Source organism: Chionomys nivalis, chromosome 2, assembly GCF_950005125.1.
Source record: "Chionomys nivalis chromosome 2, mChiNiv1.1, whole genome shotgun sequence".
Classification (NCBI taxonomy): Eukaryota; Metazoa; Chordata; class Mammalia; order Rodentia; family Cricetidae; genus Chionomys; species Chionomys nivalis.
This window is the reverse complement of record NC_080087.1, coordinates 19,047,925-19,120,013: the sequence shown is the minus strand read 5'-3', so window position 1 is coordinate 19,120,013 and position 72,089 is coordinate 19,047,925. Positions and strand designations below refer to the sequence as shown.

The following is a 72,089-nucleotide window of genomic DNA, read 5'->3' as shown; positions in this document are numbered from 1 at the left end:
ACAAGAAAATAACTTCAGACCTTGTGATTTAGATCAGGAGAAATGTGCATAGAGTTTTTTTCAATGTTTATTACTTTATGTGCATGTGTGTTTTGTCTTAATGTATGTATGTGTTCACCATGTACATGTTAGTTGAACACGGAGGTCAGGAGAGTATCAGACCCCCGGAACTGTAGTTACAGGTGATTGTGAGCTCCATGTGGGTGTTTGTTATTGAACATTGGTCCTCTGGAAGAGTATCCAGTGCCCTTCATCACTGAGCAGTCTCTCAAGCCTCCTCATAGCTTGTTTATTGTCTACACAGCAAATTTCAAAATATCATAATTATCAGGTCATCAGGGGAATCTTACCTGGGTCAGCACAAAGCACATTTTGTCTTCAAATTCTAGCAGACCTAAGAGATGATTGCACAGCTTCTGATACCTGTTCATCTGTGAGATTCAGGAATGAACTCCTTGCTGATTTGAAAATTACACCAATGTAGCTATCCACATCAGTGAGCAGCCTGGTTTTTAGGGTCTAACTCAGAAAATGTGTTTAGATAAAAGCATATTTTCTGAGCGCGTGGAAGGATCATGTCGCAGCTCATTGCTCTAGAGGGTTTCTGAACCTTCAGGACTGGCCAAAATGTGTGTCTGTCTGCTCTATGGAAAAAAGAAAAAGAAAAAAGAATACCTTTGGCAGATGGACAGACAGGCAAACAGACAGGAGTGCACTGAAAGTGAAGAGATGACTTCACCTTTCCTTTTTGTGTCATGAGGAGAAAGCCTGTCAATCATTGTATGTAATACCTGTCATTTGAAAACTTTCAGAACACACGAACTGTTTCTATAAGTTATGCTGTTTAGCAATGCTCCTCGGCTTCTGTTTGAGACATTCACTGTGTAATGAGGCAGAAAAGCAGAAGAGAATAGGACTCATCCTTGCCAGAAGCCCCACTTTTCAATCAGTGCCCTTCAGTCATGGTTCTTACTCACAGAACCATGCAGCAGTGGTCCTAACCTTCCTGTAGGAATTTCTCAACTTTGAGGTTCAGTTCACCTAGTTGGCTGACCTGTGGTTCCAACTGTCTTCACAGTTCAAGAAAAGTAGGAGATGTGGCTGGAATGAGTTTTAATTATTGTTCAAAAGGGGCAGATGTTTTCTTGGTGCTCTTTATGTGCTTCGAAGAAGTGTAATATCTCCGGGAAATTGTGTAGCCCTGGCTGGCCCAAGTTAGTAGTCCAGACTGGCTTTAATCTTGTAGAGATAGGCATGCCTCTGCCTCCTGAGTGGTGGCACCACACCTGGTAGTACTTGCCTTATTCATTTAAAAACTTTCCCCTTGTTAGTTCTCATAATAGGCATGACCCAGTAATTGGAAACAAAGCCCCCAAAACCTTTTCTAAGCAAGGCAACCCCATTTACAAATTACTCTGAAGGAAGCGTCTGTTGTGTTAAGACTTGAGTGTGAGGCTGTATGTCTTAAAAACAATTTGTTATACAATATAACTTATATTGCATTCAGACATGAACCTTCTGAATGACTGCACTGATTCTTAATCTGTGGTTCATGACCCCATTGGGTATCACACATGAATTATCATGCATATCTGATTTTTACATTACAATTCATAATATTAGCAAAATTATAGTTATGAATTAGCAATGAAACTAATCTCATGGTTGGGGTCTGCACACCATAAGGAACTGTATTAAAAGGCTATTTAGGCAAGTTGAGAACCACTGGTCTAGAAAAGAGTGCTGTGTGTAGTGTGCTCATGCATCAGGTAGCTGTACTTGATTTTGTTCTCAGATTTGAATGTCTGAAGCTCCCAGGTTACTCTGGAGAACCAGATGAGTTTTGAGTGATACCAGAGATGATAGATATTGGTATTTATGGACACATGCAGGTTCCACTTTCTGCTATTTCATTGGTTGGAGACAGAAATGTTAAGCTGTGAAGGCCTTCCTAAGGAAAGAGAAGACATCCTAAAGTATAGACAAGCTATTTGCTCTTGCTACTTTGAACCCAAAGGTCTGTTTATTATAAACAAAGAAGGGACTGGAAATCAATACTGTGGGCCCTCTGCAGAGTTGTGCGTCTTTTAATCTTTGATCTGTCTGTGTGAAGAAGTCCTCTGCCTTGCTGGAGAGGTCACGTGTTGCTTTTCGTCTTTCCTCTTCTTTCACTGTCTTCAGAGGAGGGGTGAGGGCCCTGAGACTTAAAAACAGGCAACTTTCTGTGTTTGAGAAAGTTGAATTCAGAAGCATTAGAGGACTCACCCAGGATGTAGAAGAAGCATAGGAAGACCAGCTTCAGAGAAGACCCCAGACCTGTCCCTAGCCTGCAAGCTGTGCAGTTTCAGCTGTGCTGTCCCCTGAGTCACAGCCTGAGCTGAGGTGGGCTCTGCAGGGAGGCAGCTGCTGTGAATCCATCCCAGCTCCTGTAAGTAACTCCTCCCTTGTTAGTGGCCCCAAAGGTAGATCCCAAGGACTTTTGTGCGGTTGTCAATTCGGTCTGTCATAGGTTCCCTTTGTGGGGTGAGGGGTGTGTGTGTGTGTGTGTGTGTGTGTGTGTGTGTGTGTGTGTGACACATTCCCCCAGGTAAAGTCTCTGGTACAACAACAGTTTTCACAATCTCCATATGGTTTGTGGTATCATGTCTTGGTTTGATCCAGCAGACAGAGTGGAATAGTGGAATAGTGGGGCAGGGTTTGTCTGCTGTCATCCTGTGTGCTCTGTAGAAATGTAGGGAAGGACAAACTTTACAAAGACAACCGCTGATCAGGGCAGCAGTCTGGAGTGAAGGTGCAGAACTCAGGAAGGGACCTAAAGAGATGGTCCTTTGTGCTGGTTTGAAGAATGGTCCTCATGTTCTTGAATGCTAAGTCATCAGGGAGAGGCATTACATAGAAGGATTAGGAGGTGTGTCCTGTTTGGGGTATGTGTAGCCTTGTTGGAGGAAGTGAGTCACTGGGGGTGGGCTTTGAGATTTCCGGAGCCCAAGCCAGTCCCATTGGCTCTCTCTTCCTGTGCCTGTGGGTCCTGATGTAGAACTCTCAGGTCCTTCTCCAACACCATGTCTGCTGCATGCTGTCAGACTCCCTGCTATGATGGCAATGTACTAAACCTTCGAAACTGTAAGCAAGGCCCAATCAAATCTTTCCTTCATAAGAATTGCCATGGTTATGTGGTCTCTACACAGAACACTAATAAAGGCAGCTTCCATCTCTGCTGTTCTTTGGGGATGACATGTGCTTTTGTGTCTCAGGTTGCTTAGCTGGGCCTTTTGTAACCCTTCCTTCTTCCTGTAAGGTCTTACATTCTGCAGTTCCTTAGACTTTGCCCTTAATCTGCCTTTATGAGTCTAACTTCCCCAGAAACTCTTTTAGAGAACAGGCCCAGTGATAGAGTCCCCAGTGAGGGCCTAGACACAGGGTCCAAGATTGAACTATGTGCTGCACACCATCAAATCTGGAGTTACTTCTACAGCTCGCCCTCTGTGGCACACACAGCTGGTCTTCTAAGCTCTGGCTGGCTTCGCTTCTGCTGCTGCTGTTCTTCTGGGTCATCCCATGGTCTGGGAACTCCAAAATGCGGGGATCTTCTGCTGCAACTACACTTTCACTAGTAACCTATCCTGGGCTCTCTCCATGTGAGTCCAGTCCTGCTACACAGCACCTAGCCTGCACGACACCTTCACACCTTTAGAACTAGCACAACCTGGGTGTTTCTTACACTATCAAGTTCTGATGGAGGTGGGTCTTGTATGTATCTGTTGCTTTCATTGGTTAATTAATAAAGAAAACTGCTTGGCCCTGATAGGACAGAAAATTAGGTAGGCGGAGTAAACAGAACAGAATGCTGGGAGAAAGAAGCCGAGTCAGTGAGTCGCCACAATTCTCTCACTCCAGACAGATGCAGGTTAAGATCCTCCCTGGTAAACCACCAGCTCGTGGTGCTACACAGAATATTAGAAATGGGTTAGATCAATATGTAAGAGCTAGCCAATAAGAGGCTGGAACTAATGGGCCAGGCAGTGCTCAAAAGAATACAGTTTCCGTGTAATTATTTTGGGTAAAGCTAGCTGGGTGGCGGGACACAGCCCCACTGCTCCATATTACAACAGAGTGATGCTCCAACGTGATGAACTAAATCCACTTAAAAACTTGAGAGGGCTTTAAAAAAAAGAGAGAGAGAGAGAGAGAGAGTTTAATTTCGGATAAAGCTAGCCGGGTGGCGGGACACAGCCCCGCAGCTCCATATTACAACAAAGTTCCACTGCCAACACAAGGTACAATCTTGGCCATGTCTAGAACACAACCTGTGTGTGCTGACTCTCAGGGAACACTTTTCAGAAGACCTCACCTCTTGTAATCACTGCAAATTTCTCAACTCCAGGTGGTCAGCATTGAGTATCCCAGCAAAGCAAAGGACTCACTTTACTTATTCTGGTACCTTGTTATCACTGCTGATTTTTTGATCACAGCTATTCAGAATCACTGACTTTTAATTCAAATTCCCCAGTAGAGTTGACTGTTGTGGGAATTCATTCCACCAATGTATTTGGCTATTTTAGGTCCTTAGGGCTTGACTTCTTAGTAGGAGACTGACAGAGGTTGTATGCTCTCTTGTGTTGAGAAGACCAAATAAGGCAGCTTGAAGCAGTGTGTGGCTTGTTCTCAGATCTCTTGGCTGAATGGAAGGACTGTCCAACTGGGTGCACCTTGTCCTGAATCTGTAGTCTGTGTCCCCATCAGAGTCTTTAATAAATTGATGAATATATCTATAAATTTGTGCTTCTCATACCAACTTGCTTTCCCAGACTTCCCATCCAGGCCTCCATTGTCTGTGCTGCTCTCAACCCTTCACCTTCTCAGCTCCTGAAGTGAGCTCTCAACACTTGATGACTTTCCAGACCAAAGTTCCAAACCCTTCGACATTCCTCTCCAAAACCCTGTCTATGCCGGTCACAGGAATACCACACTAACTAGTACCAACTTGTCTTCTTTAGGAAAACTATTGTTGTGAAGAGACATCATGACCAAAGGAACTTGGGGGGAGGAAAGGCTTATTTGGTTTCCATTTCCAATTCACTGTTCATGAGATGAAGGAAGTCAGGACAGGACTCAAACAGGGCAGGAATCTGGAGGCAGGAGCTGATGCAGAGGCCATGGCTGGGTGCTGCTTACTGGATTTCCTCATGGCTTGCTCAGCCTGCTTTCTTATAGAAAAGGATCACCACATTGGGCAGGGCTGCCTGCCATTGATCAGTAACTAAGAAAAAACTCCTACAGGCTTGCCTACAGCCTAATTTGAGGAAAGTATTTCTAAATTGAGGTTTCCCCTTTAGCTACGTCAAGTTGCTATAAAACTATCCAGCACATACCTTACATTTACCACTTTTATTCATTATTCCTATGTTACCTGGTGTCTTTGTTAGGAGCACCTGTGAGTCCCTCTCACCAAGCTTCAATAGGACATCACTACAAATGATGACTTAACTGGCCATTACAGTGCACGATTATTATTATTATTATTATTTTGATTTTAGAGACAGGGTTACTCTGTAGCTTTTGGTTCCTGTCCTGGAACTAGCTCTTGTAGAGCAGGCTGGCCTCGAACTCACAGAGATCCGCCTCTCTCTGCCTCCCGAGTGCTGGGATTAAAGGCATGTGCCACCACCGACCAGCTACAGTGCACGATTATTAAAACAATGTGGTTGGTTTTTTTTTGTTCTGAGACATTATTTCCAGTTCCAGGGGATCCGATGCCCTCTTTTGACTTCTGCAAGTACCCAGTACACACGTTACATACACATAGGAAAATACTCATACATATTAAAAGTAAAGGCTAAATAATCTTAAACAGTGTCCTAGCACATTGATGACACATAGAAACTGTTTCCATATATGTGCATGAGGTATTTTGGTCATATCAACCCTTCTATTCCTTCTCATGTCCCATTCCCACTCTCTAGCTGCTTTCTCATCCCAGTTACTCTCCCCCCACCCTCTTAAAAATATTTGAGCCCCATGATTTCATTTGGGGATATTTACAGATGCAAGGGTGTGGAGTTATTGATAGTAACATGGGCTTCTTACTAGAGATCACTCCACTGAACAAAATGTCTCTCCTGATCCAACACCATTAACTGCAGATAGATTCTAAGGAACTCTGTGGCCTCATGAGCCCCTCTGTCTCCATGAAGGGAAGGCTGACAGGCCTGCTCTTGTGCAGGGATCATGCAAGTGCTCAGAGCTGCTGAGAGTTCAGCAGTGCAGCAGCCGTGTCATGGCTGGAACACAGGTTCCCTTACATCCTTTCTCCCCCTCTTGTAAGCGGTTTCCTGACTCTCGGATGTGGGGATGTCAGTGTCTGATTTAGTGACTGCTTTTACCTTCATGCCTTAGGCTTATCCTCCTGAGACAACATTTCAGTGGCCTGGTTGGGGAACTCCGTATTAGACTCCATGGGCCTCTCTTTCCTCTGTGGCTTGTGGCGGCAGTTGATGGGACAGTTCATGGGCAGCTGAAGGTTTCTGTCTGGAAAGGTTTTGCAGTGAGATCCAAAGCTCCAGACTATGAATCTGAAAGTAATTAGCCCTGTACACCAACAGAGAAGTCTGAAACTCATCACTTAACCTGTACCTAGAAGCAGAGGGGTTTGAATGAGAAACTTTGCCTCTCCTCACAGAGACCAACCATGACTGTGAGCAGGAGTCAAGCAATGAGTCAAACAAGTGCTCCCTCTCAGGGACTGAGACAGGTGGAAGGTTCTTGTTTCTGTTGTTTTGTTTGTTTCTGTGTTTCTCTCTAGGTGACATGGCAGAACCAAAAAAGATTCGGGTCCCCAACAGAAGGGCACGTGTCTTAAGCCAGGGGTTTCTCATACCAGAGAAAGCATTGGTTGATAGAGAGAGCAGGAAGTGACAGAAACACAGACACCCAGATACACAGAGACTGAAGACAACCACGGATGACCACCACACATTCATACACCTGAACAGATGAGGGAATCCAGTGACATCCCACAGGCTCCTGACAGTGGACCAGTGGCCTTGTTGGACCTCTGCCGTGTGTCCAAAAAGATGTCGCCTTAACTAGACTTACCTCTGGAGGTGACATTCTAATTTTGTTTCCTTTTGGGGTGGAGATGTCAGACTCCTCTGAAGCCTTAGGCAACAATTGATCAAAGGGAGCCCTGGGGACCCAGAACTCAGGTTGCACAGCCCCGGGACAATGGTTCTTGATCTTCCCAGTGCTGTGGCCCTTTAAGACAGTTTCTCATATTGTTTTTGATCCCAAACCATAAAATTACTTTTGATACTCCTTCATAACTGTAATTTTACTACTGGTATGAATTGTTATGTAAATATCTGCTATGCAAGGTGTGTGACCCCTTTGAAAGGGCCCTTCAACCCCCAAAGGGAGTTGTGACCCACAGGTTGAAGACCACCGCCCTTGGGGCTTCTTGATCACCACAATCTTCCCTGCTCCAAGGGGTTCTGAGACCTCTGTTGTCTTGAGGTCTTGCTCAGGATTCTCTGCAGGAACTTTCAGAAATGTGGAGTATTCACTAGAGAAGACTGCTCAGACATGGATTTAAGTCAAGAGAAACTCTTTATTAGCTGATCAGCAACTACACTGGGTGTTGAGATACCAGTGCAGCACTGAGCCTTTCTCAGGTAGAGCTTTTAAACACAAAAACCATGTTCTGGATGGACATACGTCAGTTAACAGAAAAACTGGTAGAAGTGGAAGGACAGAAGCCTAAAGCAAGGTTAATCCATTCAGAGACTTGGATGAACTAGGCCTTTATTCGAGTTCTGGCAGGTAGTGCTTCCTATATGCTGAGTTTTACAGCCTGGATGGAGCTTCCATCATGGAGTCAGGTGTGCCCTGGTACAGTTACCAGTGATTTCTACTAAATAATTGGTCCTTGACTTCTGTTTTCTATGATTAGTTGTTAGAGGTTTCCTTTTGATATCTGAAATATTTGATTATATGCAAGAGTAAAAACTTCACATTCCCACTAAGGAGATCTGGTTATCCTGTTTCCTATGCTAGGGATGGGTAATAACCACTTCTTTCCAGATCTCTAGTAAAAGTAGTTACACAATGAGGGCAATTCCCACTAAGGAGCACCAAGAGAAACAGTACAAGGTGATAAGAAAAAACTCTAAGCAATTAGCACACAGTGAAGACCATGAAATGCTGTGTCCACAGCATCCTGATTCATCTAGTGGAGGCTGATGGAGAGGGAGAGTGGTGGCACCAGATGAACTCTCACAACTTCTCTGGAGCATCTTCAACCTAAAGCAAGGAAACACATCTATTGAAGGGTGAGGAGACACCTGGGTCAGTTCTCCTGGGTGCCCTGTACCAGTCATCACCACCCCACAGCCATCCTTACTTAGGACCATTCAGTTCCCTTCTCCATCACCCTTGGGCTCTCCATCCTGGATCCCATACTGTCTTCCTCCTTCTTTCCCTGTCACAGAGCCCCAGGCCCTACTTTTGACCTGGGAGATCAGAATGAAGTGGTGATGACCAGCTCTGCTTCCTGACTCAGGGCCTGATGGGTTTGACTCTCCCAGTACAACCAAGTCCATCTGAGCAGTCCAGGAGGGAGTAGATACCAGCAGTAGCTCAGTCCACTGGCCTCCAGTGGGGACACTGCTCCCAGGGTACTGGAGGCGGCTGCTGCTGCTTGATTCACTTCTATTTTATGTGTATGAGTGTGAACCTGCATATCTGTGAGGGTGAAGAAGCTATTGCTAGCAAGTGACATGAACTCCAGATCTCTTGCCTCCCTTCTCAATAAGATGCTACAGTTGAAGGACAAGATCGTGACTTCAGGAATTCACTCTTGTGTCTTCCCTCCTCACCCATCTGTCCATTACACCACTCCCAGTCCTGCCCTCAGTACCTGTCATTGCAGATATTATAAGAGAAACAGGAGGGCTAAGGCAAACAGCAAGACAAAGGCATTGGGCTTCATGGTCATGGATGAAGACTGGTCCACATCTGGGGCAATGGTTGGGGAGGCTGATGTGAAAATACCAGCTGTGTCTTTGACCAGACCTGAAATCAAGAGAAAAATCTCGTCATTGCTTCTGGGTATTCAGGTAATTCAGGAACACAGAGATCCACCTCTGTTGCCATGCAACAGCTGTTAGGTGGTTCCTGAGTGGGAAGGGAGAGAGGGTGTGTTCCCTCATGCAGCTATGGTAGGGGAAACAGGGTAATGATGGGACCGCATCTTTCCTGCTGGCAGGAGGGGAGGCATGAGGATGACCTGTGAGGATGGTGGCAGGAAGAAGAAAGATCAGGTGAGATGAAAGCAACAGTGAGTCTAGATAAGGTCAATGCCAGGAAACAAAAGTCTCTACTGTTGTAATAAGAGCGGTGGGTCTGTGTCCCCAGCACCCGGCCGCCCGCATGGCTAGCTTATGCCCCGAAATAATTACACCGGAATTGTATTCTTTAATCACTGCCTGGCCTGTTAGTTCCAGCCTCTTATTGGCTAGCTCTTACATATTGATCTAACCCATTTCTAATATTCTGTGTAGCACCATGAGCTGGCTTACCAGGGAAGATCTTAACCTGCATCTGTCTGGAGTGAGAGAATCATGGCGACTTCCTTACTCGGCTTCTTCCTCCCAACATTCTGTTCTGTTTACTCCGCCTACCTAATTTTCTGTCCTATTAAAGGGGCCAAGGCAGTTTCTTTATTACTTAACCAATGAAACAACAGATAGAAAGATGACCCACCTCCATCACTCTACTGTGACACCGAGAGTGAACAGTGTGACCACCATTAATGAGCTAGGAGAGGCTGAGAGTGGAAAATTGATGGAAAAATGACCCTAACTTAGGAAGTCATGGAGATTACATTAACACACACACACACACACACACACACACACACACACACACACACCTCTCATCTCTAGAGAGCTTCTTCCCAGTTACCTGTAGGCTCCAGTTTTTTTTCCAAGTCTAACTTAGAGATCATCTCCTCAAGCCAGTCCTTGCAGTCCCCCAGTAATGTCCTGAATAAGAAGTCTAGTAATTCCTTGATTTTCTCCCACATCTCTTTTATCCACATGGATCCAGGATCAACTTCAGTCCACTTTTCAGTGCTTGGGTGAAGATACAGCACTTTCTGTCCATTAAGGTATAGGTCACAGGATGCATCTGCTTCATGTGAATAGCATTGCTTGACCTGCACAGTGAAGGGCTCTGTGCCCATTGGAAATAGATCAGTCTCTGGCTTTGATGAATCCTGGCTACCTACCCTTCTCCCTTTCCACCCTCTGAGCTTGCTCTATCCTTCACATTTTATCCTTGGTGCTGGACCTCTTAGGTGGGAGGGACCACCAGTGATTCATTTCTTATCCTCCATGAAAACAGTGAATGTCCCTAGCCCATCACATGTACTATTCTTTCCCTCAGGCGCCCATCTGATTGCTCTTTTATTAAATTGTAACAGTGGAGACTGAACCTAGGTCCTCTCGGATGCTAGGCAAGCACTCTATCGCTGGGCTTTATACCCAGCACTATGGGGCCATTTGAAACTCACCTCTGATTGTATCAATCTTTTGCTTCATGAGAAGTGCTTTGTCATTGACCCGCACAATTCCATCTTTCAGAGTGTCAACCTGTGTTTCCCAGAACTGTATGGATTTTAGTTTTTCCCCCAGACCACCAATGGCACGGCAGTTGGTAAGGTTACATAAAATAAAAGTCTTTTCATCCAGTTGTCCTTGGACTTTGTGGGACCACGGTTCAGACTCTGACTTGTTAACAGTGAAGGTGTAGCAAAGAGAAGCAGCATCTGTGAAGGAAACTTGCAGTGAGGTTAGGGATGAGGAGCAGGGGCGCAGAGACAGTCTCTGCCTGTGGAACAGGAAAGTCCTCTGGAAGGGAGTCTTAAAAATGTAGAAATAAGTAAATACGATTAAATCCCTGACTGAACTTTCACTGTGTTAAGTAAAGTATAGTGAGTCATTCTCTCTTGTTTGAAGATGCAGGTCAAGGTCTATATGACCCCTGCTCTTCAACAGGACAATTCTCTAATCTGTTATTACATTATCTTAGTGGGCCTTGTTAGTTATGGCGGAAAAATTCAGGATGTCTTTTCTGGATCTGTTCATTCTGTAGAATCTCCAGAAGCTGATCATGTAGACTGTGTGCAGACAGGATGGTGTGTGAGGCTGGGGGCGGGGGCAGAGTGAGCAGGGTGAGGATGGAACAGAGGTTGCAAGGACACTGTTACTGATCTGTACTCTCAGATCATAGAGTTGAAATTCTATGCTGGTTAGCTCTAACTGCCAGTTTGATCCAGCCTAGAGTCACCTAAGAGGGGAATGTGCATTGAGGGACTGTTTTGACTCTTCATGTTGTAGGAATGTCTGGCCACTGTGGGCATTACCATTCCCTGGGCACTTGGTCTGTTGCCGGATTAGAAATCTAGCTATGCAGGAGTTAGAGAACCAGACAGCAAGCAGCATCCTCCATGGTTCCTGCTGTGCCTCTTTGGCCGTGAAGTGAGTTCCTTGTTCATAGATAATGCTGTGTGGAAAAGCACGTGAGCCTGCTTCTGAGTACCTGCCCTGACGTCCCTCAGTGACAGACTATGGCTTAGAAGTAGGAGTCAAATAAATAACTTTCCCTTTTAAGCTGCTTCTGGTACAGTGTTTATCACAGCAACAGAATTAAACCAGAACAACACATGCCAGATTCCATGGATACTGCAGAGCTCCAGGGATTGCTTCCTGGACCTGGTCAGAGGCTAGCCCACAGCACAGGACACAGAAAATCTAGGCTGGTTAAATCTGGCAGTAGAAGAGTGGGGATCAAGAATCTCAGAGAAGTGCGTGTGCCAGAGTGGATGGAACAGCAAACATTTCCAGGGGAAGTGTGCAGAGTCCATGCTGTCTGTGGATGCTGGAGCATCCCTGCTGAGAAGCACTGTGAGAAGGATTAGGGAGAAGGGCACCAGCATTGCTGGAAGCTCAGGGATGATGATGATAATGGCTCAAGGCTGGGGTGGGGATAGGAAACTGTATTCCTGAATCCCAGCAAATGTGATGAAGAAAAATCCCACCAGGTGTACTGGTCAAGAGGCAGTAACATCAAGGACAGTGGTCTCTTTATGACTAGGGGGACCCACCTTGAAGCATAACTGCTTAAGAGAGTCATGGCTAACAGAACATCAAAATTCTAAATACAGATAAGTGGTTAGCCAACCCACATGTGAATGGATTTTAATAATTAAAAATAGAACAGACAATCATGAACCTGAAAACTGCTGTCTTATGAAAACCCTGACTCCTGTGCCCATTGTTTAAACTGAACCATTGGTGGTGCTGTGGTTGTGGGTACTGTCTGCTCTTGCAGAGGATCCACGTTTGATTCTCAGCAATCACACAAGGTGGCTCACCACTGCCTGCAAGTCCAGTTCCAGATCCAACGACCTCTTTTGACCTCTGAGGCCACCAAGCACATATGTGGTACACATAATATATACATACATGCAGTTAAAACAAATAAATCTAAAAAACAGCTAAAGCTGAACAACCTCCAAGGTTATCTTTCTAGGAGGACCAATCAGATCTCAACAAGAGAGACCTTTTGTCCCCACAACAAGTGCACTCATTTTTTTTTTTTTTTTGTATTGCTTCATTACTGCCCTGTCACTCAGATACCAATCCTGAGATGCTATTGTGGATGTCTGGTGTGGTTATTTGAATGAACCTGTCTTTTATAGAGTAGGGTGCTTGAATAATTGGTGGCAGTGCTTGGACAGGTTCAGGAGGTACAGCCTGGCTGAAAGCAATATGACACTGGGATGTGGCTTTCAAACCCATTCCCCTTTCTTCATCTCTGGACCTTGCTTGATGTTAAAAATGCAGGCTTTCAACTGGTCGTAGTATCACAGGGTTCGAATCCCAGCACTTCAGAGGCAGAGGCAGGTGGATCTTTCTGAGTCTGAGGCCAGCCTGTTCTCTGTAGTGATTCTAAGACATTCAATGAGATATTTTCTCAAAAACCCAAACCAATTAATACCAGAACAAGCTGAACTAAAAATATGATTGCTCTAAGTTTGCAGCTTGGCTCATATGCCTGCTGCCATGTTCCTTGCTGTAATAGCAATGGTGGTTGTTGAGTCTCATGGGAACTGAAGTTGAACCTGGTGGCACAAAGTGGTAATCCTAGCATTTGGTAAACTGAGGGAGAGGAGAGATTTTTGCAATTCTTCTAGTATGGGCTGTAGTGTGAAATCCTGCTTAAAACAAAACAACAATAATAAAAATAACTAGGGGAATGTGTGCGGTTGTGGCTGTCTTGTCCCTGGAAGCATCTATTGCAATCTTCTGGAGAATACCTTAGGAATGTAAGAAAGAAAGTTAAGGACAGAGAGGTCCCAGAATGGTGGAGGGCTTGTGAGGAATCCAGGAAGGCAGTCTTCAGAGCACAGACAACCTCAGGTCCGGGGGAGCTGTGTGAGACCGCCTCCTGGTGGGGTCTTTAACTGTGCCTAGCACATCTGGTCCAGTGACTGAATTTCAGGTTTCCTGTGACCACAGTGGCTGAGGATGCCACCAGGCATTCCTTTCTGTCACCCAGCACTCTTCAGTAACTTGCCCCCTGCACTGCCCTCCCAACCTCACTGTTCTCCTAACTTGTTTAATCTACTAAAGCCTGGTGTGGTAGTGCCAGGGAGAGACTGGGCACAGTGGTAGTGAAGTGGGGAAGGAGAAGCCCGGGAGCTTCTATCTAGCCTAGGCATATTGCAAACTTCCTGACTCAGAGCCAGGTTCTGTTCCCATCCCCCAGCCACCCTCCATTTAGATCCGGGGAACTCACCAGCCAACTGCTTGGTCCCCAGACAGCTCAGTAGAACCAAAAGTCTCAGCTTCTGAAAATGATTGCTCAGTGAGTTCCGAGGCTTTGCCATGGTCCCTTCCTGAGACCTGGCTACAGACAGGTGTGACTGGAGCTGTGGAGAGAATCCAGGAGACCTCAGTACTGCCCTACAGAGGACCCTGAGCAGAGATTCCCAAAGGTCCCAGACTCCCTGGGCTGTGAATTCAGGTCTTTCCATGCTCCCGCCATGCTGGTTCCTAGTTCCAGTCTTTTCCCGCATCTTTTTGGGGATTTCTCCCAGGCCCTGTGCCCAAGATCCCCCCTGCCAGAGAACCATGGTCTTGTGCCCTTAGGTGCATGAAGGGCACCATGTGAACTGAGAGGTGAAGACTCTGTGGTCCTGGGCTCCACACCCTACAGTCCCTTCCTCTCACTCACTGGCAGCTGTGCCCTCAGGGACCCTGGGAAACAACCAGGAAACTCATCTATGCTTTGGGTTGCTTCTCTGCAGACCTCAGAGAGATGCAGATAAATTTATTTGGGACAGTATAAACCCTATGCGGTGTTGATGCACACAACCACACCCTGTGGTATTGCTTCGCATTCCTGTCCTCATCAAAGTAGATGCCTCTAAATCACTCTTCTAGCAGTTTGCTCTGCTTCTGCTACAGCTTCACACACACCCAGAATCTCCCTCAGAACTCCTGCTCCTCCTCACTTCCTCTTTTGTAAGTTTTCCTTAACTATGTGACATTGGAACCTAGGACATTTAGGAAAGTTCTGCTATCAAAAAACTAGTTACAATTAAAAGCAGATTTTGGGGTCTGGAGAGAGGACCCAGAGTGTGAGAATACCAGCTGCTCTTTGGGGACCCAGGCTGGATCCCCAGCATTCACACAACAGCTCACAACCTGGGGAACTGAGGTTCCAGGGGATTCCATGCAGGTTCCTGGCCTCCATAGGCACTGCACACACACACACACACACACACACACACACACACACACACACACAGAGAGAGAGAGAGAGAGAGAGAGAGAGAGAGAGCAGAGAATCATACACAGACAAAGCACTCATCAGATAAAAAATAAATGATTATTTTTTTTCTATTTTAGAAGAGGCTTTTACATAGGAAAAGTCCAAATTCTTGGTAGAGAAAATTTAAATTTGTTGCCACTTTTAAGTGTGTTTTTGTAAGTGAACTCTATGTTTGCAAGAGAATTTAAGACACACACACAGATACACACACAGACGTTTGGAGGTTTTTAATTTCTCATCTCAGTTTCCCTTAACTTATAACAATTTTTTTAAAATCTGTTTTTGTTCCTGGGAACTTTGGGTGATATCAAATGCTTGTTTCTGGAGGTGGCCCCGAGGTGGCAAAGGAGCAGGAGAAAGGATAACCATGCGCGCGGGGGGGGGGGGGGGGTAGGGGGGTCCTTGAAATGGGCGCCAGAGGAAGTTGCATAAGGAAAGAGACTCCGTTTTTTCGCGCCCCCCCACCCAAAAAAGAAAAAAATAATCAGCGAGGAAAGAGGAGAATAAGTAACTTGGACGGTGGTGGACGGTGGCTGCAGGACAGAGAAGGGAAATAGACGCGACTTTTACCTTCGTGGAAGAATGGGGCAAGAGCCCTGACCCATGCGACCAGAGAGTGCGGCTCAATTTCTTACCCTGGCTATCAGGGAGCATGGGGAGGACAGACAGAATGGATAGACAGACACCTCTGCCTCACGGGGGCCGGGTGCAGAGCAATCCGCTAGGCGGGTCAACTTTCTTTCACGTTTGTGCAGAGGGCAGCGCTCCCGGGGTTTGGACCACAGAACTCCCCTCCCCCTTTTCTTTCCACCCTCAGGAAATGATTAAATACCCCCCTTCCCCCCGCCAGCGCGCCCCTTGGCAGGCCGCTTTCTCAAGTTTGCCTCCTCCTCAGGTCGAGGGCTGGCTGGGCGCGTGGTGGACACCTCTGTTCCCGCGCTTTCGGATCCCCAGTCCCTGTTATCCTCCACTTTCCCAGCCGCCTTACCCGGCCAAGGATGCGAGCCGGCACCAGACAGCAGCTCCTGAGCGCAGAAGGGCAGAAGGGCGGGCGCAGGGGGCGCGAGGCAGATCTGGCTGGCTTGATGGCCTCTGCCAAAAAGGGCGACCTAAAACAAGCTGCAGGACTCACGGTCCCCGCTGCCGCCGCTTGCCCCTCCCACACGCCCGCTCTCATCCGCTCCCGTCCGCACCGCTTGTGCTGCATGGAGATGAACGTGACTGCAAAGGCGCTGGTGCCCTGTCTGGCCAGCACCCTCCTTCGAGCGGGGACGGCAATGACCGGCCGGCAAAAAAGCCAGGGGAAAAAAATCCAGGGGAGGCTTTTCTTTTTTTTTTTCCTTTTCCTTTTTTCCTCCGCGCAACTTTCCCCCAAATGGCAGCTGCGGCGGGGAGCGCGGGAAGGGGCTAGCGGGAAGAGCACAGGGAAACTCTTCCCTGCAGGTCCCGCCAGGGGCCCACTGTACTTATCTGTGAGGGTGCCTGTGCTCAGTGCCAGTCGCGGAGTCTTCCTGGTGCACACATACACACACACACACACACACACACACAGAGAGACAGAGAGAGAGAGAGAGAGAGAGAGAGAGAGAGAGAGAGAGAGAGAGAGAGAGAGAGAGAGAGAGAGAGAGAGAGAGGAGTAGAGGAGTTTTGGGGTTTTTATTTCTCATCTCAGTTTCTCTTAGAACTAATTTTTAAAAATCTGGTTTTGTTCCTGGGAACTTTGGGTGATATCAAATGCTTGTTTCTGGAGGTGGCCCCGAGGTGGCAAAGGAGCAGGAGAAAGGATAACCATGCGTGGGTGCGTGGGTTCTTGAAATGGGCGCCAGAGGAAGTTGCATAAGGAAAGAGACTCCGTTTTTCGCGCCCCCCCCCACCCAAAAAAGAACAAAAATCAGCGGGGAAAGAGGAGAAAAAGTAACCTGGACGGTGGCTGCAGGACAGAGAAGGGAAATAGAAGCGACGTTTACCTTCGTGTCCCCCGTGGAAGGATGGGGCAAGAGACCTGACCCACGCGACCCAGCAATGCGGCTCAATCTCTTACCCTGGCTATCAGGGAGCATGGGGCGGACAGAATGGACAGACAGACACCTCTGCCTCGCGCGGGCCGGGAGCAGAGCAAGACACTGGGCAGGTCAACTTTCTTTCACGTTTGTGCGGTGGGCAGCGATCACGGGGTTTGGACCACAGAACTCCCCTCCCCCTTTTATTCTGCCCCCAGGAAACGATTAAAGTCCCCGCCCCACCCCCACCCCCCTCCTCAGCGCGTCTCTTGGAAGGCCGCTCTCTCAGGTTTGCCTCCTCCTCAGGTCGGAGGCTGTCGGGGAGCCTGGCGGACACGTCTGCTCCCGCGCTTCCCCATCCCCAGTTCCTGTCGTCCTCCACTTCCCGCGCCCGGCCACCGCCGCCACCTTACCTGGGCAAGGATGCGAGCCGGCACCAAACAGTAGCCTCTGAGCGCAGAAGGGCAGAAGGGCGAGCGCAGGGTTAGCGAGGCGGACCTGGCTCGACGGTTTCTGCCAAAACGGGCGACCTAAAACAAGTTTCAGGACTCACAGTCCCCGCGGCCGCCGCTTGCCCCTCCCACACGCCCGCGCCCGCCCACACAGGTCCGCCCCGCCTGAGCTGCACAGAGAAGAACCGGACAGCCGCGAAGGCGCGCGTGCCCTGCCCAGCCAGCGCCCTCCTTTGAGCAAGGACGGCAATGCCCGGTCCGCGAAAAAGCGAGGGAAAAAATTATCCAGGGGAGGCTTTCTTCCCACCCCCCCCACCGCCTGCTACTTTCCCCCAAATGGCGGAAATTGGGGGCAATCTCTAGAAAATTCTCCCACAGTTGGCGGCGGCGGCGGGGAGCGCGGGAAGTGGGGAGCGGGAAGAGCAGGGGCAAACTCTTGCCTGCAGGTCCCGCCGCGGGTCCGCTGTGCTTATCTGTGAGGATGAGGATGCTCAGTGCCAGTTGCGGAGTCTTCTTGGCGCAGGCACACACACACACACACACACACACACACGAGAGAGAGAGAGAGAGAGAGAGAGAGAGAGAGAGAGAGAGAGAGAGAGAGAGAGAGAGAGGAGAGAAGACTTCGCAGGCGGGAGGCGCCTCCACCCAGTCAGCTAGTCCTTTCTCCTCAGCTAAGCCCGAAAGCAAAGTGGCCAGGCCCCTTTCCACTGCCTCTGTTTTCCGTTGTGCTTGCCTGCTAACTCCCCCCGCCCCACATCCTGGTGCACCTCCAAGAGGAAGGCCACAGGAGCAGAGAAGTCCATAGGAATGGCACTCAGGCCCTGCTGCTGCACGGAGTCGACACCGCTATCGTCCCCAGAATCCCTCCTGAAGCCAGCGCCCCCTGCCTCGGTCCGACTGCGCTCTGTGTCCCCAGAGGAGGCTAAGGCTCTGCCACATTCCTCCCTGCCTTCCCTGGCTGAGTGCTCACTTCCGCACCCAGGGTCAAAAAAGCGACCAAAGTGACAAATTCGAAGGGGTAGGGCGGAGCACAAACCCAAAGGCATCCAGCCGCCAGCGCAACAGCGAATTCCCTACAAGACCCCTTAGGCTGACTCCCTTCCTCTTGACCATCCACACACTTCTTGCGCACACAAAAGGAGGAAAAAATACAAATCTCCTCTCCCCCATTTTTCCTTTCCATTTCTCTCTTTTCTTCCTCTTTCGCACTCGCTAGAGTGAGATGCCCACAGACTCCTCCACCAGTCGCTTCCAAACCACTTGCCCACATTCTCTTGCCCCAGGATTAAGTTTTCTCCTCTTTTTCAGAGGGGCAAAGAAGTGGGGGAGAAACCCCTTCCCCTCTTCTGATCTCACAAGGTTGAGCTTCCTTCCCTCTCTAGATCTAGGCAATTTCATCTTCACCTAAAAAAAAAAAAATCAACGAATGGTTTTGGCACAGGCCGAAGGGCGGATTAATTAGAGATTAGATCCCATCAGTCACTTCTTACCCCAAATTTTCTCTTCTTTTTCTCTGTCTCATGTGTCTTCTTGACAAATGAATACTCCAGGGCTGCAGACACAGTGCTCAAGTGCTCTGTCAGTCAGGATAGGAGAGAGGGAACCCCATGGTGCCTGTCACCCATGGGCTTCCCCTTTACTGCAGCTGAGCCTTTGCTGCAGAAAGGCAAACAATTGAGAGGCTTGGCCTAGGCGGCAGCCCACAAACAGTAATTCGGGTACATCCCTTAGCAATCCAATCCTTGTCACTGATGCTTCTGAGCTGGGTCAAAGAATGGCCTGAACAAATGAGAAAGACTGAGAAGGTTATAGATTTCTTTGTCTGCTTCTGCACTTTCCTTTCCTTCCTAAGGCAATTCTCAGAACATCGAATCCACCATGTGCTGGTTAAATGTGTGTGTGTGCGTTCAGCCATTAAAGAGTGGGCTCTACCCAGGGGCTGAACACATGCGACAGGTCAAGAAAAAGAAGAAATGAAGTTCTAAGCTTGTATGGAGTTTAATTTACACTTGTCAAGATTGGAAAAATGCATAATAAAGTCTGAAACTTGTACTTCGTTCCTCATCCTAAATGGTTTTTTTTTTTTTTTTTTTTTTTCAACAGCTTCAGGGAGTTAGGCCTCTGTTCTAGGGATGCTGGGAGTTCTACCTCAACTTAGAAATCCCTGGTGAAGTGCCTAGGTTATAAGATGGGACCTCCAGCTTAATGTGGTCAGGCAGGATGGCTGAGCTCTCCTAAATAGTAAACCCTGCCTTGGTCAGGGCATCAAATCTGGATCAAGTTTGTATTGTATTTCAATATTGACAGTTTTCTCTTATGGATAGCCTGCAAAAAAAGAAAAAGGCTTTACGTGAGTTTATGGTTCCCCTTTTATACAAGGTTCTGGGGCAGACAAAGTCATTAAGGTTGCAATACACATGTTGATGCCAACAGGAGACTTTTTGTGGAGGGAAGGAAGGGGGTGGGGACACAGTAAGGTGTGATTTCAGAGATGGTGAGGCAAGCCTAGCATTTCTCTGAGGGGAAAGGGAAAGCAGTGGGGAAGTAAAGGAAAGCTCAGCACCAGCTGTACTGTTTGTTTTGCATCTAATGAAGGCTACAGAGGCCTTTCACTGCTATAGTTGCCAGAGGCCTAAAATTTAAATATATCACAAATGGAAATTCCATATTAAAAAGCCTTTCCCTAAAAACTAAGATTATTCTTTTTTTCTTTATTTTATTCTTTTTTAATTAAAATTTCTGCCTCCTCCCCGTTTCCCATTTCCCTCCCCCTCCTCCCACACATTGCCCCCTCCCCCCACTCCCCTCCTTCTCTCCCCATTCCTCTCCCTTTCACCCCACTCCATTCCCCCTCCCTCTTGATACTGAAGAGCAGTCCAAATTCCCTGCCCTGCAGGAAGTCTAAGGTTCTCCCACTTCTATCTAGGTCCAGGAAGGTGAGCATCCAAACAGGCTAGGCTCCCACAAAGCCAGTTCATGTATTAGGATCGAAACCTAGTGCCATTGTCCTTGGCTTCTCATCAGCCTTCATTGTCTGCCATGTTCAGAGAGTCCGGTTTCATCTCATGCTTATTCAGTCCCAGTCCAGCTGGCCTTGGTGGGCTCCCAATAAATCAGTTCCACTGTCACAGTGGGTGGGTGCACCCCTCGTGGTCCTGACTTCCTTGCTCATGTTCTCCCTCCTTCTGCCCTCATTTGGACCTTAAGAGCTCAGTCCGTTGCTCCAAATTGGGTCTCTGTCTCTATCTCGATCCATCGCCAGATGAAGGTTCTAAGGTGATATGCAAGATATTCATCAGTATAGCTATAGGATAGGGTCATTTCAGGTTCCCTCTCCTCAGTTGCCCAAGGTACTACCTGGGGACATCTCCCTGAACACCTGAGAGTCCCTCTAGAGTCAAGTCTCTTGCCAACTCTAAGATGGCTCCCTTAATTAGGATATATATTTCTCTGCTCCCGTATCCACCCTTCCTATATCCCAACCATCCCATTTCCCCAAGCTCCCCCCATCCTCCCCTTCTCACATTTCTCATCCCGTTTCCCCTTAGCCCCATGCCACCTCACCCGCAAGTTCCCAGTTTTTGCCTGGCAATCTTGTCTACTTCCCATATCCAGGCGTATGACTATATGTTTTTCTTTGGGTTCACCTTCTTATTTAGCTTCTCTAGGATCACAAATTATATGCTCAATGTCCTTTATTTATGGCTAGAAACCAAATATGAGTGAGTACATCCCATGTTCCTCTTTTTGGGTCTGGGTTACCTCACTCAGGATAGTGTTTTCTATTTCCATCCATTTGCATGCAAAATTCATGATGTCATTGTTTTTTATGGCTGAGTAGTACTGTAATATGTATATATTCCACACTTTCTTCATCCATTCTTCCATTGAAGGGCATCTAGGTTGTTTCCAGGTTCTGGCTCTTACAAACAATGCTGCTATGAACATAGTTGAACAAATGCTTTTGTCATATGATAGGGCATCTCTTGGGTATATTTCCAAGAGTGGTATTACTGGATCTTGGGGTAGGTTAATCCCAAATTTCCTGAGAAATCGCCACACTGATTTCCAAAGTGATTGCACAAGTTTGCATTCCAACCAGCAATGGATGAGTGTGCCCCTTCCTCCACAACCTCTCCAGCAAAGGCTATCATTGGTGTTTTTGATTTTAGCCATTCTGACAGGTATAAGATGGTATCTTAAAGTTGTCTTGATTTGCATTTCCCTGATTGCTAAGGAGGTTGAGCATAACCTTAAGTGTCTTTTGGCCATTTGAATTTCTTCTGTTGAGAATTCTCTGTTCAGTTCAGTGCCCCATTTTTTAATTGGGTTAATTAGCCTTTTAAAGTCTAGTTTCTTGAGTTCTTTATATATTTTGGAGATCAGACCTTTGTCTGTTGCAGGGTTGGTGAAGATCTTCTCCCAGTCAGAGGGTTGCCTTTTTGTCTTAGTGACTGTGTCCTTTGCTTTACAGAAGCTTATCAGTTTCAGGAGGTCCCATTTATTCAATGTTGTCCTTAATGTCTGTATTGCCGGGGATATACGTAGGAAGTGATCTCCTGTGCCCATATGTTGTAGAGTAATTCCCACTTTTTCTTCTATCAGGTTCAGTGTGTTCGGACTGATATTGAGGTCTTTAATCCATTTGGACTTGAGTTTTGTGCATGGCGATAGATATGGATCTATTTTCATTCTTCTACAGGTTGACAACCAGTTCTGCCAGCACCATTTGTTGAAGATGCTTTCTTTCTTCCATTGAATACTTTTAGCTCCTTTATCAAAAATCAGGTGTTCATAGGTTTGTGGGTTAAAATCAGGATCTTCTACTCAATTCCATTGATTGACTTCTCTGTTTTTATGCCAATACCAAGCTGTTTGCAATACTGAAGCTCTGTAATAGAGTTTGAAGTCAGGGATGGTAATGTCTCCAGAAGTTCCTTTATTGTAAAAGATTGTTTTGACTATCCTGGGTCTTTTGTTTATCCATATAAAGTTGATTAATGTCCTCTCAAGATCTCTGAAGAATTTTGATGGGATTTTAATGGGGATTTCACTGAATCTATATATTGCCCTTGGTAGAATTGCCATTTTTACTATGTTGATCCTCCCAATCCAAGAGCAAGGGAGATCCTTCCATTTTCTGGTATCCTCCTCAATTTCTTTCTTCATAGACTTAAAGTTCTTGTCAAATAGATCCTTCACTTCCTTGGTTAGAGTTACCCCAAGATATTTTATGCTGTTTGTGGCTATCGTGAAAGGTGATGCTTCTCTGATTTCCCTCTCTGCTTCCTTATCCTTTTTGTATAGGAGGGCAACTGATTTTTTTTGGAATTGATCTTGTATTCTACCACGCTACTAAAGGTGTTTATCAAATGTAGGAGTTCTTTGCTGGAGTTTTTGAGGTCACTTATGTACACTATCATATCATCTGTAAATAATGAAAGTTTAACTTCTTCCTTTCCAATTCAAATCCCTTTGTTCCCCTTATGTTGTCTTAATGCTATTGCTAGAACTTCAAGCACTATACTGAAGAGATGTGGAGAGAGTGGACATCCTTGTCATGTTCCTGATTTTAGTGGGATGGCTTTGAGTTTCTCTCCATTTAATTTGATGTTAGCTGTCGGCTTGCTATAAATAGCTTTTATTATAGTTAGGTACGACCCTTGTATCCCTAATCTCTCTAAGACCTTTATCATAAAGGGATGTTGAATTTTGTCAAATGCATTTTCAGCATCTAATAAAATGATCATATGGTTTTTTTTCTTTCAGTTTATTTATATGATGGATTACATTGATAGATTTTCGTATGTTGAACCAGCCCTGCATCCCTGGGATGAAGCCTACTTGATCATAATGGATAATTTTTCTAATGTGTTCTTGGATTCAGTTTTCCAGTATTTTATTGATGATTTTTACATCGAAGTTCATGAGTGAGATTGGCCTGTAGTTCTCTTTCTTGGTTGGTTCTTTGTGTGGTTTTGGTATCAGAGTAACTGCAGCTTCATAAAAGGAATTTGGCAATGACTTCTCTGTTTCTATATTGTGAAATACATTAAGGAGTATAGGTATTAGGTCTTCTTGGAAGTTCTGGTAGAATTCTGCATTGAAGCCGTCTGGACCTGGGCTTTTTTTTGGTAGGGAGGGTTTTTATAACAACTTCTAATTCTTCATGACTAACAGGTCTATTTAGATTGTTTACCTGGTCCTGGTTTAACTTTGGTATATGGTACTTATCTAAAAAAGTATCCATTTCTTTTACATTTTCCAATTTGTGGCATAAAGGCTTTTGTAGTAAGATCTAATGATTCTCTGAATTTCCTCTGTGTCTGTGGTTATGTCTCCCTTTTCCTTTCTGATCTTGTTAATTTGCGTATTCTGTCTCCACTGTTTGATTAGTTTGGATAGGGGTTTATCAATCTTGTTGATTTTCTCCAAGAACCAGCTTTTTGTTTCATTGATTCTTTGGATTGTTTTCTGTGTTTCTATTTTGTTGATTTCAGCCCTCAGTTTGATTATTTCCAGTCTTCTACTCTTCCTAGGTGAGTCTGTTTCTTTTTTTTCTAGAGCTTTCAGGTGGGCTGTTAAGTCTCCAGTGTGTGCTTTCTCCATTTTCTTTAAGTGGGCACTTAGTGCTATGAACTTTCTTCTTAGCACTGCTTTCATAGTATCCCATAGGTTCGAGTATGTTGAGTCTTTGTTTTCATTGAATTCAAGAAAGACTTTAATTTCTTTATTTCTTCCTTGATCCAGGTGTGGTGCAGTAGTTGTCTGTCCAGTTTTCATGAGTTCGTAGGCTTTCTGGGGGTAGCATTGTTGTTGAATTCTAACTTTAATCCATGGTGATCTGATAAGACACAGGTGGTTACTAATATTTTTTTGTAATTGTGTAAGTTTGCTTTGTTACCGAGTATGTGGTCTATTTTCGAGAAGGTTCCATGAGCTGCAGAGAAGAAGGTATATTCTTTCCTATTTGGGTGGAATGTTTTATAGATGTCTGTTAAGTCTTTTTGATTCATTACCTCCCTTAATCCTCTTATTTCTCTGTTAGGTCTGATTGACCTGTCCATTGGTGAGAGAGGAGTGTTGAAATCTCCTACTATTAGTGTGTGTGGTTTGATGACTGCCTTGAGTTTTAGTAATGTTTCTTTTACATAAGTGGGTGCTTTTATATTAGTGGCATAGATATTCAGGATTGAGACTTCGTCCTGATGAATTGTTCCTGTTATAAGCAAAAAATGTCCCTCTCCATCTCTTCTGATTGATTTTAGTTTGAAGTCAACTTTGTTAGAAATTAGTATGCCCACACCTGCTTGCTTCTTAGGTCCATTTGCTTGATAAACCTTTTCCCAGCCCTTTACTCTGAGTAGATGTCTGTCTTTGTGGTTGAGGTGTGTTTCTTGTAAACAGCAGAATGTTGGATCCTGTTTTCGTATCCAATCTCTTAGCCTGTGCCTCCTTTTAGGTGAGTTGAGTCCATTGATATTAAGTGATATTAATGACCAGTGGTTGTTAACTCTAGTAATTCTTTCTTTCTTTCTTTCTTTCTTTCTTTCTTTCTTTCTTTCTTTCTTTCTTTCTTTCTTTCTTTCTTTCTTTCTTTCTTTCTTTCTGTCTTTCTGTCTTTTTTTGGTAGTAGAGTTTGTGTGTTTCTCTTCTTCAAGTTGTGCTGGTGAAGGGTCATTAGATGTCTGAGTTATTGTGGGCATTGTTGGACTCCTTGGTTTGTAATTTTCCTTCTATTACTTTCTGTAAGGCTGGATTTGTGGCTACGTATTGTTTGAATTTGTTTTTATCGTGGAAATTTTTGTTTTCTCCATTTATAGTGAACGAAAGCTTGGCTGGGTATAGTAGTCTGGGCTTGCATCCATGGTCTCTTAGTTTCTGCAGTACATCTATCCAGGACCTTCTGGCTTTCATGGTTTCCATAGAGAAGTCAGGTGTAAGTCTGATAGGTTTACCTTTATAAGTATTTTGACCTTTTTCCTTTGCAGCTCTTAATATTATTTCTGTATTCTGTATGTTTTGTGTTTTGATTATTATATGGCAAGGAGATTTTTTTTTATCCAGTCTATTCGGTGTTCTGTATGCTTCTTGGACCTTCAAAGGAATATCTTTCTTAAGGTTGGGAAAGTTTTCTTCTATAATTTTATTAAATATATTTTCTGGACCATTGAGCTGTACTTCTTCTCCTTCTTCTATCCCTATTATTCTTAGGTTTGGTCTTTTTATTGTGTCCCAGATTTCCTGAATGTTTTGTGATGAGAATTTGTTGGGTTTGCTGTTTTCTTTGATCATTGGGTTATTTTCTCTATGGTATCTTCAGTGTCTGAGATTCTTTCTTCTATCTCTTGTAATCTGTTGGTAGTACTTGTCTCTGTAGTTCCTGTTCGTTTACCCAGATTTTCCATCTCCATCCTTCCCTTGGTTTGTGTTTTCTTCATTACTTCCATTTCATTCTTCAATTCTTGAACTGTTTCCCTTACCTGTTTGATTGCTTTTTCTTGTTTCACTTGGTTTTCTTGGGTATCTTTGAGAGATTTATTCATTTCCTCTACCTTTTTGTTTATAATCTCTAATTCTTTATGGCAGTTTTTTACCTCCTGTTTAAGGTCCTCTATTATTGTCATATAATTCACTTTTGAGTCGAATTCTTCTAATTCTTCTGGGGTAGGGTGTACAATTCTTATTATTTCGTGATTCCTGTATTCTGGTGATGTCATGTTGCCTTTCAGGTTGTTGGAGGAATTCTTGCATTGGCGTGTGCCCATCTCTTTCTTCAAATGGAGCCAGGAGAGGCCTGGTGTCTTGGTCCAGTCTTTGCTGTGACTAACTCCCTGGGTGTATCTCCTCAGTGTAGGAGCAGGAACGTTCCCTTCCAGATGGACTCCTCAGCACCAAAACATGGATGCCTGGTAGTCCAATGACCCGTGGACAAAAGGGCGAATGTGGGGGGTAGGGTGGGGTCGAGTAGAACACAGGAGACCCTGCAGCACAAGCTGAAGGTGCCTGCACTCCCTTTCGGGCGTCCTTGAGGCCTGCCCCATAGGCACGCACTCACCACTCTGAGTGGGTAGCCTTAGTGTAGGAGCAGGAAGCTGATCCTCAGCAAAGGACCTTGCAGACAAGGCAGGCTTGGGGGGGTGTGTAGGAAAGAAAACCCTGAAGCAGGAGCTGGGGGAGGAGGGTTTGTGCTCTTTTCCGGGACAGTCCGCCCCCAGATAATACACACTCACCCATCCAGATGGAACTCCTCAGCACCTAAACAGGGACGCTTGGTAGACCAATGAGCCAGGGGCAAAAGGAAGGACGTGGCAGGCAGGGCGGGGTCCAGTAGAGCACAGCAGACCCTGCAGCCCAAGCTGAAGGTGCCTGCACTCCCTTGCGGGGGACCTTGAGGCCTGCCCAGTAGGCAGGCACTCACCGCTCTGGGTGGGTAGCCTTAGTGTATGAGCAGGAAGCTGTTCCTCAGCAAAAGACCTTGCAGACAAAGCAGACTTTGGGGGGGGGGGGTCGTGTGTAGGAAAGAAAGCCCTGCAGCAGGAGCTGGGGGAGGGAAATTTGTGCTCTCTTCCAGGACAGTCCGCCTCTGGATAGCACACACTCACCCGTACAAATTGAACTCCTCAGCACCTAAACAGGGTAAGATTATTCTTGATTGAATTTTTTGACCTAAATAATGTTCTTTGAACAATTTCACAAAATGAAACTCTTAAATTCTTTCCTTGGGCCCCTGAAATTGCTCTAGATCACCAACTATTACTTCTGTTACTGTAGAGATCAGCTCTCCAACTCCCAAATCCAGGTACACGGCTTGACATGTGCTTTGGAGAAAAGGTACTAACTAATCTTGCAGAATTTAAATGAGTTCATAAAATAAGCTTCACACGTTGTGTGCCCAGCCACTGACTGGTTCAGGGGTGTGCAGCAGGGATCGTCTGGTTAGTGAGAGCTATTATTTACCTCAGACCACCACCTGAGGACTGATTTTAGTCTTTGAATTTAACCTGCTTCAAGGGCAGCTTCATTAGCAGACAGGAGTTTCAGCTTCTCCCCTTTTCTTCCCAACTCTTGAATAACACAATGTGAAATGGCCAAAGGCAGACTACAAGAGAAAGAAAGGCCAGGAGTTTTGAGGTAACCTAAGACCTTCCCCCCAAGAAAATCAAAATTAATTTCAAATTCTTCTTTCTAAAGCTCCATCCATCTCAAAGTAATCCTCCAGAAAATTTTAGGTGGGTGATATTTCTATTTCTATTGTTTTGTGTGTGTGTGTGTTTTTAAAAAGGTGTTTATTCAACAGTCTGCTTTTTTTTTTCTAGATTTTTGGGTTTGATTTGATTTGGTTTTGGTTTAAAGTCTTCTACTGCAACCCAGGCTGGTCTAGATTTGTAGCAGTCATTTACTCGGCTTCCTAAGGGCTGAGGTACTAGGTGTTTGCTGTCATGCCCACCTGTCCTTCCTACAAAGTTCCTGAGATAAAAAGATGACCAAAAGTAACATTATGTGCACTTTTTCAGTAGAAAATACTATGGTATCAAGAACAATTGAGGCTTGCCCTGAGCAATAAGGAAAGATGTACATCCAGGATGTATGATGGTCCATTACCTTAGGAGAAGTCTGTGAGGAACAACAATCTGAGGAGGCCTGTTACAGTCAAGGGTTTAGAGAGTATGCCTCACATGGAAACCTGCCCTGGTGAGGGTTGGCCAATAGAAATAGGAATGGCTTGAAGTTGGATACAATACATTGTGTCTCTGTTTCTGAAGTCACTGTGGAAACTTTGTCTCTAATTGTTGTAGCCCTACATAGTGGAGGTAGTGAATACTAAAGACCTGTCAGAATAAGGACTTTAAACCCCCCCCAAACCTGGAACAACACCACCACAGACAAGCAGAAATACCATTACAGCTAGATGTTAATTTTATTCTTCACATAAATTGGTACTGTCATCAGTACATTGGACTACTGTTGGTGGAGGCTTCTAGTTGTTTCCCAGCCACCCAGACCCAAAATAATCACACAGAAATTATATTAGTCACAACAATCTTTGGCCAATAGCTTATGAATACTTTTACCTAACTCTTACATCTTAAATTAGTCCATTTCTATTATTTAGTATTTTATAAGAGACTTGTGGCTAAGCGGTAAGTTTCTGTCCAGTGTCTCCTTCAGCTGCTACATGGCTTCTCTCTGACTCCGCCTTCTTTTTTCCTCTATCTATGCTTGGAATTCCTGTCTTGTTTTATTCTTCACTGCTATTGGCCCATGCAGATTCTATATTAACCAATGGAAGTAAAACATATCTACAACCTACAGAGGGGAATCCTACATCAGGTCACTTTTCCTGGAGAAAAGCAATATGCTAATAGAATTTCCTTTGCCATGCCCTCCACCTTTTAAAGCAGGGGTGCGGAAGTGGAGTTGAGGGAATGCTCACCTGGGAAACTATTTCTTCTTCACGTGTGCATTGCACTAGATGGCAGAGGGGCCTGAATGAGAAACATGGCCTCTCCTCACCTCCACACAGAGATCAACCCTGACCATGAACAGGATTCAAGAAATGAATCACTCACGGAATGGGACAGGTTCCTGTTTTTTTTTTTTCCTGTTTTGTTTGTTCTTGTCTCTCTGGGTAACTTAACTGAACCAAAAAAGATTTAGGTCCCCAACAAAAGGGTCACAATTCTTAAGCCAGGTGTTCACATACTAGAGAAAGCGACTAGTCAATGCAGGGAAATGGAACAGAAAGAAGCACAGACACACAGACATACAGATGCACACAATATACAAACACAGAGTAAAGACAAGCAGTGGTGACTCCCACATATTCATACATGTGAAAGGATGGGGAATCCAGTGATATCCCACAAGGTTCTCAGCCCTGGATCAGTGACCTTGTCAGACCTCTCCTCTGTTTACCACACTTCCCTCTGGACCTGATAGACGAGGTGACATTCTGGTTTGTTACCTTTTGGGGTGCAGACTTCAGACTCCTCTGAAGCCTTAGGAAACAGTTTATCAAAGAGAACCCTGGAGACCTGGAACCCAGGTGGCACAGCCCTAGGACAGTGGATCTCAACCTTCCTAATGGTGTTGTCCTTTAACACAGTTTCTCATATTGTGGTGACCCCATAAATTATTTTAGTTGTTCCTTCATACCTGTAATTCTTCTAGTGTTATGAATCATAGTATAAATATATATTCAAGATATCTGACATGTGGCTTGTGACCACTTTGAAAAGCCTCTTGAGCCCTCCAAAGGGTTGAGACCTACAAGTTGAGGACCACTGCCCTTGGAGCTCCTTGACCACCACAGTCTTCTCTGTTCCCGTGGTCTCTAGTGTGTTTAGGTCTGGCTCTGGAATCTTGGGCAGACTTCCAGAACCATTGTGGGGTATTTACCAGAGAAGACGGCTCAGACATGGATTTATGTAAATAGAAAGTCTTTTTAGCAAGTAAGCAACCACACTGGGTATTTAGGACCCAGTGTAGCACCAAGCATTTCTCAGGGAGAGCTTTTATGTGCAAAAATCATGTTCTGTGTGGACATGCTTTAGTTAAGAATGGTTTGCCAGGAGTGTGAGTACAGAAGCCAGAAAGCAAGGTCAGTACATTCAGAGACTGTCCCTCAACTATGAACTTGGATGGATTAGGCCTTTGTTTTAGTTTCGGCAGGTAGTGCTGCCTATGTGCTGCGTTTTACAGTGTGAATGGCACTTTCATCATGGAGTCAGTTGTGCTAAGATATGGGACCCTGTTACAGTTAACAATGATTTCTATTAAACAACTGGCCCTCAGTTTTCATTTACTATTATTAGTTGTTGCAGGTTTCCTTTAGTGATACCTGAGATATTTGAATATTGCATGTAATATATACAAGAGTGAAAACAAATTATCACTAAGGAGATATGGTTATCCTGTTTCCTATGCTAGGGATGGATACATAGCAATGTTCTTTTCCAAATCTCTGGTTCAAGTAGTTTCTTTTAAGGGCAAATCCAACCAGGGCACATCAAGTAAAACAGTACCAGGTGATAAGAAAGGGCCCAAGCGACTGCACAGAGTGAAGACCATGAAATGCTGTGTCTGGAGCATCCTCATTCATCTGGTGGAATGAACCCTTATGACCTTCTCTGGAGCATCTTCAACCTGCAGCAAGGAAACATGTCTTTTGAAGGGTCCGAGGAGAGCCTGGGTCAGTTCTCCTGGGTGCCTTGTACCAGTCATCACCACCCCACAGCCACCCTCACTGAGGGTCATTCAGTTCCCTCCTCCATCACCCCTGGGCTCTCCATCCTGGATTCCCTACTGTCTTCCTCCTTCTTTCCCATGTCCCAGAGCCCCAGGCCATGCTGCAGACCTGGAGATCAGAATAAAGTGGTGATGACTAGTTCTGCTTCCTGACTCGGGACTGATGGGAGGGGCTGGGGGAGTAGAGGGAACCTCTATCCAGAAAGGTCCCTGGGTCCTGGTTCTCCAGGCTGTGAGTGGGGTTCTAGACATCATTCCCCTTTTATTCTAGAACTCTCAAAATCTGAGTGGCATCACACCTGTGTAGTGCGGGAGAATTGTCTTTTTTCTGTTTATCATATTATAAAAAAACGCTGATTGGTCAGGTAGGAAATATAGGTAGGAAAACCAGACAGGAAGTAGAAGTGATGTAATGAGAACAGGAGAATTCTGGGAAGGAGGAAGCTTATTCCTGCCACTCCTGCCCAGATCATAGAAGCAGCAGGATGTGATCTGCCCTACTGAAAAAAGGTACTGAGCCACATGGCTAACATAGATCACAAAAATAGGTTAATCAAGATGTGAGAGTTAGTTAGCCAGTCAGAGGTCAGAGCTAATGGGCCAATCAGCTTATAATTTATAAAGACCTATGTGTGATTTTCTTTAGGGTTAAACAGTTGTGGGGAACCAGGTGGGACAAAAACCCCAACAAACAAACAGGCCTGGCCCTTCATGTTACACCTGTGGATGTAACTGTCCCTGCCCCACCTTGTCCATCTGAGCAGCCCAGATGGGAGCTGTAGACTCCAGGAGCAGCTTAGTCTCATTTTCTCTAGTGGGGACAGTGCTCCTTTGGTTCTGGAGGCTTGCTGCTGCTGCTTGATTTGTTGCTATTTTATGTGTATGAATGTAAGCCTGAAAGTCTTTAAGTGTTCTGTGTGAATGCCTGGTGTATGTGGAGAAGGGCCTGGGTCATCTGACCTGATACTGTATGGTTGTGACTACCCTGTGGGTTCTGGGAATGAAACTTGGGTCTGATGCATGAGCAGCAGGTGGTCTTTCCACCTTTTTAAAATCTTTATTTATATCACTTTATCTTTGTCTGTGGGGTGGAATCTTATTCCCTCCACACATTGAGTGAGACTATGATGTTCATTTGTGTTCCTATTGTCTCCTCATGTGCATGATGAAACCCTCCTGATTAGGAACCTGCTGTGTTCCCTTCTCCTCTCCCACTGGTCTGTGACATGATTCCTGTTCTGTCCAAGCTCAGGATACACAAGCTATTGCTAGCAGGTGATATGAACTCCAGATCTCTTGTGTCCTATCTCAATAAGATGAGGGACTCCAGTAATTCACTCTTGCTTCTTCACTTCTTACCCTCCTGTCCTCACCTTGCTCCCAATACAACACATAGTACCTGTCATTGCCAAGGATTTTTTTTTTCAGAAAACATAGATGAGAAGAAGGAATTAGGGAAGGATTATCAGCAGGACAGTGATCTTAGGATTGATGGCCATGGATGAAGACTGGTCCACATGTGGAGTAGTGGTTGTTGAGGCTGAAATGGAAACACAAGTTGAGTCTTTCCCCAGACCTCAAATCTTACAAAATCTCACCTTAGCTTCTGGGTGCTCAGGTAATTCAACAACACAAAGTTCCACCCCCGTTGCTGTGCATAACTGTTTAGGTGAGTGGGTCCCCTGACCTCAAAAGAGTCATGCAGCTATGTCAGGAAGAGCAGGATAATGATGAGTCTTCATCTTTCCTGCTGGCAGGAGAGCAGGCATGAGGATGACCTGTAAAGATGATGAAAGGGAAGAAGAAAGATCAGGTGAGATGAAAAGCAACAGTGAGTCTAGAATGAAGAAAAAGCCAGGAAATAAAGACTCAGACTGTGACAACCAGTGAGAACCACAGAGAGTAAACATTGTACACACAATTAATGAGGTAGGAGAGGGTGAGAAAGGAAGGGATTGATGGGAAAAAATGGCCATCAGCACAAGAACTCTTGGTGATTAGATTATTACACACCCCACGGCACCCTTCATCTGCCTGAATTTCCAGCCCATCTTCCCAGTTACCTGCAGGTTACAGCTTTTCTTCACAGTGTGACTTGAACTCCTCAAGCCATGTCTTCCAGTCCCCCTGTGAGGTCATTTTTAAGAAGGCAGTAAAATCCTTGTTTTTCTCCCACATCTCTTTCATCCACCTGGATCCAGGATCAACTTCAGTCCACTCTCCAGTGCTTGAGTCAACATGGGCCACTTTGTGTCCATTGAGGTCAAAGTCCCAGGATCCATTGAAATGTCCATCTACTTCATGCCAACAATACTTCCCGGCCTGCAGAATGAGGGGCTCTGTGCCCTTTGGAAAGAGATCAGCCTCTGCCCTTGATGAATTCTGTCTACCTACCCTCCTTCCCTTCCCATCCTCTAAACCTTGCTCTGCCCTCCACGTTTTAGCCTTGGTGCTGGACCTCTTCAGTGGGCTTAACAGAGATTCATGAAAGCAATGAATGTCCCTAACTTGTCATAAATCCTGTTGTTTCATTTAGGGGGTTGTTGTAGGGAGGGGACGCTCATTTGTCCTGGCCGCCCGCCTAGCTTACACGGAAATAACCACACAGAAACCATATTAATTAAATCACTGCTTGGCCCATTAGTTCTATCCTCTTATTGGCTAACTCTTACATCTTGATTTAACCCATTTCTTTTAATCTGTATATCACCACGTGGCAGTGGCCTTCCAGGAAATATTTGGCATGTCTGACTCGAGCGGTTCCATGGCAGCTCTCTGACTCTGCTTTCTTCCTCCCAGAATTCATTTTTGTCTTTTCTACCTACCGGCTACCTACGTTCTGCCCTATCAAGGGCCCAAAACAGTTTCTTTATTCATTAACCAATGAAAGTCACATATAGACAGAATGACATCTTACACCATCTAATATGTTCTTTTATTAAATTGTAGCTGTTTGGATTGAACCTAGGACCTCATGCATGCCAGGCAAGCATTCTACCATTGAACTAAATCCCCAGCACTATAGAGCCATTTTAATCTTATCTCTGATTGTATTATTCTCCTATTTCATGTGAATCATTTGCTGTTTGAACAGGTCAGATAAATCTCACAGACTCTCAACCTGTGTTCCCCAGATCTTTGTGGTACTTACTCAATCTATTTCCTAGAACACCATTGGGATAGCAGTTGTTGGTACTGTTACAGTAAATTAAACACTTTTTGTTCAGTTGGCCTATGACTTCCTGACACCATGGTCCAGATGTTGGTTTTTTAACAGTGGAGTTGTAGCAAAGAAAAGCAGCATCTGTGAAGGAAACATGCAGTGAGGTTAGGGATACAGAGCAGGGGCTCAGAGACAGTCTCTGCCTGTGGAACAGGAAAGTCCTCTGGAAGGGAGTCTTTAAAAAAAGAAAAGAGAGAAATAAGTGTTGACCGAGGTTTCTGTCCCACCAGTCCTGACCGGTCCAGCAGCCATTCAGTCACAAAGAAATCACACAGAGGTCTACAGTAATTATAAACTGAGTGGCCTAGTATCTCAGGCTTCTTATTAACTCTTATAACTTATATTAGCCCCTAATTCTTGTCTGTGTTAGCCACGTGGCTTGGTACCTTTTTCAGCAAGGCAGTCACATCTTGCTATCTTGCTTCCTTTCTGGCTGGGTCATGACTGCAGGCTGAAACTCCCTTCTTCCCAGAATTCTCAATGCCCCACCTTCTCCTGTGCCCATTGTTTAAACTGGACCATTGGGCCTGAGAGGTGGTGCAGTGGTTGTGGGCACTGTCAGCTTTTCAGATGATCCATGTTTAATTCTCGGTAACCACACATGGTGACTGACCACTGCAAGTAACTCCAGTTCCAGGAGATCCAGTGCTCTCTTTTGACCTCTGAGGCCACCAGACACATAAGTGGTGCACATACATACATACAGTTAAAACAAACAAATCTAAAAAACAGTTAAAGCTGAACCACCTTCAAGACAGACTGAGATTGTCTTTCTAGGAGGACCAATCAGATTCCAACATGAGAGACAACATGGCCCCACAGCAAGTGCAATCATTCTTTCTGTATTGCTTCGTTCAGACACCAACGCCGAGGTGCTATTGTGAATGTCTAGTGTGTTTATTTGAATGAACCTGTCCTCTATAGAGTAGGGTATTTGAATTCATGGTTCCCAGTTGGTGGCAGTGTTTAGACAGGTTCAGGAGGTACAGCCTGGATGAAGGAAGTATGACACTGGGTATCTGGTTTTAAAACCCATTCCCGTTTCTTCATCTCTCGACCTTGCTTCACGTTTAAGATTTGGGCTTTCAGCTGGGCATGATATTACAGGGCTCTAATCCCAGCACTTGAGAGGCAGAGGCAGATGGATCTTTCTGAGTCTAAGGTCAGCCTTATCTCCGTACTGAGTTCTAGGACAGTCAGTGAGACCTTGTCTCAAAAACCCAAACCAAATCATACCAGAACAAGCTGAACTAAAAATCATGGGCTCTAAGTTTGAGGCTCCAGAAAGAATGTCTGCCTGCTGCCATGCTCCCTGTTCGAATAGTGATGGTGGTTGTTGAGTCTCATGGGAACTGAAGTTGAGCCTGGTGGAACAAAGTTGTAATCCTAGCACTTGGTAAACTGAGGGAGAGGAGGGATTATTGCAATTTTTATTGTGTGGGCTATAGTATGAAATCTTGATTAAAACAAAACAACAATAAAAATAGCTAAGTGGGAAAAATATGAATGTGTGTGGTTGTGGTGTCTTGTCCTTGGAAGTATCTATTGTGATTTTCTGGAGAATAACTTAGGAATGTAGGAAAGAAAGTTGAAGGACAAAGAAGTCTCAGATTGGTGGAGAGCTTGTGAGGAATCCCAGGAATGCACTCTTTAGGTATCACATGACTTAGGTCAAGGGGAGCTGTCTGAGACCACCTCCTGGTGGGGTCTTCAACTGTGCCCAGCATAACAAGTCACATCCATATGACTGGATTTTAGGTGTTCTGCCATCCCAGTGGTGCTGAGGGTTCTACCTGGCCTTCCTTTCTGTCACCTATCACTCTTTAAAAATAATAGAAATGGTTTATTTAAGATGTAAGAGCTAGCTAGGAACACGCTAGAGTTATTGACCAAGCAGTTTTGCAATTAATATAGTTTCAGTATGATTATTTCAGGTCCAAGCAGATGTGAAACGAACAAGCAGTCTCTGCCAACAGTAGAAGATATAGGATTGATTCTCAGCAATTGCACATGGTGGCTCACCACTGCCTGTAACTCCAGTTCCAGGAGATCCAGTGACCTCTTTTGACCTCTGAGGGCACCAGGCCCACATGTGTTGCACATACATACATGCAGTCAAAACATAAAATAAATCTAAACAATAATTAAATGAACCACTTCAAGGACAGCCCCAGATTGCCCTCCTAGGAAGACCAATCATGTCCCAAGAAGAGCGACCACTGTACCGAGCAGCAAGTGCAGTCACTGCTTCGTTACTGTTCTGTCACCCAGGAAGAACCCAGAGATGCTCCTGTGAAAGGATGGTGTCGTGGTTTGGGTGAGCCTGTCCTCTGTAGAGCAGGGTGTTTGAATACTTGGTCCCCAGTTGGTGGTAGCTCAGGAGGTAAGGCCTGGCTGAAGGACATGTGTTACTGGGAGTGTGACTTTAAAACTCATTCTCATTTTTTTATCTTTGGACCTTGCTTGAGGTCTAAGATGTGTGTTCTCAGCTAGGCCTGGTATCACATGGCCCTCATCCCAGCACTGGAGAGCAGAGGAAGGCAGATCTTTATGAGTTTGTGTCCATCCTGTTCTCCATGGTGAGTTCTAGGACAGCCAGACTACGAAGGGAGACCTTATCTCAAAAGCCCAAACCAGCTGTGTGGTGGTGGCACAGGCCTTTAACCCCAGCACTTGGGAGGCAGAGGCAGGAGGATCTCTGTGAGTTCGAGGTGAGCCTGGTCTACAGAGCGAGTTCCAAGACAAGCCAGGACTGCTTCACAGAAAAACCTTGTCTAGAGAAACAAACAAAATTCTAGTCTACCAGAAGATGTGCTACATTAAAAAAAGAACCTAAGCCAAACTAAAGCTATGTGGGCTCTAAGCTTGCTTCTCCAGCCACCTTGCACCCCAGGTGTCATGTTTCTCTGCTGTGAGGTGAAGGACTCTTGTCCTCTGAAACTCTAAGATCCCAAACCCTTTTTTCCTGTGTGTGACCATGGCCTTGGTGTTCATCACAGCAGCAGAAAGTGACTAACACAGTTACTGTATCAGTACTGAAGTCTTCATGGGGCAGAGAGCCTCTGTTACACCTGTTCAGCTCTGCTCTTGGAGTTTGAAAGCAGCCAGGGACAATAATCCCATGATGAGCATGGCTAGACCTGCCTCTAGGACCCTCTGACCCAGGACAATCTGTCAGTCCAAGGTGTCAGTCCTAGGAAATGCCCTGGGTGGAGTTGATGGCAGTGTCTAATTGGAGAATCAACTTGCTTGTGCAGAAGCCAGCTTGACTCACCTGCAGCAAGGATAATAGACTCTAATTCACTGTGGCTCCTGGCCTGGCCGTGGGCCCTGGAGAGAGCAGCCTCTGGGTCTGGGCTATCAGAAGGCCCATCAGGCTTCAGGCAGACATCATGAGGTGAGCACTTTACCTCTAGGCTATTAGGTGCACAGGTCACACTCAGACAAGATGTCCAGAGGAGAGACATTGCTGCAGGGACATAACAGGCTACTTGTGTGTTGAAAGCTGCCCAGCAGGGAGAGTAAAGGACTCTTGTCTGACAGAACATCTCCAGTTCCCCAGATGGTTGTGAAAATCTTACCTTATCTAGAGAAAGTAACTCAGGTTAGTGCTGAAGTAAGCTGCCACCTCTCCCTCAGCAAGCACCTTGGGCCTTGGGTAGTGTCCTTTATGGGCATGAAATCCAATGAATCCACAGGACAGCAATGGAGAGATCAAGAGGCTCTAAACCCAGCCCCCCTCCCCCACTCCCCTGTCATTTCTAGCTTACGCAGATGTCATAGGCAGCATAGAACCCACTGCTGCCTGGAAAACATGCAGCTTGCACAGTACATTTGAATGCACTCTGGGGGATGGGCACCAATACTGGTACATGGGGTATACCCTAATCTGGGGTCAGAAGAGTGATGGAGACCAAATCTGCTGTCCCGTTCACCAGCTCTCTGCCTTCTGAGCCAGTTACACTAAATGTAGACTCGAGTGTTTAATGCAGTATAGATATAGTAAGGCTTGACTGGTGGAAGATTTTAATGCCTGCTATTTATAGAAAACAAAACCAAAACCTAAACCTATTCCTGCCTAAAGGAACACCATTAATTGATGCTGTTTCCCCAGGGGGTAGACTACATGGGCCTGGAATGCCAGGGCAGAGCCTTCATGTCCCTACCCAGTACCTTTGCTGGAATCCACTATAGTCAGCCCTGATTAGCTGAGGTGCTAATCCACAGATTGTCACCTGGTGGAAAAGGGGCTGAAAGGCACTTTATGGATGGGGAGTGGGGAAGGGTATATGGGCAGGGAAGGGTGCTGAGCCGGCTGGTTCTTGATGAGTCTCATGGAATGAAGCTGAGATGGTTCTCTACAAAGTGTTCATCCCAGCACTTCTCTTGCTAGACCTAGAGAGAGAAGGAATTGCTGCAAATTCTTTAGTGGGGGCTATGGCCAAAGTCCTGCAGTAAAACAAAGCAACAGCAAGAATAAAAGTGTAAAACGTGAGAAAGAGGGTGGTTGTTGATACCGTTTTCCCTGAAGCATCCTTTGTCATCTGCTGGAAAGAAAGTTCCAGGGCACCGAGGCTCAGGAATGGAGGAGGGTTCCTGAGGAATCCCCTGGGAAGACAGTCTTCAGAGCACAGACTGCCTTCAATCCAGGGGAGCTATATGAGCCTCTTGACAGGGTCTGGCACTGTGCCCATCACCTCTGGACCTCCTGACTAGGCTTAGCCTTCCTGTGGACACCAGTATGAGAGAATGCTCACGGTGTCATGGTGACTTTTCCCTCCTCCCCTGGTTATGGTAGGGGCAAGGCAAGGGACAGTGTGCAGCAGCAAGTGCCACCTTTCCACAGATGCTGCCTTTACTGAAAGTGCCTCCTTTCTGAAGGTCTTGGAGCCTCCCAGAGGATTTCAATAGCCAGTTCCCTCCCCTCCCCATCCCTCTTCCAGCACCCCTCTGGTTAAATTGCAGCATCTCACAGGTGGGTAGCATGGACCACAGACAGATCAGCAGAACAGAGAAGCACAGCGCCTTAGTGGAAAGATAGTTCTAGGCGGCTGCATTTTTTTTTTTTTGTCATAGCCTAAGCAACAGGTTTAGTAACCAGAGTTGCAGTTCCCTCCCCTCTCCATCCTCCTCCCCGCATCCCTCAGGTTAGAACAATGCAACTCACCAGTGGGTAGTACGTACACCAGACAGATCAGTAGAACAGGAAAGCACAGAGCCTTGGTGGAAAGACAGCGCAGGACTGCTGCTGCATTCTTTGTCATACCCTGAGCAACAGGTTTAGTAACCAGAGTTGTGGAGAGAAGCGCTTAGGTCTTAGTGCTGCCCTGCAGAGGGTTCACAAAAGTGCCATGCACCTGACTGTGAATTCTCAGTGGGGATTCTGGGCGTGGTCACCGGACTTGCTCCAGAAACTTTTAAGCTGACTGCCAAGGCAGAGACTATGACCTAAGTGATGCAGGCTGTTGTCCAATCCCCAGGCTCCTAAACCTCCTGGTCCCTCCCAAACAACCAACCATGGCTCAGACTTCTAAATCCATGACAACTGACCCCGCCCAAAACGCAAACGCCTTTAAAAATCATTTTTTTATTGCGGTCTGACACCGGAAAGGGACGTGTGTTCCTAAGAGCAGTCACGCCAGAAGAAATTTGAAGTACTTCCAGGAGTTTTTCTCCGGAGTCTTTGACACACACCTCATTTATCTTCAGCCTTATCACCAGTGTCCCCTCGCCATTCTGAGTTCCCCTCCAATATTCAGCTGGTCCTTCTGCACTCCCCATCACATTCCCTTTTCCTGCATCTCAATCCCAGACTCATTTTCTCCACCAGGTTCCTTCCCCTCAATCCTGTCCTCCACCCTCATGTTAATTGTTGTCCTGATCCTTAGCCCAGTGACCCAGCACTCCCCATCCCCTTATAGCCTCAGTCATTCTCCTCTCCCCACCCTCCATCTCCTTCCATCATCCCCTCACCAACACACAGGGAAGACAATTACTATCTTGTCAGCAAGGCTGTGCTTTTCTCCTCAACCCTGTGACACTGGAATCTAAGACCTTTAGAAAGTTCGGCAATCACAAAATTATTCCAATTAGAAACAGATTCTGGGGCCTGGAGAGATGACTCAGAGGTTAAGAGCACTGACTGCTCTTCCACAGGACCCATGTTGGAATTGTATCCTCTCTTCTGCATTGTGCCCTGAGCCTTAGGTGTGGGATATTTTGAGGAAGCATCCCTTGGGACTGGCTCCACAACTCTGCATGCTGATTGACTGTGTTTTCTATAGAGGTCTCCATCCTCTCCAATGTGAAGTTTTCTTAATGGGGGTGAAGAGTACATTAACCCGTGTGTTAAAGGATAAATGCTTATAGATTGCTGTTAGAGATTATGCTGGTTTAGTAAATTAGTGACTGTGGATTCTCCTCCTATAACAATGCCTTCAGCACTGATTAGTTAGCTGTGTTTCCAGTACCATGCAGCCATGATGTCCCTCTTGCTGAGCAGGTCTTAAGTTCAATGACAGAGCTGCTGGATACCACCAAGGTATGTGTGCCAGTTCTGTACCGATAAGGGTTACTGTGGCATGATACTCACTGATGTGGTCCATAGGCATAAATTGATGGGGACTGTTGGATGCCCCCCTCCTTTGGAAGCTTGCATGGCACCTTTAGAAAGCTTGTCCCCCAGGGAGGTGACTTTAGGTCATTTTCAGCTCAGGGTCCTCTGGGTCTGTTTCTAGAGTGCATGGTGTCTTCAGCAATAGGGACTTACCTTTCACCTCTGGTAGTAGAAAGTAAAAAACAAAAAACAATAGACTGTATGTTTTGAAAGTTTTTAAACAGCTCTGACCAAAAACTCAAAAGAAGGCTTGTTTTGCCTGGTTGTGGTTTTTGTTAGGTAGTCTCTGGAGGGAGCACCATCAGCCCATATAAAAAAAGTTAATTAAAACCATGTATGTGTAATCATAGACTGAATTACATTAGTTACATTTTTAGGTAAATAGTAGTGTGGCTCCTTGTGACTTTTCCAGCCATTATATTGTTTTATTTTACCTTCCTTCCTCCTTCTGTATTTACCTCCTTCCACCTTCCCTAAAGAGACGTCATTTTTCATATTTCCCTATTATCTCAATCCTATCAATTTTGATACCCCCTTTACCCTTCTCCCGCCTTCTTCTGCACTGACCTCCCTCTCCATCCATAAGTCCCCTCTTCCCTTGTCCCTATCAGATTATCTAACTCTCAGAAGATCTTGCTAATCTCACAGTCAAGACTGTAATTTTGCCCATTGTCATCCATATTACACTTTTTGAGTCCTCAGAGTCTGCAGCCCTCCTTTGACATGGACCCTCACTAGATCCTGAGACTCAGTATCTGTCTCATGTTTTGTCATGGTGACAATCAAGGGCATCTGGAGTTCCCAGACAAACAAGCCTTTTCAGACACCCCCTCTCACCAATATGGGAGTTTGGATCTATCTTACCATCCTCCCACAGGACAAAAGGCCACTAGACTCTGTCTGCATTAGGACCTGTCAAGTTCTCACAAATCCAACTGCAGTCAACTACAAGGCCTGCCACTGTGGATCCATCTGTCCAGAGTTAAGATGCTCCATCTACATAATCTCCACTGTTCTATTGTTTTGAGCCTCTTGTTTCCTCTTCCAGTGAGACCTAATTCCCCCTCTGGGTTCTGGGGCTGGAACTCAGTTGTCTTCTGTCTTAGATAGGGTTTCTATTGCAGTGATGATACACCATGACCAAAGCAACTTGACGAGGAATGGGTTTATTTGGCTTTTGTATGCCCAGTCACTGTCCATTGAGGGAAGCCAAAGCTGAAACTCAAGCAGGGCAGGAACCTGGAGGCAGCAGCTGATGCAGAGGCCATGGAAAGGTTACTGTCTTGCTCTTCATGGCCTGCTCAGCCTGCTTTCTTACAGGACCCAGGAGCACAATCCCACAGATTGCAACACTCACAATGGGGAGGATCTTTCTGCATCAATCGCTAGTTAAGAAAATGCCTTCCACGCTTGCCCACAGCCCAATATTTTGATCTCTGGAGGCATTTTCTCAGAAGTTCCCTCCTCTCAGATGATTTCAACATTGTGTCAAGTTGACAAGAAACAAGCCAGCACATCACACTGGGCACAAGTGCTTTTACTCAAGGAGCCATCTTGCCCATTAGTGCTTGAGAGTTTGCTCTGCATCTTTGGTCTCTGCTTTCTTACCCCAAGATGCTTGTCAGTAGTCAAGACTCTCAGTTTTCTGAGTTCAATGATGCAATTTTACAACCTCTCTCCTCCTGTTTCCTTGATGTCCTAAAGGAGAACTCAGCTTTCAGAATTTATTAGAGATCCTTTTCCGTCTATCAGATTGCATAGGCTATTCTTAGACTGAGGTTGTCTCTCTAGTGATTGTCCCTCTTTTCAGGTCTATTCAAAGACCAAAATATGATCATGAAAGTGTAGTTTCCTTCTGTCAGATTGCATAGACTATTCTTAGATGGAGGTTGTCTTTCTAGTGATTGTCCTGTTTTCAGGTCTATTCAAAGACCAAAATATGGTCATGGAAGCGTAGTTGGGTACTTAATCAATGGCTTTTTACTCATATTTCTCAGTCTTAATGATGATATCAGTCTTACCCAGAAAAGGAATTCCTGCCTGGCAGTGGTGGCCTGTGCCTTTAATCTTAGCACTCAGGAGGCAGAGGCAGGTGGATGTCTATGGGTTGGAGGCCAGCCTGGTCTGAAAAGTGAGTTCCAGAACAGCCATAAGTGTTACAGAGGGAAAACCATCTCAAACAAACAAAAGAAAAAAAAGAAGAAAAAAGGCAATTTCTTTTCCTTTATTGAATCTAATACATTACTCTGCTGTTTATGCTTACATTTTTAGTTTCTGATTGTGTACCCAAATGTTCGATTTCCAAAATTTGCTGTGAGATAATGCTCTTTTACACTGTAAGGATTTGTTACATATATTGGTTTAATAAAATACAGATTGGACAGTAGCCAGGTAGAAAATATAGGCAGGGCAACCAGAATAGGAGAATTGTGGGAAGAAGAAAGGCAAAGAGTCAGGCACCAGGCAGATGCAGAGGAAGCCAGATGAGAATGCCTTACTGAGAAAAGGTACCAAGCCACATGGCTAAATGGAGACAAGAATTATGGTAAATTTAAGTTGTAAGAGTTAGTTAATAATAAGCCTGAGCTAATAGAGTAAACAGTTCATAATTAATATAAGCCTCCTTGGGACTATGTGTTTCCTTGGGACTGAATGGCTATTGGAATGAGCAGGACAGAAATTTCTGTTTATAAGGTTATGTCCAACTTCATTAGTGATCAGGGAAATGCAAATTAAAACAACTTTGAGATGCCATCTTACACCTGTCAGAATGACTAAAATCAAAAACACCAATGATAGCCTATGCTGGAGAGGATGTGGAGTAACGGGAACACTCATCCATTGCTGGTGGGAATGCAAACTTGTACAACCATTTTGGAAATTAGTGTGGCAATTTCTCAGGAAATTGGGAATCAACCTACCTCAGGATCCAGCAATACCACTCTTGGGAATATACCCAAGAGATACCCAATCATACTACAAAAGTATTTGTTTAACTATGTTCATAGCAGCATTATTTGTAATATCCAGAACCTGGAAACAACCTAGATGCCCCTCAATGGAAGAATGGATTAAAAAAAAGTGTGGAATATATACATATTAGAGTACTACTCAGTGGTAAAAAACAATGACATCTTGAATTTTGCATGCAAATTGATGGAAATAGAAAACACTATCCTGAGTGAGATAACTCAGACTCAAGAAGATGAATATGGTATGTACTTACTCATTAGTGGCTTCTACCCATAAACAAAGGACATTGAGCCTATAGTTCACAAGCCTAGAGGAGCCAAATAACAAGGTGAACCCGAAGAAAAACATACATAGATCCTCCTGGAAATTGGAAGCAAATAAGATAGCTGGGCAAAAGTTGGGAACATGGGAGTGGGGGTAGGGGTAGAGGTGGGGATGGGAGAAGAAAGAAGGGAAAGACTGGGGAGAGCATGGGCGAGTGGGAGGAGATGGAGGAAGGGCGGATATAGGAGCAGGGAAGAAGATATCTACATTAAGGGAGCCTCTTTAGGATTGGCAAGAGACTTGGCTCTAGGAGGGATCCCAGGCATCCATGGAGATGTCCCCAGCTAGGATAGCAGAGGAGAGGGTGCCTGAACTGGCCTTGCCCCACTATCACACTGATGATTATCTCGAATATCACCATAGAATCATCAACTGGCGATGGAAGGAGATAGAGACAGAGACCCTCATCAGAGCAATGGACTGAGCTCCCAAGGTCCAGTTGAAGAGCAGAATGAGGGAGAAGATGAGCAAGAAAGTCAGGACTGTGAGGGGTTGGTCCACCCACTGAGACAGTGTGCCTTATCTAATGGGAGTTCACCAAATTCAGCTGGACCGGGACTGAATGAGTGAGCCTGTGATCAAACTGGACTCTCTAAATGTGGCTACCGATGGGGGCATTCTGAGAAGCCATTGAAGATGGCACTAAGACCTGTTTCTACTGCATGTACTGGCTTTTTGGGACCCTAGTCTATTTGGATGCACACCTTCCTAGGCCTGGACTTTCCACAGGGCAGGGTACCCTGCCCTCTCTTAAAGAGGGAGGGGGAGGGAGGAGGGTGAAAGGGGGAGTGGGAGGGGAATGGGAGGAAGGGAGGAAGTGTAAATTTTTTGAATGGCAAATGAAAAAAAATAAAGAGGCCATATAGATGCTATATTTCCAACATGATAGCACTTTTCACCGAGTAGCATTGATGTAAGTTCTCTGGAATTATCTGAACATATCCCACAGACATAAGCTCTGAGCTGATCCAAGCTCAGTAATACTTTTACAAAGCTTAGATTCTCTGATAGTTCTAGGCATCTTCTCATCCTCCACAACAATGGACACCTCTCTTTGAATAATGTGCAGACTGACTGACTACCACTTTTTAAAGCAAAAGTTTAAGTTGCTCTTCTGATCTTTAATTCATTCATTCACTATTCAGTTACTCACCAAACATAGTTTCAAATCAAGGCACTGTATAGAAACAGATAAGGAAGATAAAGAAGATACCAATTTTAATCTAAAACTAGGTAGAATAAATTTAATGTTTATAATTTCTGATAAGGCAAGACTAAGATTCATAAGATCATAAATTTTCATGTGCTTGACTAGCTATGTTTACACTTGCTTCTTGTGATATTTTTCGATAATAAAACTTTCATTTGTTTTTTCTTGAAAACAAATGATTCTCTCCATTTGTGTTTTTTTTTTTAAATTGTCTCTATTTCAGCTTTCAAGTTTGAATCATTTCTTTCACCTGTTTGATTGCTTTTTCTTGGTCTTTTTTCAGGAATTTGTTGATTTCTTCCATTTTTTGTTTACTTTTCCTCCACTTCTTTAAGGGAATTTTTCATTTCCACTTTAAGGACCTCAGTCATTTTCAAAAAGTTATCTTAGAAGTCATTTTCTTCTGCATCATCTGTGTTGGGGTGCTCAGGTCTTGCTGTTGTAGTACCACTAGTTTCTGGTGGTGCTGTATTGATCTTTATGTTGTTGAGTTTATTCTTACCATGTTGTCTACCCATCAGTTCCTCCAGTTGGTATAGTTGGGTGCTGTGTCTCTATTGAAAGCTCCTTCAGGTTCAGGCAGAGGAGAGCATCGAGAGATCACTCCTCTAGGTGCCAGCAGGCGCAGGGTTCAGATGGTGTCTCCTCAAGGTGGCATTGGGGCCTGTAGGAAGGAGGCCCTTGGATGGTTCCTGGCTGCATATCTCTGAAATAATCATACAGATACTATACTATTTAAATCACTGTTTGGCCCATTAGCTCTAGCTTCTTATTTGCTAACTCTTATATTTTAATTTAATCCATTTCCTTTAATCTGTGTATTGCCTCATAGCTGTGGCTTATCAGCTAATGTTATTGCGTCTGTCTCAGGTGGTGGCTATGTGGCTTCTCTTTGACTCCACCTTCTTCCTCCCAGCATTTCCCTACCTATCTCTATTTCTTATGCAGGCCCAAGACAGTTTCTTTATTAACCACTGATATTCACAGCATACAGAGGGGAGTCCCACATCAGGGGCCATGGTTCTGGTTTCTTGGTGCTCCTAGTGGTCACTTGGCACTCCAGGGCAGGTGAATCCCAGGGGACTCTGTAACTCCTCTGGCATTCCCAGGTAAGCTGCAGTTCCAATCTCTGTTGTTCTTGGACAGGTTGTCATCTCAGGTCTCTCTTTTACTGGCTTTTCAAGACAGGATTTCTCTGTGTAGCTCTGGCTTTCCTGGAACTTGCTCCACGAATCAGGCTGACCTACAGCTCCTTTAACCTTATGTAGAGTCTTCAGGATTTTCTAAATATGCTATCTTGTCATGTGCAAGAAAAGACTCCTTAACCTCATTATTTCCAGTCTAGATGCATTTTATTTCTTTTCTTGACCACTGTCTCTAACTAGATCTCTGTGTTATATTGAGTACACATTGTGAAAGTAGGAACCTTCCTGAGTTCAACTTCTCACTATTAAAACTGTACTATGAGCTGTGTGGTACTGAAAATCTTGTGTCTTATGTATGTGTGCATATGTGTGTATGTATATGAGTGCATATTTGTGTGTGTGTGTAAAGACATTCTTTCCATACCTAGTTTATCACAGATTTTATCAGAAAGTGTGTTGTGTCTTTTTAAGTTTGCATTTTTTAACATAATTATTTTTATTGATTACTTGGGAACTTCACATCATGCACTCCAGTCCTACTCATTTCTCTGTCCCTCCATATATGCCTCTCATCCTTGTAGCATCACTGTTAAGAAAATCTGAGATTCTTTCTTCTATCTCTTGTATTCTATTGATTATGCTTGTTTCTGTAGTCTCTGCTCGTTGACCTATATTTGCCATATCCAGCTGGTCCTCAGTTTGTGTTTTCTTCCTTGCTTCCATTTCAGTTTTCAATTCTTGGACTGTTTCCATTACCTGTTTGATCGTTTTTTCTTGGCTTCCCAGGGTATCATTTACGTATTTACTCATTTGGAAGAAATAAAAACATGAATTAGCAAACAAATGAAACCAGAAACAAAACAAACAAACAAAAACCATTTCTGTCCTGTCTTTCCTGCCTCTCTATCACCTCTTCATTTGTCTTAGCAGCATTGGGAATAAACTCCTTTGTCCAAACCACTTTATTAGCAAATATTCATTGTATGATGAGTTGTTGGTCAGGGTCAAGGCCTCTGGCTTCTGGCACACCATCGATACTGGACCCTCAATGGAATTCCTCTCAGATATCCTGCTGTTGCCCTGAATCATGGGGATCCTGCAACTATGATTCATCATGACCAGTCTCTTCAGGCATTCTGGCAGGTCATAGATGGGGTAGATGTTAGGGTGGGCCTACTCAAAGTCCTGGATGTGTGCCTGAGTTGGTCTCTCTGGGCCACTGGAAACATCACCCTTAGGCAAGAGGTGGAGTCAGCTTTCAACATGACTTCACCATGGCCCCAGCTCAGGTGGAGACCCAGAGCCCAGACATCCACATGGACTTTGATGGTAACAGGAGACATGGACATTAGCACAGGCCTCTGCTGTGATAGGGCAATGGATCCAGACATGGCCCTTGGCAGCAGCTCAGACACAGATCTCTACATGGCTTTGCATGGCAGCACAGTCCACTCAGATCTGTATGGCCTTGGTGGCAGCATGACCTTCAGATACTAACATGGGCCCAGGTAGTGGCACAAGCCCTAGATATCTACAGGAGCTTTAGTGGTAACAGATCCATAGATACCCAAATATACCCCACATCAGCAGGGTCACAGATGAGACACGGTCCTTGGTACCTTGGTAGCAGCATGGGCCTCAGTATCATCATGGGCTCAGGTGGCAAGCAGATTACCCATATCAGCCATTTATTACCAACTTCTGCTCTATCCATCCATCTATCTATACATACATTTATGAATATACATACATATACACACACACACACATATATGTATATGTGTATTCACTCATCATCATGGCACATGACCAACTAAAGCAGCGTGATGCCAGATGAGTTTGTGGTTGTCTTCTACCAGCCCAGGGCAAATAGCATCTGGTATGTCTGTAGGTTTCCTCCTCCCACCTGTGTCAGGTGGTACCAGGCATGTCCTTTGTCATCGTCTACCCACTCAGGCCAAGTGTCCTTGTATTGAGTTTTGACATCTTTTTCTACATTTATTTGTGGGAATCATGAAACCTTTGCCCTTCATTCTCTTCCTTTGGAGCACCACATTTATTGACTTGAGAGTCATTGAATGGTCTCTGTCCATTGATATCAGAGTGAGGGCAGGGAGCTCCAAGTGGAAAGGAATCAAGATCCTTGTTTCCTACTTCATTGATTTTTTTCTAGTGTGTCTATATTTTCTATTTTTGCAGATTCTTGTCTTATGTTTCTTATTTTCTGTCTTTGGCTTTCCAGAGGTTACTTTGTTCTGCATTCATCTTTAGGATATACACTAATATTAATATAAAACATTATTAATTTATTGACTGGAAGCCTTATTTACTTTCATCTATTTCATTTATTATTTTACATTTCCCCTTTAACAACTTTTCACCTATGTATGGTAGACTCTTCCACAGAAAGTTTTCTTTAATGTCTGTTTCAAATAAGTAACATTTTACACAATAAAATAATATCTTCAGATTTTGGTATTAATTCAGGAGAAAAGTGCATAGAGTTTCATTTCAAATTTTTATTACTTTGTGTGTAGGGGTGTTTTATTTGAATGTATATATGTGTGCACTATGTACATGCCAGATGTTCATGGATGTCAACAGACTGTGTCAGACCCCTGGAACTGGAGGTACAGGTGACTGTGATCTCCATATGGGTGTTTATTATTGAAAGTTGGTCCTCTGGAAGACTACATAGTGGCCTTCACTACTGAGACATCTCTCCAGCCTACCCATAGTTTGCTTATTTTTTACACAACAAATCTCAATCTATCACGATTAACTAAATCATCAGGAGAACCTTTCATGGGTCAGCACACAGCACTTTTGTTTTCAAATTCTAGCAGACCTAAGAGATGAATGCTCAGCCTCTGATGTTCACTTATCTTTGAGATTCAGCAATGAACTCCATGTTGATTTGAAATTACATAAATGTAGCTATTCATATAACTGAGAGATCTGATTTGTAGGGCTTGGATCAGTACATGAACTAGAGAAATATTTTAAAAACATTTCACACTGAGCGTGTGGAAAGAGCATTTCACAGCTCATTGTTCTAGATGGGTGCTGCACCATCAGCACTGGCTGACCTGTGTGCCTGTCTGCTCTATGCCTACATATACATGTTACCTGTGGTAGATGGATAGACAGACAGACAGATAGACAGGCATACACTGAAATGAAACTATGACTTTACATTTCATCTTTTGGGTTATGCGAGAAAGCCTGTCAATCATTGTCTATAATCTGCCCCTTCTCCAGGACTTTCTATTTGAAAACTTTCAGAACACATCACCTGTTTCTATGAGTTGTGCTGTCTAGCAATGCTCCTGGGTCTCTGTTTGAGACATTCACTGTGTAAGGAGGAGGAACGTGGGAAGAGAATGGGCGTTGTCCTTTCTAGAAGCCCCACATTTCAATCAATGCCCTTCAATCATGGCTCATGCTCCCATACAGAGTTCTTAGTTTCTGCATGGGAACCACTACAATATTTGTCCACCACTGGGGAGTTCTGCTTGCAGTACAGTCTCTAGGAATGTGTGCACATGTGTCTTTTTCATGTTTACCTTCATCTGAGTATAATATTTACAGTTGCTTCTCTATCAGAAATTTCAATTTGATGGGGTAAAAAAATGATTTTTCCATCATTACCTATAATATAGTGCTCACACATCTCCCAAGTCATTCAAATGGTATAAGTTAGAGTTGAACTATATTATTATACTTAATAATATGTAGTTATATATTATATGTTTATGGAGATGTGTGATATATTAACATAATAATATGTATAACTATATCAAGTGGATTAGTATCTACAGTTGCTTCTCTATCAGAAATTTCAGTTTGCTGAGGTGAGAAAATGATTTTTCTATCTTTCCCTACATCATCGAGTTTATATGTCTCCCAAGTCTCTCAGTGTCAAACCATTAGTTTCAAATACATTTATCTATGGTCTGTAGTGCCTATGCTTTATTTAACTTTACCCATCGTACATTTGGGATGACTGCATCAATTCCACTTTCAGATTTAGAAAATGCTGCCTGGTTTTCCACCATTGTCACCCTCACCTAGAAGGCTCCTGTCACTTTGTTCCTCTACTTGTTGCCCACCCAGGAAGAAGTGAGTTCTCATGGCATGTCAAGTGTGTTTTAGCCGTAGTATCAGGCTCCAAAGAAGGTTCAACCCAAATTCTTTCCTCCACTGCAGGAATGTCCTGCTCGTCTATTTACTGGAAGTCTGGTTTACCAGAGCTGGCCTGAGGCACCTGCTAAGATGCTCTAACCAGTTGTTACAGGATTAAAGTTTTCATTTTGATTTTAAAACCCTCTGATTGTTTTTCTCTCATGTTAAAATATGTTCTAGTTTTCCTATCAATTTTTATTGGACACGTAGCTATACAGAATGAAGCTGTTCAACACTGAAAGGTTGGAGGATTTCCCACATAAAATTCCTGTTATTGATTTCACATTTCCTGCTATTATTGTCATATAACGTGATTTCTGTGATGTCTACCCTTTATAATTTTTTTGTTAGGTTATTTGATGGCTCAAAAAAGATGCCTCTTGCTGGGCACGGAAACACATGTCTTTAAATCTAAGATTTGGGAGGCAGAGTCAGGTGGATTTCTATGAGTTCAAGGCAACAAACTGTTACACCTTGATGTCCTGGTGAGTGAATGCCAGCCCACATAGAGTACCGTCAATATTGCCGTTTTGTGCCATGCTTGGTCTTGCAGTAAATGGAACAAGTTAGAAGACACCATCAGATGTAGTTTTTCTTACTTTGAAGGAACCATAGTCACGTCCAGCAGAATTCACAGAGGGAGCCACTAAGGATTATGGGAGAACAAATTATAGATGAAGAAGCCAAGGAACAACATGGGGAAGCAACTAGGGACAAAAATGTAATGTTAATTCTAGTGTCCTCCTGCATATCCAGGCACAGCATATTAGTCTACTTCATAGACCACATTCTCAGTGAGATTTTTTTTAATGTTTTTTTCTTCTCTCTTTATATTTATTTCAGGCCTTTCTGCCTATTTCAGTTGGTATGACTTCCAATGGGCATGAAACTGTGAAGGTTACTGAGAAAGAAAAAATATCAACTATTGAGTAAGGCCAGCCAAATATTTCTGTAGTTCTGGCTTCTCTGATCTTTGACTACTTTTGTTTTCTTTTGAGACGCCATAGCCCAAGCTGGCCTAGAACTCATTCTGTTTCCCAATCTGACCTCCAACTTGGGGCAATCCTCCTGCCTCAGCTTTCAAGGGGAGGCCATGAGCCACCATACTAGCAGTCTTAAAAGTTTTGTAGCTCAAAACTAATTACGCTACACAAAAGGTGAAAGAAAGCAAAATGTTATGTTAACTGATGGTGGATGTCTAAATGGAAGTTTTAAAACCCAAAATAAAAATCATATCTTCATCATTATTTTATGTTTTACTCTAGATTGTATAGGGAAAAAGCTAACAAGAACAGTAACCCTTTGTGTAACCTGATTTGACAAACCAAAACCAGGGGACCTCAATACCAAAGGTCAATCCCATCTGAATAGTAGTTCCATATTCAACAATGCCTAACAAAGTGATTAATCAAATTAAATCAAATGCTGTCATTTCTTTGTTTTTGTATGTTGTCAGAATCTCACTGTGCAGACCAGGTTTTCTTTGATCTTGGTGCTTCTACAGGCCCAATGTCTTGAGTGTGGGATTATAGGTTCTGCACTATGATGCCAGTTCCTCCAATAGTCTTTCAGTATTCCATTGTTGAGATTTAATATCTAGATTAAACTATTCAGGCTACGAATGTACAGAGATGGCTACATGTATGATATTTTATTTCGTAAACATGACCAAGCTAAAATTGTTGTTGTTTTTCTTGTTATTATGTAGTTTTGTAAAGTGTTATGTCACTCAGAGTGGTGTCATGTTTATTACATAATTAACGATAACTTTGATCTTATGATTTTTCTGCTCCTACTTCCCAAGCACTGTAGGAACAGAAGGATCCATTATAGGTATGTGTCCCCTAGTCACCTGAGCAAGTGTCATGGTAGCCTTGAGAAGACAAGTGGACATGGGAATTCAGTTCTCTCCTTTCACTGTGAGTCCCTGTACTCCACCCCAGATCATCAGGATTGCATGGCTGGTGCCTTTGCCTCCTGAGCCATCATTCTTGTCTTATACTTGATACTTTATAGAAGGATTTTTTAAAGATATATCTTTATTTTATGTTTATATGTAAAAGGAGCTGTGGGGCGCTTCTCGCAGCCCGGCTCCCAGCCACCTGGCTAGCTAGCTTATACCCCGAAATAACAACACACAAATTGTATTCATTTAAACACTGTCTGGCCCATTAGTTCTAGCCTCCTATTGGCTAACTCTTACATATTGATTCAACCCATTTCTAATAATCTGTATTGCCACTTGACTGTGGCTTACCGGGATGAGTCTAAACAGCATCCGTCTCAGAGAGGAGAGCCATGGCGGCTGCCTGACTCTGCTTTCTTTCTCCCAGCATTCTGTTCAGTCTACTCTGCCTATCTAAGCTGCTGTCCTATCAAAAGGCCAAGGCAGTCTCTATTTAACCAATGAAAGCAACACATAGAAAGAAGATCCTCCTACATCATTTCCCCCTTTTCTGTTTAAACAAAAAAGAAAGACTTTCATTTTAACACAGTAAAATTACATATAACAAAACAGTTATTAAGCAAGAATTACAGTTACAATATTAGATTTATTTTGTCTTTTATCATAACTAAGGAAAACTATAAGTATAACTAACCATTTTTCAACTCCATCAAAGACTCCAGAAGGATATAATATTACCTAAGTAGAAATGACAGCGACCTCTCATTGCCTGGACAGTCACCCAAAGTTCCTCTGTACCGTTGGGGCATCCATCCACAGCCTCCAGGCCCATAGTATCCAGCAGACATTTCCATGAAGCAGGAAATTTCAAAGACAGTTCAGTCACTTTCTGCTGTATCCTGCAGAATGTCTTGCAGATTCTTTCATGAATCAGAAATCCTAAAGGATCATCTCATCTTTAGGCAAGTTCAGCAGTCTTCTCTCTGTGGGTTCTTTGTGTCCAGTTAAGCAGTCCAGGCAAGAGCAGTTTCTTGCTTAAATGGCTAACAAACTCTGTAAGTAGCCTCTTTGATGCCCACCTTCCTCTTGAAGTAGATTGGTGCTGCCAGGAGCAGACATGTCTCATTGTCATGAAAAGCCCTAAGTTATTAAAACATTAAATGCCATATTCTATAGTCTTTGAAAGATATGAAGAATGCCTATCTAACTGAAATATATATATAAATATATATATATATGTATCTAGAAAATCTAGCTAACATGACTACAAGCTTGACTACTATTTATGATTATTATCCATTAAAAACCTATATTTCCTAATTATACATTACATTTTTAAATGAACTACACAATCACAATACCTTAATCAAGATCAGAAATACATATACATACAATAAAATTGACCTTAAAATCCATACCAATGCAAATTATTCATGTCTATTTAATATCCCCCTATAAATGTAAAAGAACATTTATAGACAATATTTGGGAATATGGGTGCAGTTATTTCTCTCCAAACTTCTTCCTGCTGTATAGGGATGCTGTTAATCAGGTCTTTTATGGTGTATCCTGTGTGCCAGGTTCATCTCAGTCAACAGTTGAGTGTAAGGGTGTTCACAGCAACCTTTCGGGAGGGCGTGGTCTATCATACTATATTGGCCTAGAAGGAATCCACAAGGTCTTATCTTCTGTGAAAACAAAAGAAGAACCTCTTTTCCAAAGCATCATGTTCTTAGATCCAAATTCTGAAGTCAAGATAGCTTTATAATATACGTCCTGGTTTATCTTAGCAGCCCACACAATGAGATGTGCCTCTGTACTTAGGTCTTTTACAGTCAAAAAATTCAAAGAAAACACAATATACAGAATCCAAACTCTCTGTGAATTTTCCATTTTTATGTGGCTTATTTTCTTTATTTCTTTTAATCTATAACTATTTGTACTCTGTCTCTTTAAAGACTTTACCTTTTTTTAAGCATTAACTTTATGACTTTTTAATACTCTTTTTCTTCTCTCTCCCAAGCCTACATATTTCCATCTAACACTGTGACCCATTTAGATGTCCTTTATGTCTGAATCTTCCTATTGCATTGTCTGTAATTTATTATTGTCCAGGAACAATTTGCTTTGTGCTTTTAAATCACTAAGCACTTAAGAATCTAAGCTGTGACATTCCTAGGTCAAAAACAGGTATTGAGGGCTTGCCCCGCCCAGTCCAACATTGTAGAGCTGCTTGCGACTCTGAATCAGTTGTGCTTCTGAGCTGCAGAGTGGCAGGCTGCTCTGGATGTTGGCTCCACCTCTCTCTAATTTCAAAATCGTGAATGTATCATTTCTCCTAGCTCTGGGGCCTACGGGTAGGAGCCACACTCAGCAGTTTAACTCTGAGACTGAGCGTGCAGCACAGAAACTCTTTTCATCCAAGTTACAGCTAAATCTGACATACAGAGCACTGTGAAGCCTGGAAACATCTCTCTGTATGGCAGCAGAAATCCGCCATGCTCTCCCACTTGCCTAAACCTGATCCCCCTGTCTGCCCAGGGTGGGGAACACTGAGCCATTGATACAGTCTTAGAGTACTTTCCTCCTGATCCCGAGCAGGCATACAAACATCCAGTCCCATAAAAGCCATTGAAATGCTTTATAGCTGGAGTTTGCACTGGGGCACAGCCCAGGAAGCTGCATTTTAAAGCCATGCAGCTTTTTTCCTGCTACAGCTGCTGAGTTGGGGAAGTTTCTCTGTAGCACCCAGCCAGCAAACAGCAAAAAGCTGTGTTAAATTCTCTATTTGTGTATAGAATTCCCATTTAAGCCCTCTTAGGTTTTATGTGGAGTTAGTTAACACATTGGAGCACCACTTGTAAAAGGAGCTGCGGGCATCTTCCTGCAACCCGGCTCCCAGCTGCCTGACTAGCTAGCTTATACCCCCAAATAACAACACAAAAATTGTATTCATTTAAACACTGCCTGGCCCATTAGTTCTAGCCTCCTATTGGCTAACTCTTACATATTGATTCAACCCATTTCTAATAATCTGTATTGCCACTTGACTGTGGCTTACTGGGATGAGTCTAACCGGCGGCCATCATGGAGAGGAGAGCCATGGTGTCTGCCTGACTCTTCTTTCTTTCTCCCAGCATTCTGTTCAGTCTACTCCGCCTATCTAAGCTGCTGTCCTATCAAAAGGCCAAGGCAGTTTCTTTATTTAACCATTGAAAGCAACACATAGAAAGAAGATCCTCCTACATCATTTATAAGTGTTTTATCTCCATGTATGTTTGTGCATCCCATGCAGGCTTGATGCCATTGGAGGCCACATGAAGCATGAGATTCCCTGAAACTGGAGTTATAGATGGTTGTGAGCTACTTTGTGGGTGCTGGGAACTGAACCTGGGTCCTCTGCATTAATATTAATTTCTTAACTATTGAGCCATCCCTCCAGTCCATAACAGAAACTTTATAAATAAATTATACCCAAAGCATCTTGCTAAAGTCTTCAGTCATTGTAATATAAACCATAAATCAAGATACAGTTTTAGGTCAAAGCATGGCTAAAGGCAAAATCAAAATTCCAAACTCTATTAACGAAAATTGTTGTCTTGTACTTTAAATGCTGACTCTTGGTATGCGCCTGCACATGTGTGTAGGTACAAAAAATTAATTAAATAAATAAAGGAAAGTTAAATTTAAACAATTTAGATGAAATTCTTAACTTAATTAAAAATGGCTTTGTCAATTAAGGAATCCTTGGCAGTCCACTAAATCATTCTGCTGAGCAGGACTGTCGAGCAGGGAGCCTCTCTTAGGCCCTCTGCTGTGCCTCAGCAAAACACAGCTTCTGCCAAGTTCTCCTCTGCTACAACAGTGAAATGTACAAAGTGTAAGAGCTTTTCCAGTGCGGCATCCTTGGTCTTCAATGGATGAATGTGAGGGTGGAAGGCAGCCTTTGGGTGAGGCCTGAGAGCAACTCCAGGGGTGCTGACTTCTACATCTTTTTCTAGAGATTCATCAAACTCCATCCTTTCTGCCATGCAGGGGTCAATGCATGCTAGTATGCGTGCTAATCCTCATGTTCCTTCAAGCTACTGCTTGTACTGTGGTATTCAGTGAGTCAGCACCATCATCTTTGTAGTTCCTTCATGTCAGTATTAACTGTATACAAAAGAGTTTGATCACAGAGCTAAATCCCACTAAACCACTATAAATACATTCCTAACTCACTTTTTCTTTAAATAAAAATGTTAGCAGTCATTTAACTGCATGCTCTGTGGAGGTAAGTGAGACAAAAATAGTAAAGTGGGGAGTCCTAATTAATGTATGAAGATACCTTTGCAAATATTTTTGGAATGAGTACATGGCAAGTCTCATGGTAGTTGTACATGCAGTTGAGACATTAAGAATCTTGCTTCATTCAGTTCTTGGCATCTGAGCAGAAGATAATTTATTAAACTGGTAGACTGATAGCCAGAGTCTTAAAAGGTCAGTGTTGAGAGATTGGAAGATGGCTCAATAGGTAAGGGTACTTGTTATGCAAGGATGAGGACTGGAATTTATGCTCCCAATACCCAGGAGAACATTTTTTAAAAAAAAAACCAGCCCTAGAGTTAGTCTGTAGAACCTGAGAAAGACCCCAGCCTGCTCCTTACCTCCTTGGGTAACAAATTTCTTCACAGTCATGCTTGAATAAAGAAGTAAATGATGGGGATGGCTACTCTCATAATGAGGTTGTACCACTGACTGGCAGGTTCAGGCAGGGTGGCTGAAGAAAGCTGGGTGATCCCTGGAGCTCTTGATGTAGATCCTTTAAATAAAACCAGAAAAATTCTGGATGAAGCTAAAATCATACCTCCATCTGCACATTTTCTCTCCAGGCAGCCTGAGAGACTCATGTGTAATAACTGTTTATAAGGTCATGAGTAGAGAGAGCAGATGAGTTCTGTATGCAATGTCCTTGCAGAATTTACTTTATTACCAAAGAAAGAAATTGTCTATCAAGTCATTAAATAATGTGACATATTTACTGTGACTAAAACATTCTGGATGTTGGTACAATGGGCAGTTTTTAATTGTGTCAGAGAAAGATAGTGAAGCCTTTCAAAGTGATGTGGAGCTGATGGAAGGGCAGCTATAAGTGAGGAAGAAAATCCTGGAGGTTTACATGCAGATTTGGCGCCCATTAGAAGGCCCTGTAGTGCCAGGGCCATTTGTTAGTAGGGAATGAGAAACACTGGGAAGTGAGATGGGAAAGAGAGGGATCCTCAAGGTCATCACTGGCTCCCAAAACAGAAAGACAATCAAGAAATCACTCTATCAAATCATCCATTGTGCACAGATGCTGATGAGAGAATTGCCATGCCATCCTACTGTGTGGAGGGTTTTCTTTTTTTTAATGATAATCTTCTAACTACTTACTTGGCATTTCCTTCCAGTGCTTTAAGAATTCCTTGAGGCATCTACTGGAAACTCTCATGGAGAGTGTTGCTAAATGATGAGCTAGTTTGGTGTTAGTCTCCTATCTCCCTACATTTGTGGCATTAAAGTAAATCACTCCCCATTTCTTGTTCTTTGGATTAAAGCAATTAAAGTAGAAGGAATACTGTCTATCAGTGGTGAAATTTCAGGAGGTATCAATGAGCTTTCTTTGTTTGCATTGAGATACTGTGGTGAACTGTAAGGTGTGATGATCTGCAAATGACCCACAAAATCACCATCTCCCCATTTACTGAGCCACCATTTCCTCCAAGGTCAAGTCTTTCTCCACATGCTTCAGGGAACTGTATTCTTTCCTGCCCATTGTCATTTCTTTAGCCATTGTGTGATAATTTCCTAGTACTATTTAAGTTCTTGTCACCATCTAAGATTTTGACCAAATTACTCAGTTCCTGAGACCTAGTGAAACATAGATGGGAAATGTCTTCTAGCAATCATTGAAAGTCATTAACAGTCTGCAACTGATCTCTCCAAATCTGCATCTTATGGGATCTAATTTTTTGTAAACCTATTTTATAGCCTAAATAATTAATAGAATCTCTTCTTTGTGTTTTTCAAGAACAATTTGTAATCACCAAGAAGGCAAATTTTCTTTGCTTCTTCATTCTTTCTAAAGCATCTACAATTGAATCAGACAGCAAAATATCATTCATGTAATGGTAAACTATAGGAAATTGCTTACATATCATTTCCAATGTCTGCCATACAAAATATTGGCACAGGATGGGGCTATTTAACATTTCCTGTGGGAGAATTTTCTATTGATATATTTTAGTAGCTTGGGGATTATTATAAGTAGGTACTGTGAAGGCAAATTTCTCTTTGTCTTTTTCTTGTAAAAGCATAGTGAAGAAATAATCCTTAAAATCAATAGCTATAAGAGGACATCAATTTGGCAATAGAGAAGACAATGGATTTCTACATTTTAGAGAGGCCATTGGCTGAATCACCATATTAACAGCTCTTAGACCTGTTATCTTTCTCCATTTTCCATTTTTAATAACAACACAGGAGAATTCAAAGGACTAATTGATTCTTCAACATGCTGAGCCTTTAGTTTCTCCTGTACAAGCTGTTCTAAAGTCTGCTGTTTCTTTGATGTTAAAGGCCATTGCTTAACCCATTTAGGTTTTCTGTCAGTCATATTAAAGGTAGGGCTGCTGGTGTCTTTGGAACATCAACAGCTGTTATGCCCTGTTCTTGTTCAACCTGAATAATTGGTGACTGGTCTTTATGATACCTTTTAATATTCTACCCAGTGAGATAAGTTATTTTTTTGGTTTGTCTTCAGATTGGAGGACTGTAACAAATCATGTCCCCACAAATTCATTGCTATGTTAACTACATATGGTTTTAATTTTCCTCTCTGTCCTTGTAGCCCTATACAACTGACCCACCTCACACTCTGCTTTACCTTAGATAAAGTTCCAAACCTTAAAAGCTGAAGCTTCTGAAAAGGCCAATTTGGGTTCCAAATTTTTGTTGCAATTATTGTTGCAACTCTTGTCTCTATCAGACCTTCTATGACAGTGTTATTTATTCCTATTTTTAATTTTGGTCTTTATTCATTTATGCAAGTTTCCCAAAATACTTGCTATTTCTTCTTTATCTCTCTTCTGTAGCTATTCTAGTATCCAGAGCAATATGGTTTCTTACAATAGGTATTAGGCTTTTTAATTGCTCTGGGAAGGAGTTTCCTCTATGATTACAGGAAATCACTGAACTGGATTTGGCATAGGAGCCTGTCAGGGGCCCCTTAATGTGTTGCCAAATGGCAAAGGGTTACCTGGAATGTCTCTTGCTTATCTACACTCATTAGTTCAGTGTCTTTCTTTGCCACAACTTCTACATAATCCAGAAGAGAAAAAGTTTTATTTGAATTATGCTTAGAAAAATATTGTTCTAAAAACTGCCTATTTAAACTCCCTTTCAGGGTGACCTTGGTTGCCATAATTGAAACACTTGACATTTTGATTTTTGTTCAAACCTATGAAAATCACCTCTCCTATCCAAGCATCATCCTGGTCATAAGATTCAATATTGATTGTATCTCAATTCATTCCTCCAAGGGTCCTGATCTTGCCTTTAAAGATATAATGATCCATTTTCATTGAGAATTTTTAAAAATCAGATATTCAATTATTATTTGTCTAGCTTCTGAATTTGGTATCATTCTATTTAATGCTGATATCAAAATTTGTAAAAAAAAATCCATTAAGGCTTTTGGGGGGCATTTATGACTTTAGTAAATGATTCAATCTTTTTTCCTACTTCTTTGATTCTGTTCCATGCAGTAGGAGATGCTACATAGCATAAACTCATGGTGTGGCCATTATATAGGGATTGCCTTTCTATAGTAGCATAATCTTCTTCTCCAAGAATTTGACTTTGATAGATTTCCATACCTCTAGCTCTAATTTGTTGTTCAATGATCTTAACCTTTTCTTTCTACCAGGTCCTCCATTGTAATTGTGGCCCAGGTTCCATAGGTTGACCACAAGTTTAATACCTATTCACAAATGGTGAATGCATGCCATATGAGACAATAACTTTCTCGAATCTCCTTAAACCTAGCATTGTCACAGGAACCAGATAAGTTCTTTCAGATCCTCTATTATTTGGTAATTCCTGTAAGGTTACTAGATATATTATGGTTAGTTGTTTGAACCCCTTAGACTATTCCTCTCTAAACTTATAATGCATTACTGAAATTGTTTCTTTATTAAATTCCTCTTACTGAGGGTCATTCAGTTCCCTCCTCCATCACCCCTGGGCTCTCCATCCTGGATCCCCTACTGTCTTCCTCCTTCTTTCCCATGTCCCAGAGCCCCAGGCCATGCTGCAGACCTGGGAGATCAGAATAAAGTAGTGATGACTAGCTCTGCTTCCTGACTCAGGGCCTGATGGGAGGGGCTGGAGGAGTAATGGGGACCCCTATCCAGATTTCTTCTTTATTCTTTCTCAGCCTTAGTGTAACACACACAGTTGTGGATGTGACTGTCCTTGTTCCACCTTGTCCATCTGAGCAGCCCAGATGGGAGCAGTAGACTCCAGCAGCAGCTCAGTTCATCCAGCCTGCAGTGGTGATACTGCTCTAGGGGTTCTGGAGGCCACTGCTGCTGTTTGATAAATTTCTATTTTAAGAGTAAGAGTGTTTGTAAGTGCATTGTGTGTACTCCTGGGGTCTTTGGAGAAGAAGGGACTGGACCCCGTGTTGCTGGAGTTATATGGTGTGACTCCCATGTCAGGGCTGGGAATAGAATCTGGGTCTGATTTATGTGCAGCAAGTGGTCTCATCACTAGGCTATCTCTGTATTTATATCTTCTTTATCTTTCTCTGCAGGATGAAATCTTCCCTCTACACCTTGAGTTGAACTACCATGTTCTTTTGTGTTCCTGCTGTCTCCATGTCTGCACCATATGACCAACCATCCTAATTAGGAATCTGCTATGTTCCCTCCTCATTCCCCACTGCTCTGTGACATGACTTCTGTCCTGTTGAGGCTGAACAGGCAGAAGCTGTTGCTTACAGGTGACATGAACTCCAGATCTCCTGTCTCCTTTTTTCAGTTAGATGCTCTAGATGAGGGAAAAGGGTTGGACTCCAGGAGATCACTCTGGCTTCTTCACTGCTCACCCATCTTTCCCTTACCCCACTCACAAAACTGTACGTGACACCTCTCATTGTTATTATTCTCATCAGAAACCACAGAAGAATGGAGTTGGGAAGGATTATCAACAAAAGAGTGATGTTGGGATTGAAGGCCATAGACGAAGGATGGTCCACATATGGAGTTGTAGTTGGTGCGGGTGAAGTGAAAATACAAGTTGAGTCTTTGACCAGACATCAAATCTTAGGAAATCTCACCTTAGCTTCTCGGTCTTCAGCAACACTAAAGTTCCACCTTTGTTACTATGCAACAACTCTTTAGGTGGGTACTACATTGAAAGGGAGAGAGGGCATGTCCCCTGAACTCAAAAGACTCATGCAGCTATGGTAGGGGAAGCAGGGTAATGATGGGACCTCATCTTTCCTGCTGGCAGGAAAGGAGGCATGATAATGACCTCTGAGGATGGTGGCAGGGAAGAAGAAAAATCAGGTGAAATGAAAAGTAACAGTGAGTCAAGAATGAGGAAAAGGCCAAGAAATACAAGGATGCTCAGACTGTGACAGCCAGCGAGAACCGCAGTGAGAGAACAATGTATCCACAATTAATGAGATAGGAGAGGGAGATAAATGAAATAAATGATGAAAAAAAATGACCCTAAACTCAAGAATGCATAGTGATTAGATTATCACACACACACACATACACACACACACACCTCATCTCTAAGGAGATTTTCCCAAGTTACCTGTAGGCTCCAGCTTTTCTTCTAAGGGTGACATTTTTATCTCCTTAAGCCAGGCCTTGCAGTCCCCCTGTGAGGTCCTGTATAAGAAGCCTGTTAAATCTTCGTTTTTCTCCCACATCTCTTTTATCCACAAGGATCCAGGATCAAATTCAGTCCACTTTCTAGTGCTTGGGTGAAGATACATCACTTCGTGTTCATTGAGGTATAGGTCACAGGATGCATTGGAATTTCCATCTGCTTCATGCCAACAGCATTGCCTGACCTGCACAGTGAAGGGCTCTGTGCCCATTGGAAAGGGATCAGCTTCTGGTTTTGATGAATCCTGGCTACCTACCCTCCTCCCTTCCCATCCTCTGACTTTGCTCCACCTTCTGCATTTTAGCCTTGCTGCTGGATCTCTGAGGTGGGAGGGGCTACCAGTGATTCATTTTCTTTCCTCCATGCAAACAATGAATGTCCCTAATCTGTCACATTCACATTCTTTCCTTCTGGGAGACATCTGATTGTTCTTTTGTTTATTTTGTAGCAGTGGGAATTGAACCTATGGCCACATACATGCTAGTTAAGCACTCTATCACTGACCTACATCACCCGCAATATGGGGGTAATTTGAAACTCACCTCTGATAGTGTTAGTCTCCTGCTTCATGTCAATCACTTGTTGTTTGAACCGGTTAATTCCATCTTTCAGAGTGACAGCCTGTTCTTTCCAGGGCTTTGTGGCATTCAGTTTGTCCCTCAGAAGACCAGTGGTATTGCAGTTGTTGTTACTGTCACAGGTAATAAAAGTCTCTTCATTCAGTTGGCCTTGGACTTTGTGCCACCATGGTCCATACTCTGACTTGCCAACAGTGAAGTTGTAGCAAAGAGAAGCAGCATCTGTGAAGGAAACATGCAGTGAGGTTAGGGATGAGGAGCAGGAGCTCAGAGACTGTCTCTGCCTGAAGAACAAGAAAGTCCCTTGGAAGGGAATCTCTACAAAACAGAGAATGAAAGTAAGAAAAACAAAATGAAAACCCTGACTGAACTTTCACTGTGCAAAAAAAAAAAAATGTTTAGTCATTTTCTCTTGCTTGAAGACACAGGTATAGGTGTGGCCAACCCCTGTTCTCCACCAGGACAAGTCTCTTATGTATTATCACATGAACTTTCTAGGGGTTGGCCTTGTCAGTTATGGCAAGAAATGTTCAGGGTGTCTTCCCTGGATCTGTTCATCCTGTAGAATCTCCAGAAGCTGCTCATGTAGACTGTGTGGAGACAGGATGGTGTGTAAGGCTGGTGGGGCAGAGTGGAGCAGGGTGAGGATGGAACAGAAGTTGCATGGACACCGTTTTTACTGATCTGTACACTCAGATCATAGAGTTGAACATATTTGCTGGTTATCAAGCTGTTAGTTTAATAAAGCCTAGAGTCACCCATTGAGGGACTGTTTTGGCTGTTAATGAGGTAGGAACACCTGGACACTATGGACATTACTATTCCCGGGTCAGGTGGTCTCTGGCTGGAAAAGAAATCTAGCTATGCAGGAGCTGGTGATTCAGACAGCAAGCAGCATCCTCCATGGTTCCTGCTGTGCCTCTCTGGCTGTGAAGTGGGTTTCTTACTCATAGATAATGCTGTGTCGAATAACACGTGGGCCTGCCTCTGAGTACCTGCTCTGTGCTGACCTCCCTCAGTGACAGACTCTGGCTTAGAAGTAGGGGTCAAATAAATCAGTTTTTCCCCTAACTTTTATTTGGTAGACTGTTCATCGCAGCAACAGTATGAAACTTGAATAAAGCATTGGGAGAACCCTGTACACAATGCAGTGCTCCAGGGATGGCTTCCTAGAGTTGATTGGATGATAGGGCATAGTATAATACAAAGAAAATCTAGCCTGGTTAAATCTTGTTGTAGAAGAGTGGTATCAAAAATTTCAGAGTCGTGCCAGAGTAGACGGAACAGCAAACATTTCCAGGGGAAGTGTGCAGGGCCCATGCTGCTCTGTGGATGCTGGAGCATCCCTGCTGAGAAGCACAGTGAGAAGGACCAGGGAGAAGGTTCCAGCATTGCTGGAATCTCAGGGATAATGATGGCTCAAGGCCTGGTTGGGGTTAGGAAACTGGATTTCTAACTTGGAATCTTAGCAACATAGTACAGAAAAATCGTATAGGATGGAGTGGTCAGGAGCAGTAACATCAAGGACAGTGGTCCATTGATGAGTAAGGGGGATCTGCCTTGAAGACTAAATGTGTAAGGGGGTCATGGCTAACAGAACAGAAAAATCCTAACTATAGGGAGATGGTTACCAAACCCAGATGTGCCTGGATTTTAATAATTAAAGATGAAACAGGTGATCAAGAAGCTGAAAACTGCTGTCCCATGAAAACCCAGACATCTGTGCCCATTGTTTAAACTGAAGCTGGGGATTCAGAAGTGGTGCAGGGATTAAGAGCAATTGTTGCTCTTGCAGAGGATCCAGGGTTGATTCTCAGCAACCTCACACAGTGACTCACCACTGCCTGTGACTCCATTCCAGGAGACCCAATGTCCTCTTTTGGCCTCCAAAAGCACTAGGTGCATATGTACTGCACATATATGCATGCAGTCAAAACATAAACCTATAAAGCAATCAAAACTGGACCCTCCAAGACAGACACAGAGTTTCTTCCTTGGGGACAGACAGATCAGGTCCCAACAAGAGTGACCACTCTGCCCTGCAGTAAGTGCAGCCATTCTTCCTGCACTGCTTCACTACTGCCCTGTCACCCAGGGATGAACCCAGAGATGCTCCTGTGAATGGATCGTGCTCTGGTTTGAATGAACTGTCATCTATAGAGTAGAATGTTTTTGAATACTTGGTCGCCAGTAGTTGGTAGCTGTTTGGACAGGTTCAGTAGGTAAGGCCTGGCTGAAGGAAGTATGTCCCTGGGCTCTAAACCCCATTCCCATTTCTTCATCTCTGAACTTTGCTTGAGGTTTAAGACACGTGCTCTCAGTTGGGCATGGTATCACATGGTTCTCATTCCAGCACTTGAGAGGCAAAGGAAGGAGATCTTTGTAAGTTTGTATCTAGTCTGTTTTGTATGGTAAGTTCTAGTACATCAGGAACTAAACAGTGGGACCTTGTCTCAGAAACCTAAACCAAACTAAAGCTATATGGGCTCCAAGCTTGCTGCTCCAGCCACCACGCACGCCAATTGCCATGCTTCTCTGCTGTGAGGTGAAGGACTGACTCTTGTTCCTCTGAAACTATAACATTCCAAACCCTTCCTTCTGTGTGTGACCATGGCCTTGGTCTTCATCACAGCAGCAGAAAGTGACAAATACAAGCTACTGTATCAGTACTGAAGTTTTCACATGACAGATGGCTTCTGTTACACCTACTCAGCTCTGCTCTTGAAACTTGAAGGCAGCCAGAGACAATAAACTAACAAAAAACATGGCTGGATCTTCCTCTACGACTCTCTGACCCAGGACAATTTGTCAGCCTGAGGTGACAATTCTCGGAAATGACCCTGGGTGGAGTTTATATCTAATTGGAGAACCATGTTGCTTGGTGACCAGCCTGACCCACCTTCAGCAGGGAAAATGCTCTATTTCATTGAGGCTCCTGACATAGTAATGGATCTTGAGAGAGTGTGGTCTGTGGTCCTGGGATATGAGAAGGCCCATCAGGCCTCAGGCAGACATCATGAGGTGATCTCTTTCCCACGAGGCTATAAGGTGGACAGGTCACAGTCAGAGAAGATGTCCAGAAGAGAGACATTGCTGCAGGGACATAACAGGTCACTTGTGTGTTGAGAGCAGGGAGATATAAGGACTCCTGTCTGATAGAATATCTGCTATCCCCCCAGATGCTTTTGGAAATGTTACCTCATCTAGAGAAAGAGACTGAGGTTAGTTCTCAAGTAAGCTGCCACCTCTTTCTCAGCAAGCTCCTCAGGCTTCAGTAGTGATCTCTACAGCCATGGGATCTAAGGAAACCACTAGATAGCAGTGAGACATCAAAAGTCCCTAAATCCAGGGTCTCTTCGTGTCATTTCGAGCTGACACAGAATCAAAGGCAGCATAGAACCCACTGCGGTCTGGGAAACACGCAGCTTTCAAAGTTCTTCTGAATACACTCTGTGGCAATGGGCACCAGTTCTGAGTCATGGGGTACACCCTAACTGGGGTCGGAAGAATGATGGGAGCCACATTTGCTGTCCCATTCATCAGCTTGTTGCATTCCAAGTCTGTTACACTAAAGGTAGAATTGAGTATTTGGTGCAGGACAGATATAGTGAGGCTTGCCAGGTTGAAAATATTTAGTGCCTGCCATTTATAGGAATAAAGGAACCTACTCCTGACTGAATGAATATCATTATTGAAAGCTGTTATCCCAGGAGGCTGAGTACATGGGGCCTGGGAGGCAAGAGTAGAGCATTCCACATGTCCCTCCCTGTCTAGTACCATTGCCAGAGTCCAGTATAGTCAGCCCTGGTGAGTTGAGGTGCTAACCCACAGATTGTCACCTAGTGGGAAAGGGGCTGGAAGGCACTTTATGGATGGGGGTGGAAAAGGTTAGATGGGCAGGGAAGGGTGCTGAGCCAGCTGGTGGTTGATGAGTCTTATGGCGTTGAAACTGAGCTTGGTGATACAAAGTTGTAATCCCAGCACCTGACAGACCTAGGGAGAGAAGGAATTGCTGCAAATTCTATAGTGTGGGCTATGGTGTGAAATCCTGACATTTAAGGGTAAAAAGTGTGAGAGAGGGTGGTTGTGACTGCTGTGTCCCTGGAAGCATCTATTGTGATCTGTGGAAGAATACCATGGAACAGTGGGAAATAAAGTTTGAGGGCAAAGATTTCCAGAAATGTTGGAAATACTTCTGAGGCTGGGAAGACAGTCTTCAGAGCATAGACTGCCTTAAGTCCATAGAAGCTGAATGAGCCTCTTGGCAGGGTGTCACACTGGGGTTTCATGGCTAGATTTAGGCTTCCTGTACCCCCTTCCCCAGTATGACTGAGTGCTGAGCGCATCAGCTGGATTCCCCTTTGGCATCTTGTCCCCTGCCCTTCTTATTTTCCATTCTGACCAGGTAATTTTCCTAGTCCTTTCCTGGACTGTATAAAATTGGCAGGGCGTGGGACAGTTAGCCCTGCTGGGTTTCCTTGGGTTCAGGATTTTCCCAGAGAAGGATTGCTACCCTGGGATTCAATAGCCTGGTTCTCCCCTCCTTCACCTTCCCACTCCTTGTACCCCTCCAGTTAGAATATAGCAACTCACCAGTGATGGGTAGCATGGACCACAGACAGATCAGCAGAACCCAGAAGCACAGCACCTTAGTGGAAGGATAGTTCTGGGCAGCTGCATTCCTTGCCATATCCTGAGTAACAAGTTTAGTGATCAGATCTGTGGAGAGAAGCAATGAAGGCTCAGGACCGAACTGCAGAGCACCCTGCACAAAGATCCACTGACACAGTGGGTATTCTGCCTGATGCATTTTTAACAGACTGCTGTGGTCCCTCCCTCTGGGAGGCTGAGACTATTATCATCTGAGTGGAGCATCCCTGCCCTGGATGTAGACCCAGGCTCTCACATCTATTGGTCCCTTCCTGGCACTCTCTCTTGTTGGTAACCGAAGCTGCCTACAGTTGCAAATTATGGCCCTACAGTCAGTGTTTTTGTGGGGCAGGACGGGATTCTGGCAGCTTGTGTAACTTAAGGCCAGTCACACCCACAGCAGCTTGAGTCACACTAGGAGTTTCTCTCTTGAGTATTTGACATACACCTGCTTTAGCTTCAGCCTCACCAGGAGCCTCCCTCTCAACCACCTCACCCCATGCCTTCTAAGTTTCCTCCTGATCTCCTTTCTGCACTTTTCATCACCTTCCCTCTTCCTACATCTCAATCCCAGACTCACTTTCTTCACCAAGTCTCTTCCCTTCAACCCTGTCATCCCTCCACACTTTAATTGTCCTAATGCTTGGCCCAGAGCTCAGCATTCCTCATCTACAAGGTGCCCTTGTCACTCTTCCCTGCCTCCTCTCTGTCTCCTTCCTTTACCAACACCCCCTCCCTACTGGAGACCCTTAGTAACTATCTTGTCACCAAAGTTGTGCTTTTTCTCCATAACTCTGTGACACTGGAAGCTAAGACCTTTAGGAAAGCTCTGCAATCACAAAATTATTCCAGTAAAAAGCAGATTCGGTTCTGTAGAGAAGACTCAGAGGTTAAGAGCCCTGACTGCTCTTCCAGAGGACCCATGTTGGAATTCCATCCCCTCTTTTGAATTGTTCCCTGAGCCTTAGCTGTGGGACTGTTTGGAAGATTCATCCCTTAGGAGTGTGCTCCTCAACTCTGCATACTTTCTGTGGTTTTCTGAAGTGGTCTCCATTCTTTGCAAAGAGACAATTTCTTGATGAGTGTGAAGAATACATCTGTTCTGGTGTTTAAGGACAAATGTTTATAGATTGTTGTTAGAGATTATGTTGATTTAATAAATTAGTGGTTGTGGAATCTCCTTCAGTAACCATGACTTCAGCACTTATTAGTTAGCTATGTTTATTATTAGTTTCCTGTACTGTGCAGGCATGATGTCCCTCTTGCTGAGCAGGTCTTAAGTTCAATGAGAGAGATGCTGGATACCATCAAGGTATGTGTGCCAGTTCTGCACAGATAAGAGTTACTGTGGAATGCTGCTCACTGATGTGGTCCATAGGCGTCAATAGCTGGGTGTGACTATTGGTTGCCAACCTCCTGTGGAAGCTTGAATAACACTTTTTGGAACCAAGAAAGGTAGTCCCTTAGGGAGGTGACTTTAGGTCAGTTCCAGCTTAGTGGTCTCTGGGCCCTGTCTCTAAAGTGCATGGTGTCTTACCTTTCAGCTCTGGGGACAAGAAGGGCAGGAGCAATAGGCTTGTGCTTTAGTAGCCTCTTAACAGCCTGTTGGACAGCCCTGACCAACAACATGAAAGAAGGTCTCTCCTGTCTGGTATTGGGGTTCTGTTAGGTTATACACAGATTTACGTTTGTTATAATTTTAGGTAAATGGTTAATAGCATGAACCCTTATCACCTTTCCAACCATCCTGCTGTGACTTTACCTCCCTCACTTTTCTCCTCCTGTATTTACCTCCCCTCTTCACTAAGTAGAGGATGCGTTTCCATATTCCCTATCAGCTCAATTGTATCAGTTCTGATATTCCCCTTTACTCACATCCCACCTTCTTCTGCAATGACCTCCCTCTCCCTCCCTAAGCACCCCCTTCCCATGTCCCTATCAGATTGTCTAACTGTTAGATCTCCCTAATCTCACACCCAAGATTCTAGTTCTGCCCACTCTTGATGTGTTACACATTTTGGGTCCACAGAGTCTGCAGACCTCCTTTGACATGGACCCTCACTAGATCCTGAGACTCGGTATCTATCTCAATCAAGGGCATCTGGAGTTCCCAGACAAACAAGTCTTTTCAGTCACCTCCTCACACTAATATGGGAGATTGTATCTAGGTTAACATCCTCCCACTGGATAAAATGTTAGTATTCAGGCATCTGCACTGGCCTGCCCTTAGGGTCCTGACAGGATATACCCTCAGCTGCAGCCACTGGGATCACCTTCTGTGCACATTTGCTGTGTTCCCCTGTGAAAGGCGGGCCTTGGCCTCTTCCTGTTGATTTCTCTTCTGCCACTCTTGTCCACTTGCCTCTGCTCACTCTCTGTCCCTTCCCAGCCCCCTTCTTTCCTCCTGTCTCTGTCCCTTTTTAGACCCTTCTCTGTCCTCTTCTAATAAACCTTCCTAGTGAGCCCTGATGTATGGCATGACTACTTCCCACCATTTTCAATTGAATTGTAACCTTGGTTCCCCAAGATTAGGCAGGCCCTGTTAGTGCTTCCTCCAGCCTGCTGGCAGTCAGAGGTACTCCAACACATGGAACCGGGTCCAAATATAACAGACAGCCTTGCTTCTCCAACTAATGGATCGCTGGGTCCTCCTGTCGAACACTGGTATGATCGGTGAGTTTCCCCACTTCTCTACCTCTGGCAATTTCCTGTGAGGTTTCTCTCTCAAATGTGTCTTCTTGCTTCTCAGACAATTCTTGGTACCTGGCAATCCATGTGTCTCTCAGACTCAACCCTGGCCCCTGCTCTGTGTATCACTACTCAGAGAAGATTGTGCCTTCTAAATCGATCCTGTCTGAATCCCTGGGACACTAGGAATTGCAGACCCTTGGATCTTACTTATCTGCCTCACTCATGGGAACTGTGTCATCGTCTGTTTATCCTAGCTCCCCACTGGGATGTCTCTTGGAAAACCTCAGAGTTTTATCCTTAATGACTTCTAAACTCTTCTGCCTTTGTAGTCAGATCTGGCCCAGATACCCTTTAGATATCAGTTCAAATGGCCGCTTCCCGGCACCCTGTACCCCGATATGTTTTTTTTTATTTATTTTTATTCTTTTTTAATTAAAATTTCCAACTGCTCCCCGTTTCCCATTCCCCTCCCCCTCCTCCCACACATTGCCCCCTCCCCCCACTCCCCTTCCCCATCCCCACTCCTCTTCTCCTCCCTCCAGTCCATTCCCCCTCCCTCTCGATACTGAAGAGCAGTCCAAATTCCCTGCCCTACAGGAAGACCAAGGTCCTCCCACTTCCATCCAGGCCCAGGAAGGTGAGCATCCAAACAGGCTAAGCTCCCACAAACCCAGTTCATGTATTAGGATCGAAACCTAGTGCCATTGTCCTTGGCTTCTCATCAGCCTTCATTGTCCGCCATGTTCAGAGAGTCCAATTTCAACCCATGCTTATTCAGTCCCAGTCCAGCTGGCCTTGGAGAGCTCCCAATAGATCAGTTCCACTGTCACAGTGGGTGGGTGCACGCCTCGTGGTCCTGATTTCCTTGCTCATGTTCTCCCTCCTTCTGCTCCTCATTTGGACCTTAAGAGCTCAGACCATTGCTCCAAATTGGGTCTCTGTCTCTCTCTCGATCTATCGCCAGATGAAAGTTCCTGTGCCATTCTCCTTGGCCTCTCGTCAGCTCTCATTGTCCGCCACATTCAGAGAGTCCGGTTTTATCTCATGTTTTTTCAGTAGCAGTCCAGCTGGCCTTGGTGAGCTCCCAATAGATCGGCCCCACTGTCTCAGTGGTTGGGTGCACCCCTCATGGTCCTGACTTCCTTGTTCATGTTCTCTCTCCTTCTGCTCCTCATTATAACCTTGGGAGCTCAGTCCGGTGCTCCAGTGTGGGTCTCTGGCTCTATCTCCATCCATCGCTAGATGAAGGTTCTATGGCGATATGCAAGATATTCATCAGTATGATTATAGGATAGGTTCATTTCAGGTTCCCTATCTGCGTTGTGTACCCCGATATGTTACAGGACCTTTTCAACATTCCTCCAGGGATCAGAAAGATGGAAGGAGGTATCTGCCTCTCGCTCTTTTACTCTCCCTCTCCCAACACACCCCTTGCACAAACTCTGTTGTGTGTGGCTTGTTTGCTTAGTGGTGTGCCTTGGCAGGGCCAGTCAATGGTACTCACTTCACGCTAGGACCCTACCTGCCTGCTCCACTTGCAGCAGATTTGCTCTCTTCCACCTGAAACAAATATGCTTCCTCGTTCACTAGCAGCTTCACCTTCCATTCAGTACTGGCAACTGGGTCTCTGGTGGGGCTATGTGCCACTGACCATTCCCCTTTATGTAGGTTTCATTTATTTTTCTTTTTCAAAATACTTTTTAGTTTTTTAATTTTTTTCTTACTTTTAAAAAAAACAATTCAAATTCCAACTCTCTCCCCTCCTCCCAGTCCCCTTCCTCTCCTTCCACACACCCTCCCACTTGACCCCCTTCAATCCTAAGCAAGGGCAATGCACCCTGCCCTGTGGAAAGGCCAAGGCCCTCCCTACTACATCTATGTTGGGCAAGATGTACATCTAAACAGAATAGGATTCCAAGACGCCAGTACATGCAATAGAGACAAATCCCAGTGTCACTATCAGTGGCTCCTCAGTCTGCCCCAACTGTCAACCACATTCAGAGACACTAGTTCATCCCCATGGTCATTTACTCCCAGTCCAGTTGGAGTTGGTGAGCTAC

General features: G+C 44.2%; 1 protein-coding gene across 1 annotated transcript; it reads right to left on the bottom strand.

Moving 5' to 3' along the window:
• Positions 1-32,674: 32,674 nt before the first annotated feature.
• LOC130863841 (UL16-binding protein 1-like) lies at positions 32,675-67,378 on the bottom strand. The gene is made up of 4 exons (XM_057754154.1): positions 67,282-67,378; positions 62,653-62,910; positions 60,082-60,185; positions 32,675-32,926 (listed from the first exon to the last, which is right to left on the bottom strand). The coding sequence occupies exons 1-4, from the start codon at positions 67,376-67,378 to the stop codon at positions 32,675-32,677; spliced, it is 711 nt and encodes a 236-aa protein (XP_057610137.1).
• Between the last annotated feature and the right edge of the window lie 4,711 nt (positions 67,379-72,089).

Excerpts from the sequence above, each read along its gene's own strand:
- LOC130863841 (XM_057754154.1), bottom strand. The coding sequence starts at position 67,378 with ATGGCAAGGAATGCAGCTGCCCAGAACTATCCTTCCACTAAGGTGCTG. Across the intron at positions 62,911-67,281 it reads GTCCATGCTACCCATCACTG|ATGCTGCTTCTCTTTGCTAC; the intron begins GTGAGTTGCTAT and ends TTTCCTTCACAG. Across the intron at positions 60,186-62,652 it reads GGAGACTAACACTATCAGAG|GTATTAAACTTGTGGTCAAC; the intron begins GTGAGTTTCAAA and ends ATTTGTGAATAG.